Source organism: Lactuca saligna, chromosome 7 (genome assembly GCF_052625555.1).
Source record: "Lactuca saligna cultivar CGN05327 chromosome 7, ASM5262555v1, whole genome shotgun sequence".
NCBI classification, from domain to species: domain Eukaryota; kingdom Viridiplantae; phylum Streptophyta; class Magnoliopsida; order Asterales; family Asteraceae; genus Lactuca; species Lactuca saligna.
In genome coordinates this window covers 173586102-173658015 of record NC_136423.1, presented here as the reverse complement: position 1 = coordinate 173658015, position 71914 = coordinate 173586102, and the positions used below count along the sequence as shown (strand labels likewise).

The window sequence follows — 71914 nt, the reverse complement described above, 5'->3', positions numbered from 1 at the left end:
TCTTGCTGTTTTTGCATTTGGATAGTTACCTTATCATGTTAGATCAATATAAATCCGATTTTATGATATATATGACTATATTCTTGATCTAATTAAAGATAATTATCAATTAACAAGATAATTGTTTCCTTATAAGATAATTGATTAATTATTTTGAGTAAATTGATAAATTGTTTTGCAAGAAATCATTAAATAAATCAAATATAGATAATTATGTGATTAAATGTTAATTTAGATTATTTGTTATTTGATCCTTGTTGTTATGAAAAGTTTCATATTTTACCATTTACGTTTTATAGTTTAAATTTGAACCTAAAAGTTTTGTTGTTTTGAAATTTAAATAGTTAAAACCCTAATGTTTTGAAAAAGGTTTCAAAACTTGCCCTCAAGTTTTGAAATTTAAAAGTTGATTAAAGGTTTAATTAGAAATGTTAAATTCTAAAACCCTAGTAATGTTTTGAAAAGTTCAAATCACACCCTTATGTTTTTATTAATTAATTAAGGAGTATAATTAAAAGAGGTTTAATAAATCCATAAAAGTTTAGGTTAACCATTTAATTGAATTAAAAGTGTAATTGTTAAAGTTAACCACATAGTATTTTAAAAGTGTAAAATACATCCTATACTATATATATAACATTAAAAGTCTAACATTATATATGTATGATTAAAAGTCAGTCTTGCCGTTAGTAGGCCTCATTCACGAAGCTGGTCTATAAGGGGTGTTTAAGGAAATTGCCTATAAAATGGCGATTGAATGGGTATCCACTTTTACCCACCGCACTCTTGACTAGTGGAGGGTCGTTAGCCGAACGGGTAGGATAGGATGAAACCTTCCATTATAAGTATAATGAAATACCAAGTAACTAAATGTTTTTCAAATTCCTAATCTTAGTTACTTAGGCAAAGTGAACTGATGCAATTCCATGAAATTACACTTTGTGCCCTTGCGAAGACGTTAGTGGAGCGTGTGTGGTTTACCGGCACACTAAATGGTTCTAAGCAAAGGTAGCAAAGGGTGACTCAATGTTTGTCATAGTTCGGTGGAGCGTGTGTGGTTTATCGGCACATCGAATAGGTGATTGTAACATGTGAGGGCACCATGTAGTTTGCATGGTTATTCACACCCGCTTTGTGATCCTCGGCATCCCAGTCACAAACAAGAGGGGCATATCGAGATTTAAACATGCCATTGAAATGTTCAATGAATCTCAAAGGATCTAGGAGTTTTCATAGATTTAAAACTTAAATTTCTTTTTCGTTTTTCATGGTGGAAATTAGTGAATCGTCATTCACTTACCTTCAAATGTTCTGTGATTTGGGTTACGGCATCCCTCTCCCGAGTTGTAGGATATTGTGTTGGGTCCTAGCCTTGGAATTTCATTTTGGTGATTTACCAAGGACTCAATCAATCAACTAACTTGAATTCGTTTTTTCTCCCGATGTCAAAGTTCGACAACTATGGTCTTCCCAAATCCCGTGGAACAAGCATTCCACATGAAGATGATATTCCACGATTTGATCGAGGAACAAGAAATCATGCTTCACTTCCTCCTCCTCCTCCAATTATTCTCCCTAACCCACAAGATTGTAAAATTGAAAGGTTCAATATCACTCAAGCCCTTTTGGCAAGTAAACATAAAGAGGGCAAGTCGGTGTGTACACACGTCTTAGGGATGAAGTCACACATTGATAGATTAAGAATGATGGGATCCGTTGTCGGTGAAGCGATGGCTGTTGCTTGGGTTCTTCAGTCACTTCCTAACTCGTATAGTGAGTTCGTAAGAGAGTACTATATGATGAACCACGACGTGACACTTATAGATCTCACCTACATGCTTATTGCTGCTGAATCAACAATGGTTTGGCGCAGTAGAAAAGCAAAGTTGATTGGTGAATCTGCCTTCAAGACCTCTATGGATATAGACAATGGCAATGAAAGACATGCAATGATCAAAAAAGTTTGATCATAAGAGAAAGGCGATGTCTGAAGTAGTTCCATGTGTTGTTCCAAAGGAGTCAATTTGCTTTTATTGCCAAGAGAAGGGGCATTGGAGACGAAGTTGCCCTATTTACCTAAGAGATCTAAGAGATGGGAGAGTCAAAAGTATGACTACGCTTTAGGTAAGAATCCACTATCTAACTCCATTAAGTTCCTATTCATTGATTCTTAATACATGATGTGATAAGATTGCATTTGAATGTTTTGAAGGATCGGTGAAAAGAAAGGAAGCTTGATAAGAGAGCAAGATGAATCTAATCACAAGAGATGGATCTTGATCGCATGGACTTGAAGATTGGATTTTGAGCTTAGATAGTTATGATAGAGTTGTTAGAAATTTTCCTTTTACATAGTTTTCAATAGATTTTGCATTGTAAGGACAAATGTTTTTCCACTGCTTTTATAAATAAAATAAATTTTGACTCACTTATTTATTTGTTTATTTACTTGCAATGAAATCGTTATGAAAAATTGATGTTTGAATATTTCTACAACGAATGGATATGATTCTTAGTTATGTTATTTATGGAAATGTCAAGAATTTACCAAATAGGGAGAGTTTCTCATCGCCCAAGTTTCAATTGGACAGAAACTTGGAATCATGCAACGTGGATGCACGATGAATGAGAAATTTCGTATTTGGAAATCAGACTAATTCATTGACAAAGTGTCAAATGAAGGACTAGGAGATCGAGTACACAAAGTTGTGTGTTGATCAAGTTCACCATAAGAGTAACAAAGATATTCGTCATGATTTACTAAAGGCTTAGTAAATATGATTACATTTACAAGATTAAGTGTAATTTTGAATTAATTAAAGGGTTTAGATCAATAGCAAAACGAATAAGAAGAATCAAGTTGGCAGAAAGATAAGAGTTTCTCCATTCTAAGAAGAAGGGAGAGTAGCTTTTATGCTTTATGATAGGAACCATATCTCAATTGATCCTCTAAGTGAGTCTTGGTACAATTGTATGTCCAAGAAGAGGAATCAAAGATTGATGAAATGGTCAAATCAAGAAGACAATCATACTTCGTTCCAAAACAAGTCTTAAAGTCAAGATTGTGACATTGAGTGAATAGTATTAAGAAGGTTTATAACATTCATCAATTGTGGAAAGTTGTGATGTCTTGGATAAGACAAAGACCAACTAAGACCAAAATTATGAAGTGTTTTGTTTTGATAAAAGCTACACTAACTCTTGAATATTTGTTTGTCAAGAAATGTTTTGATAAGAGAATCGTATATGCCAAGGAGTCAGTGGGAGTCTTAATAGTCTTGAAAAGTTTCAAGAACAAATCAAATAAACCTTATCGATTACCAGTAGCACACGAATTGAGGTTTACAACCTATCGTGAAGACATTATTTTGTTTCTGTGCCAATCCAATCGAGTTAATTATGCATGTGAGTCCTATGAGTTCTCATTTGAATGCATAAAAGGCAAGGACCTTGATCAATGGAAAGTACATTGATAGGAAAAGGTAAGCTGCTTAACTACTTGGAAAACGTGGTGGGAAGCTGTGCTACCATAAGGCAAGAAATCAAGATTAAGAAAGTTCGATCCATATGAGTTTGAATTTGTCGTAAACTTTGTTTTTTAGCAAATTCACATGGATAGGAACACATACATCGTTTAAATCTAAGTGTCATAAGATTTCCTCCTTCATGAAAATGATTGTGAGAAAATGCTTTCACTAAGAAAGATTTTAAAAGATAGTGATTGTAAAATTACATTCTCGAATTCGATCATGGTTACGGCATCCCTTTCCATAATTTGAATTGTGAGGTTTGGCAATTAGTCTTAATTGCTAAGACACACATATGAACTATCTAAGGCAAAGGTGTATAAGTTCAAGAAGCCTTGATAAAAGATTGTCAAAGCACTAAGTATTAAAAACATGGACTTAAGAAATTCAATAGGTATTGTCTTTCTGGAAGTTAAGATGTTTATGAATACATGTCGAAGCTAGTGGGAGCATAAGTGTTATGTTTTATAATAATCATCATGATAGTGGGAGCATAAATTTTATGATTGTATGATTATTAAGGCACGTATTGCATAGATGGAAATATTAATTATAGAAAACAAGAGTTATACTTTGCAAAGTTGTAAGGGTTGTATAGTTGTTTTGCTATAATTAAGGGAGAGAATATTATGCTTCATTTCAAATCTAAAGGATTAGGCTGTGGAATGTTAATAAATTTAGTCAAAGGTACATAGTGTGTTCTTAAAATTTCGATTATGATTACGGCATTCCTCTTCACAATTCGAATTTTGAGAACATAGAAAATAAAACATTGTGCGTCGTGTCCCATACGCATCGGGTATAGGATCGATTGCAAATGCTTTAATGTTTGACCATTCTAAAATTTTCCAAATGTCTAGCGCATTTAGAGGGAAAAGGGACTAGAATTGGTTTTGACTAAAATAATTAAACAACTATCAAAGGACGATTCGAAGTTCGACGAGAATTGGTCGCTTGTGAGTAGTTGGAAGTATAGTATTGGAAATTATGGAAATGTTTCCATATTGGATGGACAATATCGACATCATTACGAATAGATAAGATTCTATTAAGAAATTAGTTGTCATATGGAAAATATGGAAGCGTGTCCATATTGGGAAGTAAATATTGAAAATCTATGACTAGATTAGAAACCTTTATGCAAAAGGATGTTCAAAGGAATGTACTTTGAGTGAGAGACATCATATCTAAGGAATTGTCTTGTAACAATCTACGTTAGAGGACTTTGTAATATCATTGGCAATAGTCTTTGAGACTTTGGTGTAGTGAAATTACAAAAAGGATCGTTGCATAAAGTGTTAGAATCTAGTATATTCTATAAGTAACAAGAATTTGATATTCTTACACTTAAGAAAATGGATTTGGAGTTGTAAAATGAGAATTATTGGAAATGTGTTCAATTTGTCTATCTCACAAAAGTAAGAACCATAGGTAAACATTGTGTGCATGCTAGGAGCATTGGACAAGTGTGATAATTCAAGTATAAAGTTGATTACCCGAAACGACAAATAATGAGTAATCGATATGGTGATAAATAAAACATGTTTTGTTTATACTCAAAGGTTTGAGGCCATATGGGATTAGTATTATTCTTGTGTTTCACCTTGCATGTTTTGACTTCTAGAATAATTGAGTTTATTAAGAATAATCGAATTATTCAAACGGGCCACAGTTGTTCATATGTTGGAAGTAGATATGAATGAAGACTGTCATGAATTGATGTGTGGATTGTCTAGAAAAGTATTAGACATAAGCAAATGTTTGCTGCAACGTTCATGAGTGCTTATGAATATGATTTGAGCATTGGATTAAACCCAAGCTCACTTGGATCACTATCTCGAGTGATTAGTGAGACGATAACATCTTATATTCTTGAAACCGAGATGTGTGAGTTGTATCTTGCTAATCAGTTGCACATTGATAATATGTAAACGCACTAGTAACTTGGTGTTATAAAACATATTGTTGTGTGTGATTTGGTTAGTGAGTGCAAGCAAGCATTGTATCAAAGTTTATCCGTTCCTTTTATCCAAGGTAGGATAAAAGCGATATCTTTGGGCCCCTCGATGGTTTAGTGATGACATACGTAAATGCTCGGCCAGGCTAGGGCTAATTTGATTTGTTCAATTAGTCTGTCGTCATAAATCGGAAATCGAGATATAGTACAAAGAGAATGATTTGAAATCATATCTCATACGATATCTAGAATGGAGGAATATATGATCCCTTATCTAAGGACACGCGTATCTGATAGGATCAGAGTTGACAGCGGCTTTGGAAAGCTACGATTGCAGATCGGGATCTGAAGTCATACGCAGAATAGTTGTTAGACTTATCCAAGTGGGAGACTATTGGATTAGTGTCTAAGTCCATAACTATTTTGGTATGTACTTGACCCGATGGTGCATGGTCCTTTTGGGTTGCCTTTACCAAAGCAACTTGATAGGATGATTTATGGAGAGTAAGGATTAAATATGATTTATTAATGTACTATGAGAATAATATATTAAAGGAGAAATCATATTGTTTAATTAATATTAGTCAATAATTAATTGGTAATTAGTTTTGTGACTAAAAGAGATTAATTAAACTTAAGGGACTGGAATTGTAATTATAGGATAGTTGCAATTTGGGCCATGGATTGCCTTGTATTAAGGGATGGACGAATTCTAATGGGAAACCCATAAGGAAATCGTCCATGGGCTTAATAAAAGGAGTCTATGGGTTGCTTAGGGCTTAAGCATCCAAATTAGGGTTTCCTTGTTAGATAACCCTAATAGCCCAACTATATAAAGACCCCTTAAGGCTCAAAAACGTGGCTAAGCTTATTGTAAGGGTTTACACACGTTTTTGGCAGCCTCCAACCTCTCTCCTCTTCATCCTCTTGCTTATGGTGTTTATGAGCCATTAGAGGAGTGACACTTGTGACTCTAAGCCTTCCAAAGTTAATACAAGGAGATTTGGGATTGTTATTGCTACATAACAATCAAGGTAACACTATAAACTTATTCTCATGTTAATATGATTATATGTATGCTAGAATTAGGGTTTATAGTCTTGGATTCAAAGCATGTACAATAGAGAAACCTAGATCCAAGCATTAGGGTTTGTATGAGCACATAGGATGTCTTATGACTAAAACCCATCAGTAGTGATCTATTAGATTTGTATTTTGGTATATACGATGTTGCTATGTTGTAGCAATCTGTTATATCTGTATCCTGGTATTCAGGATGTTGCTATGTTGTAGTGATCTGCTAGATTTGTATCCTAGTATATTGGATGTTCCTATGCGGTAGTGATCTGTAGATTTGCATGTTTTCTATTGATTGTTTATATGATTATCTGTTGTTGGATATATATTATTTGTTATGTATATGTCGACATGGTATGGTGGGGTTGAGACTGTATTACTTTGTGCTGTCAGTCAACATGCCGGAGCATTCCAATCGGGAGGTTGTGGGCCAGGTTTAATCCAACTAGAAGGTTGTGGACCTAGTATGTATTGGCAAGCCAACCGAAAGGTTGTGGGTCGGGCATTCCAATTGCAAGGTTGTGGGCCATGGGTAATCTAACTCAATATATGTTTGTGTGGTGCTACTTTGGGGGAAATCACTAAGCTTTAGGTTACAGTTTCAGTTTATTGTTCCAGGTACTTCAGTTGATGGTGGCAAGGCGAAGGCGTGATCGTGCACATCCTTAGGATTTTATGTTATTTGGATTTTGGGATACTCTGATTATTGCCTATCACTTTTGAAACAATGTTTTGTAAACAACTATGTTATTGGGTTGTTTTTGAAAAACAAAATTTTTATTCTGATTTTGGGATGTCACAGCCGCATTACCGTTCACATATGTTGGGGTACCCACTGGAGTTAACATGAACCTCAAAAAACACTAGAAGCCGATTATTGATAGATTTCACTCTAGACTACCTAGTTAGAAATCGAACACTCTCCTTCAGTGATCAACTCACCCTAATCAAATTAGTTCTAGTAAGTCTACCTACATACTTCCTATCTTTATTTGTGGCTTCAACTGGGATAGTCAATATGTTGGAGAAAATTTGAAGACGTTTTTTTGTGCGGGAGCGATGTAAGCAAAAAAAAATTAATTGAGTGGCTTGGGACAAAGTGGTCACATCTTATGAAGACCGGGGAGTAGGAGTGGGTTCTATAAGGTCTCTCAACATTTCAATCATTGTTAAATGGTGGTGTAGGATCAAAATAGCCCCAAAGTTACTTTGGAGCCATGTAATTAAAGGGATACATAATCTCAACCACAAAACAATTTATTGCTTGTCATAGAAAACAATATTGGGGTCTGGAACAACATATATTGTATTAAAGATGATCTTATCAAGAAGAATTTACATGTTAAAGACATAATCCAAAAGAAGGTCAATTCAGGAAATGAGACTCTATTCTGGTATGATAAATGGATTGGCTTGAGCACACTAAAAGATTCCTTCCCAAACCTGTTACGAATCGAAAGATCTAAAAGATGTTTTGTAAAGACCCGAATATCCTAACATCTAATATAATGGGATTATCAGAGTTGTTTCTAAAACTTTTCAGAATTCTATTAACTCATACAAATAAAAACATTTTATATCCCACGAAATAACCATGGTTTACAATAAATTCTCATCATAAAAGGACAACAAGGAAATATTACTAAAATAACAACCTATTCTAGTCCTTGTGCTCATGTCTTCTCTTCATGTACCACAGCTGCTGCTACCCGAACCTGCAAAACATAAAACATCTCTAAAACATCAAACAACAATGTATGGTGAGTTATATTCTTTCTATTTTCATGTTCATCTACTATTCTCATCTTTCATACTCTATTCTTTCTTCTTCTTTTCTATCTTATTCTCTATATTTTAAACTCTTCTTTTCATGGCATAAATTACCAATCATTCTCATTTCATCACATCTATCTATTTTCTTTTATCTCTTCTGATGTCGTAGTAATATGTTCTCTCATTCGCATACTTTACCCTCTACTATTATTCTCCAATAGCACACACTTATATTATTCCCAATCATATATCTCTTCTATCTTTCTTAGCTTCTTCTCAGGCTCATTTCATACCCTCATACCCCGTCTCTATCTCTACGCATAACTCTTCTTTTCTCTACTCTAAATCTTTCTATCTCCGTCTATACTCTATCTCATCTCATTTTCCCTCTACTTTTCTCTATGTTGTATTTATGCTCTTCTCTTTCGCTTCTTTCTTCATCTCCTACTTCTCATCTCGATCCCTCATGGATCCTATGTCATTTTCTTTCTTCTCTTGAATACCTTGTGGATGTCTTACTCTTAATCCACCATGGATTATTTCTATGTTCCCTAAGGAACCATCAACTCATTCTTGAAGGAATCATAATCTTGTACCTATATGAACCTCCATCTCTTGTCCCCGAAGTGTAACATCCCAAAAATAATAAGTAAAAGTTTCATTTTTCAATACCAAAAACCATACAATCATTTGTTCAAAAGACAATCATAGTGTAAAGTGTTCTCAAACATTAGAGAAAAATCATAAATCCAAAATGCAGAAGATTTCTATCTGTGCGGATAAAGCGGTTATTTGAATCATGCAGGCCAAGGCGGGAATATAGCATATGAGTTGACTCGTTTCGTTTTTTAATTTTGATATTTAACTTAAATAGATGAACTCGTATAAAAGGGTAATCCTAATAGGTGAAAATGCAGAAGATTCACCTCACATTCAAAGTCGAACATACTACAACTCGTACAGTCAGAAGCCTAACACTACACATCACCTAAATATCCATAAAAAGTCAACCCCTAGTCTACTAACCAAACTACAAATTTGAAGAAAAGTCAACCAGGTCAAAGTCAACTTAGAAGGTCACCACGTCGTGGCTAATTTCCTGCCATGTCGTGGCTAATCCAAGATAAAATAGTCACGACCTGTAACTTCAAAGAACTAACTTAATGGATTAAACCCTTAATCCATTAAGTTCCGAACTCATGCTTCCTAGAAGGCTTCTCTAAACTCCTAAGCATCATAAATGTCCTTTCTTTGTGGAAATTCAAGGTCAAATAGGAGAAATGGGTTCATAATCACATGTATGAAATTAATCATCATAACATTTTAGATTTGGAACATCCAACCATATTTGGGACCCTAAAGGTTCATAAAAATCCAACTTTTATGGACATGCAGGACCCATGCCTATCCTCTACTAAAACTAGGTCTTTAGGGGAGAAAATGACCTAAATCTCATGAAAAATAAGTTACGACGAAAACAAGAGGTTGATTAAAGAGCCTGAAGCAATTGTTGGCGACAGGACAAAGAAGTTACGATGTAAGATGGTTGAATTAGTACCCGTGCGATAGAAAGATACGTGAATACCGAACCTTACATGGGAGATAGAAAGTGACATGAGGAGTCTCTATCCACATCTATTTTTTGATGCATGATTCTAGAATGGAATCATCCTAATTCCTAAGGGCTCGTAACGCCCACGTTTCTCGCTGGGTATTAGTTATAAAAGATGTAATTATGTCAATCGATGATCGTAACCTTTTTATGGATAAATAAAAAATACTTATTTGAAAATACGTGATCTGTGTGTGTATAACATTTATATAATAACTTAATAAATAGGGCAAAAATGCATGATTTATTTTGTAGGCATCATGGAACTTGGAATATGGAGCATGAAGCATGGAGCATGGAGCTTGGAAGATGGAGCATGGAGCTTGGAACTTAGAGCATGGAGCTTGGAACTTGGAGCATGAAGAGAAGATGGACCTTTTTATGGATAAATGAAAAATACTTATTTGAAAATATGTGATTTGTGTGTATATAGCATGTATATAAAAACTTAATAAATATAGCTAAAATGCATGATTTATTGTGTAGGCATCATGGAGCTTAGAGCATGGAGCATGGAACATAAAGCTTGGAACATGGATCATGGAGCTTGGAACTTAGAGCATGGACCCTTGGAGCATGAAGAGAAGACGGTCCGATCATGCCATGGAATAAAATATGAAGACATAACCCGAGTCGTTGCATATCATCATAACAAAGGACTATATTTAAAACAGGGTTTGTGTCACACCGACACGAGTTGTGTTTATCCATTCTCATCTTATATTTGAGCAACATGACTCGTGATGAAGCTAGACTGAAGAAGGAGCCAACAGTGAAGATTTATTGGACTTTTAGCAAAAAGCATGGGTCATACTAAAAATACATGGTCAAGACACATGGCATGCTAAAAACACGTGGGCAAAAGGCATAGCCATGCTAAAAAACGCATGGCCTTGAGTTAGGCACGTGAGCAGTTACTAAATGAGGGGAAGGCGTCATCTTTACAAACAGGCGATTTTGGGAGCTTTCAATGGCGATTGTGGGGAGAGTTTTGGGAATTCGTGAAGGCTACTAATCATTTCAAACACTTTTGATTTCCTTTTATAAGCATTAAACATTTTAATTCCATCTTTATTCTTGTTTGATTTGTTCTTAGTCATGTGTGGCTAAGAAACCATAATTTCTAGTGCTTGTTCAAAACATGTTGATTGCTTGACTTGAAGCATATGATTTGATGTTTGATTTGTGATTATATTCTAGTGATTATGTTTTTGTTTAAACTAGATTCCTTGAATTTGATTAACCACTTTCATGAATTGAATTTTTATGTACTTATTTAACTTTTAGGGCACCTAATTGTTCTATTAAGTTAATAATTGGTAACAAACAATAATTTTTCTTATTGTAAATCAATATCACATGTTTTCACACTTCCGAGTGTATGAGAAGAAATGAATATTGTTGGAAAACTTGTACAAAACTTAATGCAATTTTTCAATACAATCTAAGAGCATGTTTATGTTGAATTAGTAAAACTAGATCTAGTTATAGAATGTGTTTTGGTTAGATAATTTGGCAAACGAGAGGTGTTAGAGCGTGTTAATATCTTTCGGTACCAACTTAGAATAGCAATCAAACATCAAGTCATAATTAAGACGAAAATTCCCCTGCGTGCAAGGCACGTGGGGAGCTTAAACGGAAGCATTCAACGGTTAACGTGCATAGGGACTAACCGTACAAGATAAATAACAACGAGGGACTGCCCGAATTAAATTTTAAAAATAGGGACTAAACACGTTTTCTGGCATGTGCACGAGTGACCAACGATGTAATTTACCCTACTCAATTTCTCTAAATTTTAACAATTTAATATAACAAATTAACCATTATTGCTATTTTATCTCGTTTTAAACATTTAATATAACATACTTATCAGTTTATCTATTTTATTTTAAACCTTTTATTATAAACCATAAAATTTGCTTAAAATTTTTATGATAAGTATGCCGTATAAAATTTATCAATTTAATATAACAAATTAACCATTATAGCTATTTTATCTCGTTTTAAGCATTTAATAATATAATATTTATCAGCTTTACATATTTTTATTTAAAACCATTTTACTATTTCCGTAAACTTTGCATAAAATGATAAATTTGTCATATTAAACCATTTTTATTTTCACCTTTTAGGGTTAGCCTTTTATACGAGTTCATCAGTTTAAGTTAAATATCAAAATTAAAAAACGAAACGAGTCAACTCATATGCTATATTCCCGCCTTGGCCTGCATGATTCAAATAACCGCTTTATCCGTACAGATAGAAACGGTTTGAGAAAAGTCAGCGAACACGCGACTTCTTCACTCTCGCGGCAAATCTTCTTGTGATCACGTATATAGTTAGCCCAAAAAAGCGAGAAGAAATCAAAATCAAAATCGAAATCAGAATGGAATTCAATCCAACAAATCCATTACTGGTTCGCCACAATACCAGTAATCGAGCTCTAGTCCAGAAGTACTTCGATCTCGAGGTGGATTTCATGGTTGCTCGTGGTTATTCCAAAGAGCAGAGGTTCATCGCAATCAGATCAATCGCAAATTCCAAAATCGAAGAGGTATAATCAATAATGAACTACAATTAAATCAATCGCCATTCATATTACATTGATTAATTGATGTTCCATATAGTTGATTTATTAATTTGTTGCTGTACGAATAGTATACATCTGATCAAGTTGATTCGTTCGTGCCTTTTCTTGCTATCACTTATGTCGATCGTTTCCTGTCAACAAACATCAATATACCGGTAATGGTTATATATATTTACTTTAATCAAAGTTATGTGATGGAATAAAAAATTTAGATAAACTTAATTTCAATCTGATCGATGCAGGTGGTTCTACGCGACAAAGGTTTTGAAGAAAATTTGAAGTTATTTGTCTTCTGTTGCGTTTCAATCGCTTGCAAAATACGCTGTTCAGACTTCTCGTTTGTTGAACTTTGGGTTTCTCACTGTTCTCTATCTCTGTATATACATATTATATCTATCGTGTATGTATTTTTGATTTTTGATTTATCGATCTAATACACAGAATAAACACAAAATGGCGGAAGTTGGAGACGTTCTAGTCATGGAGCTTCAGATCTTAGAAGGTCTACAATGGAAGGTACGACCAGTTACTGCCATAACCTTCATGTATTTCCTCCTTCCTCTGCTTAAGACCGAAGATCCGCAGCAGTTTCTACCAATTTCCACTGTTTCTAACATAATCGTTTCTATCCAAAGAGGTATGTTAGTATGTATTCTGTTTAATCATCGTCTCTGTAACTATTATGAAATTGCTCGATTTGATATTCTAATCCATACATTTTCTTCCAGATGTTAGATTCACAGAATTCAGGCCTTCTACACTTGCAGCTTCATCTATTCTAGTAACTGCCTACAAATTACTTCCCGAACTGTATTCTGAATTCTCACGGAGGATTTCAAGATCTGGATTTGTTCAACAGGTTATATTTCATCTATTCATATCATTAGATTCACAGAATTCATCCCTCTTCTCACTTCTTTTTGCTCGTAGACTGAACTGGAACAATGCTTCGATGAACTGAAGGAACATGTTATACCAGGTACATTACCTATAACTTTTCATCGAACTTCTTCATCTTTCAGAAATCAAAATTCAAAACGAACATTATACAGATATGATCGTAATCTGAAATCTCTTCTTGTATACATGCAGATTATATACTGAATCCTGGGAAATGTCCAGTGATTCTTAAAGAAATTTACAAATGGGGTGTCAAACCAGAAAAAGGAAAGGAGCTAATGATTGAAGATTCTTCACCTGATGATCATGAAGATACATCTGAGATTACCACTGAGATTTCAAAAGAAGAAGATAAAGAGGAGACACCTATGAACTTTGATCTCAATTGGGTCGACCCGGAACCCGGACCCATACCCAGACCCGTAAAACAGGAGAGGTATAACCCAATGCAAAAAATTCTTCTCTGTTTTTGGCCCATGATAATGAAATGCTTTGGATTAGAAAATTTGTAGTAAAGAATCCAATTGAACACTTTTGTTACATTCCAACATTAGACCACTATATAGCATCTATTTTTAGGTTTGAATATTGCATTGTGTGTGCCCTAAATAACATGACATTTATTATAGGGGTATATAAGTAATTTTGTTGGTTTTCATTGTGGATGGATATTTGGTTTTCATATATATTTTTTCCAAGTCAGGTATTTTTTATTGGGAGCAGCTCAATATGCTTGGATGAAGGTAAAGATGTCTACTTCTCATCTCTATCTCCATCATCCTATTTTGTTATGGAATTTGAGTGTTACTATTCTTCTTGTTATCGTTTGTGTTATTTTTGACTTTGAAAGGTCAAATAATTATTATGTCTAAGAGGGAAACACATAAATAAATGAATTATAGGATATTTATTTGGTTTAATAGTTTATGGACGCATTTTTTTTTTAACATTTTGTTTTGTTTTCTCGCAAGATAAGGAACACGAATTTTTGATCATTTGGTTCGAGAAATCATTGTGGTAAAATAATATCAATTAAAGGTCAAGACTCGACAAATTGAAATTAAGTTCATCGGTTGAAGTAGAATATCAAAATAAAATTCAACCATCAAGAATTTTCAATTAACTGATGTATTTTTTTATATATTTTTTCGAAAATTACTATTTTTTTTTTTTTTTTTTTTTTTTTTTTGTTTTTTTACGTTTCGGAATTTATTGCATTAGGTTTCGAATGTGCATTGTGTGCTCCTAGAATAGTTCGTACCATGACATGCCTTTTAATAGCATCCACAATCATAAATCTTATTTGTAACTTTATTGTTTTACTAGATCATCTTTCTACTAACTTTAACAAATAAAATCATATTAATTTCAATATTTTTCTATCATTCACAAATTTTAAAAAAAATTGTTTTAAAAAAATTGACTAATTACCCTATCTTTGTAAATCCCTGGCGTGTAATAATTAACAAAAGTAATGTACTTAACATTGTTAACAATACCTATAAAAAGATCGTTAACACAAAGTCCAAATTAGTACTAACTTTGTTTTTATCTCATCACACCATGTAAATTAATAGTATATTTTTTTCTTACAAATCCTTGATTAGTCATTAGGATTTGAAATATCTAATAGTGTTTGAGAATATTTAGTTTTTGCATCGGCCCTGCCCAGTTGTATATAAAGACAATATGTTTTTTTACATGCAATGACACCACAATTGTATTTTTGATAATCGAACATTTTTAAGTTTTCTACCTTTTAACTTTTATCTAAAACTCTAACCAAAAAGAAAATATTAAAAAATATATATATCTTGTCATACTAGCTTTTAGTTTTTATTTCAAATAAAATATTTTTATTTGTCAAATTTTAGAATTTTATATTTTTCAAAAATTACATCTATTTTTATTGAACATTTATATACAAATATAAGTCATAACTTTAAGCTAAAACACATACATTATCTTGTTATGTAGACTTTAAATGCCATCCCCAAAGAAAAAAAAAAGGTATGTTAATTTCTTATATGAATAGGATTGCAAATATATTATATATATGGTTATAAAAAAAACAATAACAAATCATATGACCATTACAAGTTTAATCATTAACAGTGGAGATTAGCTTGCAAGTCGACTTCTAGTGCAATTGATTGTCCAATTTTTTTTTTTTTTTTTTTTTTTGTTTTCTTTTCCTCTTTTACCTTGCAACTGATCGTTGTTTATATTGATAAACATGATCGTAGTTGTGCTAAGTTTTTTATTTTATTTGGAAAGTTAACTTCCCTAATCAGAGTTTTGGGGCTAACTTTCGTATACTGACTAATCTGCGAACATAAGTCTATGGGCGTGTTCAACACGCAGCATTTGAGAACTTCTGGCTTCTAGCTTTTAAGAAAATGCTAGTAAAAAAAGTCTCATTCGACAATAAGAGTGTTTAGTTTTTAACCTAAACAAAAAGTTCAAAAGTCAAAAGCTGCATGAGTAGCTTTCAACAAAACGCTCCAAAATCAAACGCTACGCGCTACACACTACTAGCTACCCACTATCCACTACCAGCTAGTTTTGCCGAACACACCCTATGTCTAATGTCCTGGACTAAGGAGTCATTACGGATGAACTTTCGTGACCACATAAGTTGAATAGTGTCATGATTTGAATATGAATCAATAAGTTACTCGCCATATCTTTTATTTGTTTTACCAAATCACCATAACACTAGCGATTTACTTGTGTTAAGTTACAAAACCTATAGAATTTACTTATTGAATATGCATATATTAATTAAAAAATAGTTAATCGGTGAATTGTACTAGGTCTAGTCGTATATATTAACTATTTTTTGGTTTAATAAAAATATTTTAACGTACTAAAGTATAGTTTTTAGTTTAGGTTTCATAAAAACAAGATTTTAAGAACTATTATATGCATGTATCTACATTTTACGGTATCTTTCTTCTTCCCTTTTACCTTTCCTTTTATATACATTAGAGGTGAATATTTGGACCTTTGGACCAGGAACCATATCTGGACTTGGTAAGCCTCAAAAGGTACGGTCCAAAGTCCACCAATTTTGTAAAACATATCTGATCCAAGAATCAATCGAATTCAATCCAAATGGTCATTTTTTTCGTCCAAAAATTAAGAACCAGACTTGGACCTGAACCTGATAAGTCTCATCAGGTCCGGTCTAAAGTTCACAAATTTCTATACAATAGAGATGGTCTAAATAGGTGAGTGGAGACGAAATGGCCAAAAGTCTTGGACCAACGAAATGGCCCAAAATGTTACGTAATCCATTAAGAATTTTTAATTATTTCTTTTGGTTAGTGCTTTTGATATAATAGATTAATAGAGATGTCCAGATTGCTCTTCTTCTATTCATCTCTAACCAAAGCTTTTCCTTATAAATTAAATAGATAGATATTCAATCTTTCTTTCGCTCACTAGCAAAATGAGATAAATTATAATTATCTCATTGGTTTTTATTTTTATTTAGCTATCTCATCTCACATCCTCCCTCAAATCTCCTAATCTGGCATCATTTTTATTATATAATTTTTTCATTTTTAAAAATTTAAAATCTTGGATGACATTTTTTAATTCAATCTAAACATTTTTATTATCATTATTATGTATCTTCGTGCTTTTAAAATGGTGACCGTTTGTCTTCTAACTCGTTGTACTGTGATAACTAAGTTATCTTTAATATTTAAAAATATAATGTAAAAGATTGAAAATAATGAAATCTTCATGATCTCTAATACATGTTTGATATGTTGCAACCGATCAATAGAAATAATATTGATTGTCACATCCTTTCGTTTGTCCTTATGAGCATTTTACATACCATACATCGCTTATTTAAAAATAAACCAAAAATGAGTTTTTCGACGGATCCTTGGGTCTCGATTGGATAACTTACAACAACAGCAAGCACCACGAGGTGGTGATGGTGGTTTAACGACGGCAAAAGGGAGGTAGCAGGTGGTTTCGATGATGGCGGGAGGAGGTGGCAGGTTGCTTGCTGGCTCGTCCCTTCTTCGTTTTTCTGGCAGCAAATCAACAGGAGGGAGGGGAGGATTGATAAAGCTAAGCAGCAGCACCGCACCGGCGGTGGGTGCCGCTTGGATGACAATTGAGAAAAGTTTGCCGAAAAAACTCATTTTTGCCGGAGGATCGCCGGAGAAGACGACCGAAGAGTCGCTTGGGATAAGAAATTGTCAAAAAACCTTCAATAATCGGTTTCAATGGATTCTGTGAACACCTACAACAAGTTCAATAGCAAATGAGATTAAAAAAAAAAAAAAAAAAAAGAAGTGGTCAAATGAATACAAAGATAACAATTAATTACCCTCATAAATCATTTTCCTTTTATTTAATTATTCTAAGGAGTTTTTACAGAATTTTATTAAAAACCTTTGGCTTCTTTTATTTTAACATAATTGAAATTCTAGATTGCCATTCTTTAAACCTAAAATAAAAACCGAAGAGTATTTTATTTTAACCAAACATTTCTACTTTTGTCTTCTTATAACGTGTATAAAAATAAACATTTACTTTTAAAACATGGTATATACATGCAAAAATCACCAAATACCATTTACTGTTGTTAGTTATATCGATAGATATAGATTTAAAAATTATATAAATATATAAAAGTAAGGTTCCCAAATGAACAGTACTTAACTGTGATTGGAATTGAACAGTACTTAACTGTTATTGGCAAAACTTTTTTTGGTTTTTTTCATTGGACCAAACATTTTTTGATTTTCTTTTTCTATCTCATTAAAATTTCCGTTAGTGGTTTCCACGTTGGCTGGTACGTGTCATGTTCTTGTCTATGAAAGCTTCTTATTTTTCCAATTTTCATCCACTGTTCGTCTCCTCACTGCCTCCCATTCCCGATCACATACATGGTCAATGGTATCGGCTTCTACCTTCTCCAAAGTCTAAACCACCGCCTCACCGCACTCCAGACCACCATCTCAACGCTTCTAATTTTTGGGTTACCGTCTCCACTGCTTCATTCCTTGGTCACCACCGAAGCTTAGGACTGATCTATCTACCCACCATCTTCGTTATCTCTACTTCTCCATGTTCCTTCTTCAACGTATGTATTTTTCTTCACTTGGATGTGGAGTGGTCTTTATTGGACAACAGATGCAGTTTCGGTTTGGGAGAAACTGATTATGCCTCTACTTCTTCATATTTTCAGACTGGAGATGATAGGGCATATGAGTCAATTACAGGTATTTTCTCCTAACCCTAACAAAATCCTTCCAATTTACTCTTTTCTTTGAATTTCATTTGTTGTTTCCTTTGCGACTCAGCTCCCATTTAAGCGTAGCTTGGACCTTTTTTGCATAGAAGTTGGGATTGTGCTTTGCTTATATCCAAAGTCGACATCAGTCAGACCTGAAGCTTCGGGTTAGTTTCATTGAATATGCTTTATATTAATTTCATACCCTCTGGATCACCAGTTTCGTTTTTTCTTTACCGACTCCACTTCTGAAGTTCTTCATGCCCAATTTCACCTCTTGAAGCTCAACATAAGTTTCCCTTTGTATTTTCATGCACAAACAATTGAAACTTTTCGAGAATTTGATTCTGTCCACCAAATGCTTGATATAATGTCAAGATGAGTTATATTTAAATTTTTGGACTTTTTATCCAATAGCTTGAAGATCATTGAATCTTGCTGGTATATTATCGACATGTTGAAGTTTGTAAACTTTAGTTTTTGAGGTAATTGTCAATTTTTGAAACGACCCAAAAATTTTCGTTTTTCCATATAATCAAAACCATAATATAAGTATCATAACATAAACACACGCGATGTATCCCCAAAACATAATAAAATATTGTGCGGAAAACTGTATCATACTACATCAATCCAAAACATCAAGAGACATCCCCAGGATAAAAGCTATGCTGCGGTGTGTGCGATGCTGTCACCCCGAGCTCTTCCCTTTGCTTGCGGAAGTACCTGAAACCAAAACTGAAACTGTAAGCACGAAGCTTAGTGAGCTCCCCCCCAAACTACCACATACCATACAATAACACATAAACACATATTGGGCCTTGCCCACTGCATCGGGCCGAAGCCCGGAACTGCATCGGACCGAAGTCCGGAACTGACTGGGACCTTGTCCCCTGCATCGGACCGAAGTCCGGAACTAACTGCATCGGACCGAAGTCCGGAACTGACTGACTGAACATGGCATAGCATAACACATCAACTAGCGTAACACATATACGACATGCTACATCGAGCCGTGGCCTGGAACACATAATACTTAACACATAAAACATAGCACACAAATCCTGTTCGAACCACGAAGGCATCGAACATACTAACTACTGCATCGGACCTAAATCCGGAAACTACTGCTAACTGAACGGGCCGGCATTGTGGCCTTAGACCCGTTCCTACTGGAAGGTGACTCACCTCGTAAGCTGGCTGCTGAGTGTGTGGCTCGGGAAGCTAACGGCGGCTGCTCCTGAATCTCCTCGGCTACAAGTCCATAAACACACTTAATCAAATACTAAACACTGCGCTTGGGGTAAAATGACTCTTTTACCCTCGGTCAAAGTCAACTCTCCTTTGGGCTGACTCGCCGAGTCGGGCCACCCAACTCGCCGAGTCCTACTCTCACTTTTCACTTTTACTCACTGCTACTCGTCGAGTCTGGCATCGACTCGACAAGTACCCTCTTGATCCAAGAACTCAGACAATCTTCATCCGACTCGCCGAGTCGTATGAACAGACTCGACGAGTTGTTCTTGATCCCAAGAAGATTGCCTTGGACTCGCCGAGTTGTATGAACAGACTCGTCGAGTCCCTCCATCACTGAGTCTACTCTCAACTCGCTGAGTCCACTTCCTGACTCACCTTGTCCACTCGACACTGATAAAACTGAAGGACTTGGGACTCGCGACCCGACTCGTCAAGTCGTTCTTCCGACTCGCCGAGTCGCCGCCATGCAACTGATTTTTACTTGATTTTGTTTGAATCCAATGCATACAATTGATAGATCTGAGTCCAATAAGCTGTTTTACCACGTAAAGTTTCCAACTTTACGTGTACAACCTCATGAATAAGGGAAATAAGGCTAAAAGATGCATAAAATGGGTAGATCTATGGTTATCATGCAATATAACTCCAAAAAGACAGTAGATCTGGGCTCTACAACACCCCAACATTCAGATCCATAGATATATCGACTTAATAAGACGTTCATGCAAGTGTAAGGCTTGAAACAAGCACCAACTAGCTCTTAGGAGAGCCCTAATGGAAGTTTAAAGCATATAATAAGATGGAACTCCGAAAATACCTCAATAAACTCTTATTTGGCCTTGGATCTTTGCACTACAACCCTTCTCCTTGCTTCTTTCTTCTTCTCCTTCTTCACACCTTCACAAAGAGGGTACCAAAACACATATAAGCTCTTCAATGGAGGTTTGGGGCTCTATCACTGCGTTCTCAGGGTGAGGGAGGCGAGAATGGGGGCTATAAGGTGGTATAAATAGTGGGCAACCCGGGGAATTTAGGGTTTCACCCAGACAGATGGACTCGCCGAGTCGGGGATATGGACTCGTCGAGTCCCCGGCTCACGCGTGCCCTCATACGCGACCCTACTCGGCGAGTCAGGCTAGAACTCGCCGAGTCCCTCCTGAAAAACTCACTATAATTACCAATAAATCAACATACCGGGAACGGGTCGTTACAATTCTCCCCCACTTGTCTCAGACTTCGTCCTCGAAATCTGCTACGGCTGGATCTGCAAATAACTCCGGGTAGTGCGCTCTCATTTCCTCTTCAGCCTCCCACGTCCATTCGGACCCCTTCCGGTGCTGCCACTGCACCTTTACTAGCTGAATTACCTTGTTCCTCAAGGTCTTGGTCTTCCGTTCCAGAATCGCGACCGGCTTCTCGATATAATTTAGGCCGCTATCAACCTGAATGTCCTCTAAGGGAACGACTGCTGTCTCATCCACCAAACACTTCCTCAACTGCGATACGTGGAAGGTGTTGTGTATCTGACTAAGCTCCTCAGGGAGATCTAACCGATAAGCAACCCGACCCACCCGGGCCAAAACCCTGAAAGGACCAATGAATCTGGGGCCCAATGTGCCCCTCTTCCGGAACCTAATGACACCTTTCCAAGGTGAGACCTTCAGAAGGACCATATCTCCCACCTGGAACTCCAAGTCCGAACGCCTCCTGTCGGCGTAGCTCTTCTGCCGACTCTGCGCAGTCTGCAGCCTACCACGGACCTGCTGGATCAATTCCGTCGTCTTGAGCACCACTTCGGTGCTCCCTATGACTCGCTGACCGACCTCGCCCCAACAAATCGGGGTCCTGCACTTCCTGCCATATAACATCTCAAAAGGAGGTCGATCAATGCTCGCATGATAACTGTTGTTATACGAGAATTCCGCTAACGGAAGATACGTATCCCAATTGCCCCCAAAATCTAAAACACATGCCCTAAGCATGTCCTCGAGAGTCTGAATCGTCCTCTCGCTCTGCCCGTCAGTCTGAGGATGAAAAGCGGTGCTGAAATGGATACCCATCTCGTCGTGGAATCGCTTCCAGAATCTGGACGTGAAACGAACATCTCGGTCCGACACCACCGATACCGGCACTCCATGATGTGCCACAATCTCTCGCACATAGATATCGGCTAACTTTTCCGCCGATATACTCTCCCGAATCGGAATAAAATGGGCACTCTTCGTTAACCGATCCACTACTACCCATATCGAGTCCACCCCGCGTGCGGTCCTAGGGAGTTTGGTGACAAAATCCATGGTGATGTCCTCCCATTTCCACACGGGAATGTCTAACGGCTGCATCTTGCCGTGAGGTCTCTGGTGCTCCGCCTTGACCTTCCGACAGGTCAAACATCTCTCCACATACCAAGCGACATCTCGCTTCATGCAGGGCCACCAATAATCAGATCGAAGATCTCGATACATCTTCGTCGCTCCTGGGTGGATAGAAAACCGAGACTTATGAGCCTCGTCCATCAATACTTGCCGTACCCCACCCCAGTACGGTACCCATATCCTACCATGAAGTGTCAACAAACCACGACTGTCATAATCAAATGAAGCTACTCAGCCCACTATCCTCTCACACTTCTGCCTCTCCTCCTTGAGGCCCTCCATCTGAGCCTCCTTGATCCGCTCCAACAACGGAGTGATCACTGTCATCCTCATACACAGATCTCTGATAGGGGCCGTCGACACCCTGCAGCTCAGGGCGTCGGCCACCACATTGGCCTTCCCTGGATGATAAAGGATCTCACAGTCGTAATCCTTCAGCACGTCTAACCATCTCCTCTGTCTCATGTTCAAACTCGGCTGATCCATAAGGTATCGCAAACTCTTGTGATCCGTGTAAATAGTACAGCGGACCCCAGAAAGGTAATGTCTCCAAATCTTGAGGGCAAACACAACTGCCCCCAGCTCCAAATCGTGGGTAGGATAATTAGCCTCGTGAGGCTTCAACTGTCTCGAGGCATAAGCTACTACATGGCCTCGCTGCATCAATACTGCTCCCATACCTGTGATCGAAGCATCACAATAGACTACGAAATCCTCTACTCCCTCTGGCAAGGTAAGGATCGGAGCCTCGCACAATCTCTGCCTGAGAGTCTCGAACGCCGCCTGCTGCTCAGGCCCCCAACGAAAAACCACCGACTTCTTGGTTAGTCGGGTGAGCGGCACTGCTATCTTGGAGAAGTCCTGAATAAATCTCCGATAATACCCTGCCAACCCCAGGAAGCTCCGAATCTCAGATGGAGACCTCGGGACCTCCCACTGCATCACGGCCTCAATCTTGGCCGGATCTACCAAACTACCCTTCTGGTTGACGAGATGACCAAGAAACTGCACCTCGCGCAACCAGAACTCACACTTGGAGAACTTTGCGAAAAGTCTCTCCCTCCTCAAAGTCTCCAACACCTCCCGCAGGTGCTCCTCGTGCTGCCCCTGTGTCTTGGAATACACCAAGATGTCATCTATAAACACTATCACCGACCGATCCAGCATCGGTCTGCACACGCGGTTCATGAGATCCATGAATGCGGCTGGGGCATTGGTGAGCCCAAATGGCATCACCACGAACTCATAATGACCATACCGGGTCCTGAAAGCAGTCTTCTGTACATCCTCATCTCTAACCCTCATCTGATGATAACCGGAGCGTAGATCGATCTTGGAGAACCAAGACGCTCCCTGAAGCTGATCAAACAAGTCATCTATCCTCGGAAGTGGGTAACGGTTCTTCACCGTTAATTTGTTCAACTCCCGATAATCAATGCACATACGATGCGATCCATCCTTCTTCCTCACAAATAAGATCGGCGCTCCCCAAGGCGAACTGCTCGGCCGAATGACACCCTTGTCTAACAGCTCCTGAAGCTGTGTAGACAACTCCTGCATCTCAGGGGGAGCAAGTCGATACGGTGCTTTGGCTATCGGAGCCGCACCAGGAACTAGGTCGATCCTGAACTCAACCTGCCTCTCTGGAGGTATCCCCGGCAAATCCTCGGGAAACACATCCGGGTAGTCACGAACAACAGGAACATCATCAATCGCCGTCTTGCCCTTCTCCCGGGCATCCAAGACGTAAGCTACAAAACCGGCGCAACCCTGCTGAACATAGCGCCTCGACCTCGCGGCGGAACAAAAGATCGGTCCTCGCTGGGGCCTCTCGCCCTGAATCACTATCTCTCCCCCACTGGGAGTGCGAACCCTCACTAGCTGTAGCTCACAATCAATCACCGCCCCATTGGGGCTCAGCCAATCCATGCCCACAATAACTTTATTCCCACGCAGGGGAATAGGAACCAGGTCCACTGAAAATTGCTCATCAAATATCTGAAGGGAACACCCTCTATGTACTCTGCCAACCCTCACGGTCCTATCATCTGCTATCTCAACCTCTAGTGGACAATCCAGCTCCCCGGGAGCTCTGCTAAATCTCTTGCTAAGCGCAAGCGATACAAATGATCGGGTAGCCCCCGAATCGAACAATACCAAAGCAGGGATGCCGTTCACCGAGAACGACCCTAAATAAAACATATCATCAAGTAATATTCAAACGATATAATAACAATTAAAGATGAAGGAAAGATTCATACCCGTCACCTCATCAGGAGTCGCTCGCGCCTCCTCTGCTGTCATCTGAAATGCCCTGCTCTTTGCCACCGGCGCATCAGCTCGGCCCTGCCGGCCATCCGTAATCCTCAGGGTGGCAGGGGCAGGTGCAACCACCTTCCCTGCTGCAGCTAAACTGGGACACTGGGACCTTTTATGTCCCCTCTGATTGCACTGAAAGCAAATCAGATCTGATGCTGCAACTGTAGTAGCAGGGGCCGTACAATCCCTACTCAAATGCCCAGTCCGACCGCACTTGTAGCAGCCGGAACTCCCTGCCTTGCACGCCCCCTCGTGCAACCTCCCACACTTGCCACACCGACCGTGGCTCTGCTGACCCCTAGACCTGTGATCTGAAACCTTGGGCTTTTTGCCCACACTGCCTGAACCCGAAAACGCCTCCGGTTTCCTCTTCTTCTCCATCTCGAGATCAATCTCCCTCTCTCTAGCTCTGGCAATCATGTCGTCCAGCATTTTACAACTGGACCGGCTCACAAACATGCGAATGTCACTCCGCAGCATCTCATGATAACGGGCCTTCTTCATCTCCTCATCGGCTGCATACTGAGGAACAAGAAGGGCCCTCTCCCTGAACTTGGCGGTGATCTCCGCCACTGTCTCGGTAGTCTGGGTAAGATCCTGGAACTCCCTAGCTAACTGTTGCACCTCGATGACCGGTGCAAACTCCGCTCTGAACCTGGTAGAGAAATCAGCCCACGTCATGGCATCCAGTGCCGCATCATCCCCGATGGCATGTCCGACCTCCTCCCACCAGTCTCGTGCCCTGTCCTTCAGAAGACAGGACGCCAATCTGACCTTGTCCCCCTCGGGACATCTGCTAGTGCGGAATGCGTTGGCCACATCCGCCAACCACCTGGTACTCGCTATGGGGTCCCGTGCCCCATGATAGTCAGGAGCCCCGCATGCCCTGAACTCCCTGAACGTAAGTGTGCGCGACCCCATCACGACCGCCATCTCGGCACAGAAAGTACTCAATCTCTCATCCATCAGCTCTAAAATACCCTCCTTGATCGAACCGAAGATCACAGGAGTCTGCTCTAGTATGATGCGGGTAGCCTCAGAAGAAAGGAACTCCCTAGTCTGCTCATCCATCTGCCCGGCCTCCAGGCCTGATCCCGATCCTGATCCCCCTCCGGCATCTGAATTGCCGGCTGCTGGCCTCGGACGCAAAACTACCATTCTGAAACATATCATAACAACATCAGAACACTGAAATATCTCAAGGGATCATGATACTACTACTAGCTTCCTGGTCTTGTCTTGGCCTTCCTTAATTCGAGTACGGATCCTCTGCTTTCAGTAGTATGGGCCCCTACTACCTTCCACATCTATCCGTACTTTCCTCAAGAACTGCCTTGACTCCACCAAGTCACTTCTACTACTGCCATTCTCTGCTACTCTCATCCTAGGCTTGCCCTAGGGAAACTTCAAGCTCAACGCGACTGGTCCTCAGCTGCTGTAGGTCTCCTCATAATGCCAGTTAGCCACCACCTAAACACCATCACATGTGATGAGGATCAGATAATCCTTCAAGTAAAAGATCCGTCCCTACAACGGTTGGACTCAAACAAGAGCTGCGCAGTAGAGCCAGTTCCAGCACTCTGGGATTATTCAAACCTGATCACATGTGGTGTGACGTGTTCACCTAATGGCTAACTCCCACTACTCAGAACCCCACTAAGCACGAAGCAAGCAGCATTCGGACACGGGAAATAGACTCAGGCAAAACTATTCTTATAACAAGAAACTGCACTAGCATAGGATGCTAAGCTCATACTATCAGGCATAACCTAAACAGGCTATCCTACTGATGTCTACTCAATTCTAGCATGCAATACTCATAAAGCTGTAACACATAAGCAGGCACATAAGGCATTCTCCTAGATCCTTAGCCCTATACTAGCATGCTGTTCTACTGAAACTGAAACTGAACAAATAACTTGTATGGGTAATTTGGGAGTACTTACTTGAGCTCGGTTGACAGCATGCACACACCTCTATCTTGTTAAAAACAATTCTTTCTTTCCAAGTGCTTTCAAAATTCTTTTTGTAAAACATTTTTTTTTACTAAAATCTTTTATTTCCCTTAGTTTGAGTTCAGATACACCCGAAAGTGTATCCGAATCCCTCAAACCAGGGCTCTGATACCAACTTGAAACGACCCAAAAATTTTCGTTTTTCCATATAATCAAAACCATAATATAAGTATCATAACATAAACACACGCGATGTATCCCCAAAACATAATAAAATATTGTGCGGAAAACTGTATCATACTACATCAATCCAAAACATCAAGAGACATCCCCAGGATAAAAGCTATGCTGCGGTGTGTGCGATGCTGTCACCCCGAGCTCTTCCCTTTGCTTGCGGAAGTACCTGAAACCAAAACTGAAACTGTAAGCACGAAGCTTAGTGAGCTCCCCCCAAACTACCACATACCATACAATAACACATAAACACATATTGGGCCTTGCCTACTGCATCGGGCCGAAGCCTGGAACTGCATCGGACCGAAGTCCGGAACTGCATCGGACCAAAGTCCGGAACTGTCTGGGACCTTGTCCCCTGCATCGGACCGAAGTCCGGAACTAACTGCATCGGACCGAAGTCCGGAACTGACTGGGACCTTGTCCCCTGCATCGGCCGAAGTTCGGAACTGACTGGGACCTTGTCCCCTGCATCGGACCGAAGTCCGGAACTAACTGCATCGGACCGAAGTCCGGAACTGACTGACTGAACATGGCATAGCATAACACATCAACTAGCGTAACACATATACGACATGCTACATCGAGCCGTGGCTCGGAACACATAATACTTAACACATAAAACATAGCACACAAATCCTGTTCGAACCACGAAGGCATCGAACATACTAACTACTGCATCGGACCTAAATCCGGAAACTACTGCTAACTGAATGGGCCGGCATTGTGGCCTTAGACCCGTTCCTACTAGAAGGTGACTCACCTCGTAAGCTGGCTGCTGAGTGTGTGGCTCGGGAAGCTAACGGCGGCTGCTCCTGAATCTCCTCGGCTACAAGTCCATAAACACACTCAATCAAATACTAAACACTGCGCTTGGGGTAAAATGACTCTTTTACCCTCGGTCAAAGTCAACTCTCCTTTGGGCTGACTCGCCGAGTCGGGCCACCCAACTCGCCGAGTCCTACTCTCACTTTTCACTTTTACTCACTGCTACTCGTCGAGTCTGGCATCGACTCGACAAGTACCCTCTTGATCCAAGAACTCAGACAATCTTCATCCGACTCGCCGAGTCGTATGAACAGACTCGACGAGTTGTTCTTGATCCCAAGAAGATTGCCTTGGACTCGCCGAGTTGTATGAACAGACTCATCGAGTCCCTCCATCACTGAGTCTACTCTCAACTCGCTGAGTCCACTTCCTGACTCACCTTGTCCACTCGACACTGATAAAACTGAAGGACTTGGGACTCGCGACCCGACTCGTCAAGTCGTTCTTCCGACTCGCCGAGTCGCCGCCATGCAACTGATTTTTACTTGATTTTGTTTGAATCCAATGCATACAATTGATAGATCTGAGTCCAATAAGCTGTTTTACCACGTAAAGTTTCCAACTTTACGTGTACAACCTCATGAATAAGGGAAATAAGGCTAAAAGATGCATAAAATGGGTAGATCTATGGTTATCATGCAATATAACTCCAAAAAGACAGTAGATCTGGGCTCTACAACACCCCAACATTCAGATCCATAGATATATCGACTTAATAAGACGTTCATGCAAGTGTAAGGCTTGAAACAAGCACCAACTAGCTCTTAGGAGAGCCCTAATGGAAGTTTAAAGCATATAATAAGATGGAACTCCGAAAATACCTCAATAAACTCTTATTTGGCCTTGGATCTTTGCACTACAACCCTTCTCCTTGCTTCTTTCTTCTTCTCCTTCTTCACACCTTCACAAAGAGGGTACCAAAACACATATAAGCTCTTCAATGGAGGTTTGGGGCTCTATCACTGCGTTCTCAGGGTGAGGGAGGCGAGAATGGGGGCTATAAGGTGGTATAAATAGTGGGCAACCCGGGGAATTTAGGGTTTCACCCAGACAGATGGACTCGCCGAGTCGGGGATATGGACTCGTCGAGTCCCCGGCTCACGCGTGCCCTCATACGCGACCCTACTCGGCGAGTCAGGCTAGAACTCGCCGAGTCCCTCTTGAAAAACTCACTATAATTACCAATAAATCAACATACCGGGAACGGGTCGTTACAATTTTGTTGTTCATCTACCTATTTCTTTAATTTCTTTTTGTTCTTTTGTCTCGTAAACCTTACTCTTGTTGTTTGAATGGTCTATTTTTTTTTTCAGCAGCCCTGTTATCTTGGTAATCTTGGTAATTTGTTCCATCCACTTGATCTATAATTTCATTTGAATGTTTTATCTTATTGCTTTACTGTCTCTATCTTTCTTTATTTCCATTTTTACCTTTTACCACCAATTAATATATTTAACCAGGAACCTTATAATAGAGAGTCAAAATATATTCTTCTTATCGTGCAGTACAACTGTTGATATAGACCTGGTGAGGAGGAAAGGAAAGAAAAGGATCATTGTTAGTGAGTCTTACTGATTATGTGACTTCCTTACCAGTTTTAATAAGGTACGTTAGATTCGGGTTTGGTTTGTCGTCAACATCTGTTTGGATTTCACACATTAGAACACATGTGTGTTATTATTAAGTCTTCAAGTATTCTAGAAATGATGTTAAACATTCAATTTGAATGTCGCATTATGCGAATTTGGACGATAGAGATGTAATTGGGTTTAATCGTCATTAACGGTGATACAATTCCAACTTTTAGCTCCGGAAACTGTCCTCCTGTGGTAGGTCTGCTTCTATTTCAGTAGATTTGAGATGTAGCAGCAGATAGATTTACTACTCTGTGATAATTTTATGTATCAAAGGATTGAAGCATAACTTTAGGTGGAAATCTTTTCTTATTAGAATCATATGTCATTACTATCAGTTCCATGAGTTCTAACACAAATCTGTTTGAATTTTGAATGCTAATGAAGATGCTTGAGATGTAATTGGGTTTAATCTTTGGATGCATGATTACATTATATTGGATTTTCTTTGTTGTGATTATATAGGCTTCTTCAGGGGCTGCAATAGAGAAGAAGAGGTGGACGCTTAGTGATACATGTGGCATGATTTTGATGAATTCCTACATACTCATAACCATACTTTGTAAGTTACAAATAGTTAGTTGAAATTGAATAATAAAGTACATTGTTCATATTGGTAGCAAGAGAAATGTTTTAGAAATTTACCACTTTGCCAAGATCTGTGTGTGCATATAGCTTCCAATCATTCCCACAATCTACATAATAACTGCCTTCAGGTGGAGGTGCACTTTCCTTATCAGCATCATGGCTGTTAGAAGCCTGGTATGAAGAGTAGATTGGAGATCTTGATGCAAATGAGCAAATTATCCTCCCAGAATCATGATACACCAAACTGATTGTACCATCCAATGCAGCAACAAGAGCAGTGTCATGATTACTATTTGGAGAGAGGTATGTAAGTGCATGGAAGAGTGTCTTCATTTAGTGGATTTATACGAGAGCATAAACCCATATACAAAATATGGATAATTCTTATAGAATATATATATATATATATATATATATATATATATATATATATATATATTACTTATTTGTCGCTTAATGAATTCTTCCTTTGTTGCAGATAAATTGAAACAAGCTCATGAGCATCCAAAAAATTTCCATGCCATTGGAAGTCGACAGTTCACACAAATGGGCTTTTGGAGGTATGACTAAAAAGACCCTGCATCTTCTTTTGTTTCCTGTCTATGTAACAGCCCGGATTCCCAGGTATTATTCATTCTTTCATTTTTGGTATTTTGTGAGGAGACTCGGCGAGTTGGAGCTCAAAATCGCCGAGTAGGATCGCGATTTGGACGAGGATTCGCGTTTGGACTCGGCGAGTCCACGCTGTTTAATGAAACCCTAATTCTCCGGGTTTAGAGCCTATTTAAGGGCACTTATAGCCTCCCATTGCGACTACCAGTCCCTTGAGAGAACCCTAAGAGAGCTAATTCGTTTTGGGAGAGAGGAAGTCACTTTTGAGCCTTAGTATTCTTTGTTTAGCAAGAGGAAGGTGGCAAGAGCAAGGAGGAGGTGAGATTCCAGCAGATCCAGAGTCCAGAGGCTTCATTTTGAGGTAATGGTTCGAATCTCCTTCAGTTATAGGGTTGATCTTTAGAGTTAGGGTTTTATAACCCCTTTGGAGAGTGATTATGTGAAGCAAATGGTCCCTCTTCGAGTTGTGCTTTGGATCTGGAATCAAAGAGGTCCAGAGACCTTAACCATGGGAGCTTTTTGGGTTATTATGGAGTCATTTGACCTAGGTGGTTATTTTTGGGACAAAATCACCTTTTGATGCCTTGTGGGGGTTATACAAGCATCAAGTTCCGAACTTTACGTGAAATTCATGCTTGGGAAGGCCAGATCTATGGTTTGGGAAAGTAGATATGACCTCAGAAGGTCAATAAAAATGTGTGCATGGCATGAACTCGCCGAGTTGTTCTTGGGACTCGGCGAGTAGGGTTGGGGTTTCACGTAAAGTGTTCAGCGAGTGGACTCGCCGGGTTGGGGGATAACCCAGTGAGTCAGGGAGAGTCAATATGGGGTTGAGTCAAGCCAGAACTCACCGAGTTGTTCTTGAGACTCGGCGAGTTGAGTCGTGGTTGCCCTACGATTCATGCGAGGTGGAACTCGTCGAGTTAGGGGAGTGCTCGACGTGCCAAGAAAAGATCCGAGGAAGTCAGTGAACGCGTTAGACTCTCCGAGTTGCTTTGGTGCACTTGCCGAGTCCGGTCAAAGTTGACCGTTGACCAGAGTTGACCAGTGTTGACTTGATAGGGATAGTCAACCTTAGTTGTAAAAGTGTTAATTAGAGATATATTGTATTATAGGAAGATTATAGTTCGGGGGATCGAGCACGAGTGATTCCAGGGATTTGTGAGTTATCGAGATACACGAGGTGAGTCTTCTCACTATACTTTACCTTGAGTAGGTAACTAGAGTTATGTGATACAATGCTTATATGCTATATATATATATATATATATATATATGTGTGTGTGTGTGTGTGTGTGTGTGTGTGTGTGTGTTATGTGTTGCGCTGCATTATTCTATGTGATTTATGCTGTGCATGTTTACAGAGTTAGAACCTGAGGGTTCACAGAGTTTGGGTGCACGGAGCCACAGAGTTATAGCCTCGAGTGGCTAATATGTGTTATATGTGGTATTTTAGGGAACTCACTAAGCTTTGTGCTTACAGTGTTTGGTGTTAATTGTTTCAGGTACTAGTGACGACCGTGGGAAGGCGCCAGCTTGATCAGTACACACACACGCGGATTTTATGTTATGAGATCTTGGGATTTTGTATGACATGAATTGTATTTCAAACATGGGTGTTTTTACGAATATTAAATGAATTATGTTTTTATAAAATGCGAAAAGTTGTTTTGAAATTTACAGTGTTACAAGTTGGTATCAGAGCCTTGGTTTGAGGGATTCGGGTACACCTTTGGGAGTATTTGAACTCAAACTGAGGATTTGGAAAATATTTTCAAAAGAGAACCAAATTTTCTAAAAGAAGTAAAAGATCTTTAGAGAAACTCAGAGTAGAAACGTGTGTACGATCAGTCAGCACCCGAACGGTGATTTCCCAAAATACGCTTATATTATATGTTTATGAGATTGATATGATGTATTCTCTTGCTAGAGTAGGCTAGGTATTCCTATTAGGACTAGAGTGCCCTGATTTGCGATGCCTTAGCCTAGGGAGAGGTGAGCTGCTATGAGATGCTTGAGAGTGAATAGGTAGCAGCGAGGAGCTTATGAGAGATCTGTTAGAGAGTGATAGAGTACTTGGAATTTGGGATCTGAAGAGGAGGATTTGGGGTGTATACTGAAACGGTGTGGACAGTAGTATTGGGCCCGTACTACTGAAAGCACCGGGGTGGTGTACAGTTCAAGTAAGAACCTTCGGAATGCCAAGGATCAAGGAGGGAAGAGTTGTCGAGTGTGAGTATGCTCAAACGGATTCTAATTTATCGTATGTTGTATTTCAGAGATAGATCATGGTGAGGACACGTCTTATGCCAGAGAGCAGTGGGGCTAGTGATGAGGAGATCCGCCGGATCATCCACGAGGAGGTGGCTGCGGCCATCAGGGCATAGATACCAGAGACGTTCGGGTCTATTAAGACCACGCTGATTGAGACTTTCGACGAGCGTTACGCTGCTCTTTCTGAGGCTGCTGTTGCGGCGGCCACTGCAGCTGTTGCTGCTGTGAGGCCACAAGGTGGTGATGCGTTGCTATTCCGGGAGTTCAGCAACACGAAACCGCCAGAGTTTGACGGGACCCAGGACCCGGTGGCGGCTATGAGGTGGATTTCAGACATGGAGGGGTGTTTCTTCACTTGCTCATCTCCTGAGCATTTGAGAGTTCGGTTCGCGCTGAACCAGCTTCGCTTGGGAGCGAAGGACTGGTGGAAGTTTGTGACAGCGCACTTTTCGCCTGCTGAGCTTGCGGCAGTGACCTGGGAGAGGTTCATTGCCATGTTCCGAGATGAGTACGTTCCCCAGGTGGAGAGGGAGCGTTTGGCCCAAGAGTTTCTGACCCTCAAGCTGGGTACTGAGTCTGTTACGGTGATTACCAGGATGTTCCACGAGAGGGCGATGTTCTGCCCTGAGCACATGTCCACTGAGCAGGCACGCATGAGCTGATATTTGAGTATCTTGAGGCGAGCCATTCAGGAGTTCGTGGCGAACTCCTCGTGTCGGACATTTTCCGAGCTTCAGGCAAATGCCCGGAAGAGGGAGATTGAGCTAGAGACTCAGGCCAGGGAGGAGGCGGAGTCTCAGGGGAGGGATCGGCGACCGGTACAGTCCCAGCCGGCAACCAAGCGTGCTAAGCCCGCTGATCCCAAATCTGGGAGCCAGAAGGGCCGCACTTGTGGAAAGTTCGGCAAGGGTCATGATGGAGTATGTAGAGCTGGATCTTGCTACAAATGTGGCAAGGAGGGGCATATGGCCAAGGACTCCCCCAAGGGGTTTGCAGTATGTTTTCACTGCAACCAGACCGGACATCGGAAGGCGGAGTGTCCGCAGTTGCGGGGATCAGCTCAGGGAGCACCTAAGGGATCTACCCCTGCCGCCATCAGAGTTACCGAGAGTCGGCTAGTGAAGGCCAAGGCACCGAGGGCACGAGGGAGAGCCTTTCAGTTGACCGCGGAGGAGGTCCACGCAGCGCCCGATGTCATGGCTGGTATGTATTCTTTCATGTATTTATTTTGATGATTGAGATATTATGCTTATATTATGTTATGTGTAGGTACTTTTCTTGTGAATTCTGTACCTGCCTTGGTGTTATTTGACTCGGGTGCGAGTCGGTCTTTTGTATCTTTGGCTTTTAGTCAGCATATTAGTGTTAGTCGTGAGGCATTGAGTCGGCCTCTGAGAGTTTCCATAGCTGACAAGATAGTGATATATGCCACAGAGGTGATTCGCGGGTGCGTATTCGAGATTTTTGGTGTTAAGTTCTCGATCGACTTGGTTCCTATTGCGATGGGGGATGTCTGTGTCATTGTGGGCATGGACTGGTTGAGCAGATTCGGTGCGGTTATCGACTGCGAGCGACAGCTGGTGACCATACGAGACCCTAGTGGGGGAGTTCTTATGGTGTACGGCGAGGGTACGCGTTCTGGATCAGCGTTTTGTTCGGCCGCTAGGGTGAGGCAGTGTCTACAACAGGGCTGTAAGGATTTTATGGCGTACGTGATGGATACGCGGGTTTATTCTGACAGGCCAAGGTCAGTGGAGGAGGTTCTGATAGTGTGTGAGTTCCCTGATGTCTTTCCAGAGGAGTTTCCGGGTGTGCCTCCCGTGAGGCAAGTGGATTTCAGTATCGATTTGGTTCCGGGAGCCGCGCCTATTGCCAAGGTGCCTTATCGCCTTGCACCTTTAGAGATGCAAGAGTTGTCCTCACATCTTCAGGAGCTGTTGGGAAAGAGGTTTATTCGGCCGAGCAGCTCTCCGTGGGGAGCGCCTATTCTTTTTGTCAAGAAGAAGGATGGTTCACACAGGATGTGCATTGATTACCGGGAGTTGAACAAGCTGACGGTCAAGAACCGTCACCCGTTGCCGAGGATTGACGATTTGTTCGATCAGTTACAGGGAGCATCTTGGTTCTCCAAGATCGATTTGAGGTCTGGATACCATCAGGTGAGGGTGCTAGATGAGGACATCCAGAAGACAGCATTCAGGACGCGTTATGGGCATTACGAGTTTGTGGTGATGCCTTTCGGGCTCACCAATGCCCCAGCGGTGTTCATGGATCTCATGAACCGAGTGTGCATGCCGATGCTGGATCGGTCAGTGATTGTATTCATCGATGACATCTTGGTATATTCGAGATCTAGAGAGCAGCATGAGGAGCATTTGAGGGAGATCCTCGGAGTTCTGAGATCGGAGAGGCTTTATGCCAAATTCTCCAAGTGTGATTTCTGGTTGCGAGAGGTCCAGTTCCTGGGACATCTCGTTAACCAGAAAGGGATATTGGTCGACTCGGCCAAAGTTAAGGCAGTGATGAGATGGGAGGTGTCGAGGTCACCCTCCGAGATCAGGAGCTTTCTAGGGTTGGCCGGTTATTATCGGAGATTTATCAATGACTTCTCTAAGATCGCAGTGCCACTTACCAGATTGACCCGAAAGGGTGTCGCTTTTTCATGGGGCCCCGAGCAGCAGGCCTCCTTCGAGACGCTTCGCCAAAGGTTATGCGAGGCCCCGGTGTTAGCCCTCCCGGAGGGAATGAAGGACTTTGTGGTATACTGTGATGCATCGATCTTGGGGATGGAAGCGGTGCTGATGCAGAGAGGGAATGTGATAGCATACGCATCGAGGCAGCTAAAGCCACATGAGACGAGGTATCCCACCCATGACCTAGAGTTGGGGGCAGTGGTGTTCGCCCTCAAGATTTGGCATCACTATCTGTATGGGGTTCGGTGTACGATATACACGGACCATAAGAGCCTGAAATATTTGATGGATCAGCCCAACCTAAATATGCGACAGAGGAGGTGGTTGGATGTGGTTAAGGATTATGCTTGTGAGATCCTGTTCCATCCGGGCAAGGCTAATGTGGTAGCCGACGCCCTGAGTCGCAGGGCGGAGAGCGCCTCGTTGCGAGGTGTATGTTTGCGTTTGACCGTGATGGCTCCGGTGTTGGACACCATTCGTGGAGTACAGGCTGAGGCAGCGAGATCGGAGAACTAGAAGAAAGAGCGAGTTGTAGGGTTAGTATCAGAGTTCGTTACCGATGGTCGGGGACTTATGACATTTCAGGGGCAGATTTGGGTACCGTTTGTGGGAGGGACGCGTACCAATTTGATGGAAGAGGCTCATCGGTCGAAATTCTCGCTCCATCCTAGGGCCACTAAGATGTATTTGGATATGAGGAGGGAGTATTGGTGGCCCTGTATGAAGAGGGATGTTGCGTGGTTTGTTGAGAGGTGCTTAACCCGTCGTAGGGTTAAGGCCGAGCACCAGAGACCGCATGGTAGGTTGCAGCCGTTGGAGGTTCCCGAATGGAAGTGGGAACAGATTACCATGGATTTTATCACCAAGTTGCCAAGGACTGCGAGGGGAGTCGATGCAATTTGGGTGATTGTGGACAGGTTGACAAAGAGTGCCCACTTCCTTGCTATTAGTGAGAGCTCCTCCGTGGAGAAGTTAGCAGAGATGTACGTGAGGGAGGTGGTATCTCGGCATGGGGTTCCGATCTCGATTGTCTCAGACCGGGATGTACGTTTCACTTCCAGATTCTGGAAGAAGTTTCATGAGGAGCTGGGTACTAGGCTGCATTTTAGTACCGCATATCACCCCCAGACAGACGGACAAAGTGAGCGGACGATTCAGACACTCGAGGACATGCTCCAGGCATGTGTGTTGGATTTCGGGGGAGGTTGGGATACGTACTTTCCCGTGGCAGAGTTTTCTTACAACAACAGCCATCATTCGAGCATTGGTATGCCACCCTTTGAGCTGTTATATGGGAGGAGGTGTCGGACCCCCATCTGCTGGGGAGAAGTCGGATAGCGTGTTATGGGCAGTACTGAGATCGTACTTCAGACGACAGAGCAGATCCAGCAGGTCAGACAGAGGTTGTTGACCGCTCAGAGTCGTCATAAGATTTATGTGGATAGATGCCGGTCCGAGCTTGAGTTTCAGGTCGGCGACTTTGTGCTCCTGAAGGTCTCTCCTTAGAAAGGAGTGATTCGATTCAGGAAGAAGGGCAAGTTGGGTCCCCGATATATTGGTCCATTTCGGGTGATCACGAGGATAGGCAGGGTAGCCTATCGTTTGGAATTGCCAGCAGAGTTGGGGCAGATTCACGACACTTTCTATGTGTCGCAATTGCGGAAGTGTATAGCCGATGAGTCGGCAGTGGTTCCATTAGAGGATATTCAAGTGGATGCGAGCCTGAATTATGCTGAGAGACCAGTGGCAATCAAAGATTGGAAAATCAAGGTTCTGAGAACAAGGAGGTACCCTTGGTTTTGGTTCAGTGGCAGCATCGTAAGGGGTCCGATATGACTTGGGAGCCGGAGCGTGAGATGCGTGAGCAGCATCCGGAGTTATTTGCAGAGCGAGATTTCGAAGGCGAAGTCTAATTCTAGTGGGGGAGAATTGTAACAGCCCAGACTCCTAGGTATTATTCATTCTTTCATTTTTGGTATTTTGTGAGGAGACTCGACGAGTTGGAGCTCAAACTCGCCGAGTATGATCACGATTTGGACGAGGATTCGCGTCAGGACTCAGCGAGTCCAAGGAGTAGACTCGGCGAGTCCACGTTGTTTAATTAAACCCTAATTCTTCGGGTTTGGAGCCTATTTAAGGGCACTTATAGCCTCCCATTGCGGCTACCAGTCCCTTGAGAGAACCCTAAAAGAGCTAATTCGTTTTGGGAGAGAGGAAAAAGTCACTTTTGAGCCTTTGTATTCTTTGTTTAGCAAGAGGAAGGTGGCAAGAGCAAGGAGGAGGTGAGATTCCAGCAGATCCAGAGTCCAGAGGCTTCAGTTTGAGGTAACGGTTCGAATCTCCTTCAGTTATAGGGTTGATCTTTAGAGTTAGGGTTTTAGAACCCCTTTGGAGAGTGATTATGTGAAGCAAATGGTCCCTCTTCGAGTTGTGCTTTGGATCTGGACTCAAAGAGGTCCAGAGACCTTAACCATGGGAGCTTTTTGGGTTATTATGGAGTCATTGGACCTAGGTGGTTATTTTTGGGACCAAATCACCTTTTGATGCCTTGTGGGGGTTATACAAGCATCAAGTTCCGAACTTTACGTGAAATTCATGCTTAGGAAGGCCAGATCTATGGTTTGGGAAAGTAGATATGACCTCAGAAAGTCAATAAAAATGTGTGCATAGCATGAACTCGCCGAGTTGTTCTTGGGACTCGGTGAGTAGGGTTGGGGTTTCACGTAAAGTGTTCAGCGAGTGGACTCGCCGGGTTGGGGGATAACCCAGTGAGTCAGGGAGAGTCAATATGGGGTTGAGTCAAGCTGGAACTCGCCGAGTTGTTCTTGAGACTCGGCGAGTTGAGTCGTGGTTGCCCTGCGATTCATGCCAGGTGGAACTCGTCGAGTTAGGGGAGTGCTCGACGTGCCAAGAAAAGATCCGAGGAAGTCAGTGAACGCATTAGACTCGCCGAGTTGCTTTGGTGCACTCGTCGAGTCTGGTCAAAGTTGACCGTTGACCAGAGTTGACCAGTGTTGACTTGATAGGGATAGTCAACCTTAGTTGTAAAAGTGTTAATTAGAGATATATTGTATTATAGGAAGATTATAGTTCGGGGGATCGAGCACGAGTGATTCCAGGAATTTGCGAGTTATCGAGATACACGATGTGAGTCTTCTCTTTATACTTTACCTTGAGTAGGTAACTAGAGTTATGTGATACAATGCTTGTATGCTATATATATGTGTTATGTGTTGCGTTGCATTATTCTATGTGATTTATGCTGTGCATGTTTACAGAGTTAGAACCTGAGGGTTCACAGAGTTTGGGTGCACGGAGCCACAAAGTTATAGCCTTGAGTGGCTAATATGTGTTATATGTGGTATTTTGGGGAACTCACTAAGCTTTGTGCTTACAGTGTTTGGTGTTAATTGTTTCAGGTACTAGTGACGACCGTGGGAAGGCGCCAGCTTGATCAGTACACACACACACACACGAATTTTATGTTATGAGATCTTGGGATTTTGTATGACATGAATTGTATTTCAAACATGGGTGTTTTTACGAATATTAAATGAGTTATGTTTTTATAAAATGCGAAAAATTGTTTTGAAATTTACGGTGTTACAGTCTATGGGTAATTACTAATTATCTTCTGTTAAGTGTAGACACATTGACTAATTATTTGTATTTTGTAAATATAATAATGACATTTTCATTTTATTATTTGTTAGTTGGATAATTGGTTGACAACATTGCAAGACAGACAACAATATGGGATGATTTCATAGTCTTGGAGAAGTGTCTGGTAACTCATGTAATCATGTATGATTTATATTCTTAGTGTACTTGAGTAGTGTACTTTGGTGCATAGTAAAACTTATTACTCAGTCTCATTTATAAAAAGTTAAACCAAGTACTTTAACAATTCAACAACATACTTTACAAAGGGATATCATTCAACCCTCCAACGGGTGATTCTTCTCTAGTTATTATTATATTAATATATTACAGAGTCACCAAATATCGCTTCCACGGTTCCATGAATTAATGGATTTTGATTCGAAGACTTCGTTTATCTTATTACTTATTTGCTTTATAAAATGAAAAGCAAAAATTGATGTTTTAAACACTTACACCTCGTTCCTGAGTGTCATTTAACGAGGGAAGTTGAGAGAAAGGGAGGGAATCCGAGAGAAAGAGTAGTACGATCGTGTTCCCAAGTTATTTTTTTGGGATGATTTGGGAAGAAAAGAAAGGAAATCAGAGGATAATCTTCCCTCTTAATCTTGCACCCAAATTGGAGAGATTTGGAGAGAAGAGAATCCTTAATAAAGATAACAACACACGGTTTTTAAACCTATCTATATAATCACGTATATGAACACAACACACAAAGAGAAAAAAAAATCGTCCTTCATCTTCTCTTTGGACGTCCCTGCTGCAGGCCTCCATCTTCCATCAGGTTACATTCTCTTCTCAATTGAATTTTTTTGTTGATAGATCTTGTTCATCACGTTACAGTTATGTTACAACCTTTTTAATTTTTTTCCCTGGTTCATATAATTTGTTTCTTCTTCATTATTGTTCTTATATGTTTCAGATCACATTACCTATGATAATATGTTCTTATAATTTGTTTCTTCTCATTTTTGTTATTAAAGTTGAATTGATTCATTATGTTACTTGTGATAATATGTTTAGAACACCATTACATGTTTCCTCTTGTGATAATATGTTTAGAACATCATTACAAGTTTCCTCTGGTTCAATATATGTTTACAACCTTTTTTTTTTTTTTTTTCTGGATTTGTTTCTTCAAGATCCATTGATCCAGTCCTCATACACACTCATTCTGACGACAAAGGGATGTATAACATGTCAACAACATTTTGTGATTGTTCCTTTCAATAGCAAATACATGCATTAACTATTACTCAATGCAATTGTCAAAGTATCTCATGTTGGACTATTTTTCCCTTGCTTTTATTTTGGATGTATGGTTGTTTTTGCTGCAAAATAATAAACACAAAATTTTCTATTGATTTTTACAGAATGTTATGAATGAGTGGGTCGATTACACGTTTACAAATGAAAATAATAAAGCTTTTTGTTGGCCAAAACGATATCAAAATTGAAACTATAAACAACTTAACAAAGTTTATATAGAAGTATTGCAAAATATTTGATTAAAATAAACAACACTCATCTAAACCGGATACAACCCAAGTCAAAAATTCATGCCTACCAAAGGAACTATGAGTAAATTTTAATGGGAAAATGACTCTTTAGGGTAATTAATTTTTGCGTTTGTACTCATTTGGTCCCTTTCCTTTTTTTTTTTTGTATTCAATATACCATCGAACTTGTTGTTTATGTTCACCATAACCCTTCTGACCGGATTTTGACCTGTGATAGTTGGTCAAAAGGTTATGGTAAATACAAACAACAAGTTCGATGGTATATTGAGTACAAAAAAAAGGAAAGGGACCAAATGAGAACAAACTCAACAGTTGGTTACCCTCCTGAGTCATTTTCCCTTTACCCATTTACAGCAAATCCCACGTCATCTCCTACTGATATTAATGACTTTATGAGATTCATTCTTGATTCTCTTCAAAACATAACCCACGAAAGAACACTATTCATACATGCACACCTTTGTAATGCACTTGAATATTTATTAGGGGAATCTTGACTAAGCAGACACATTTCATGACTACATTTACATTTACAATAGAATGATTTATCGTATCATGGATTTTAGACAAAACTACAAACGAGTGGAATCATAAGTTCTGTGATTTTTGAGTTTACTTAGCTTTAAAATCGAATTCATGGGAAAAGATACAACATCAATATGTACAATTTCATGCTGCTTTTGCAGACATATCACCATAATATACCTTGAGGTAAACATTTATGCTGATAAATATACCTCTCATAGGCAATCATATCCTTTTGAAGAGAGGTGTTGACAGCTAACCACAGTAAGCATAACATAGACCAAGTTTTAATGAAGTTACCCCTCTGAAACGCTCTTCATATACGTTATAGCGAAAGAAGGTTGCAGTTTTTGATAATTTTGCAACTTTAATTTCATTTAACTTTTCGGGGAAAATGACTCAGGAGGGTAACCAACTGTTGAGTTTGTTCTCATTTGGTCTCTTTCCTTTTTTTTTTTGTACTCAATATACCATCGAACTTATTGTTTTTGTTCACCATAACCCTTTGACCGGCTATCACAGGTCAAAAGCCGGTCAAAAGGGTTATGGTGAACACAAACAACAAGTTCAATGGTATATTGAATACAAAAAAAGGAAAATGACCAAATGAGTACAAACACAAAAGTTAATTTCCCTCAAGAGTTATTTTCTAAATTTTTATTCAAAAAGCTAAGGTGATTCCTCAAAATTTTCAAAGGTGGTTCCTAAGTTTTTTTCTACAATAATTATAATTAATTTTAAAAATTAAGGTGGGTTAGATGACCCACGTAAGCCCTTCTTAAAATTTCCATGGCCTCTTAATAATCCTTCACATTTTTTACGTAAAATAGGTCACATTGATTTCAATGGATATTGACCTTCCTTCACCCGGTCATATTTTGAAATCAAGACAAATGCAAGTTGTTCATCTAATTTGCTTGTTGATTGCTATTCTGGTACAACGCAAACTTACCATCAACAATGGTCCTAATTTACCTACTAGAGAAACTCTTTTAAAACGTCGACGTGTACGGGAAGAGTTGTTACATAACCTTTCAAATGATGGTCAATGTCGTCAGCTTATCCGTATGAGTGAGCAAACTTTTAAGAAGCTATGTGTTATCTTACGACATGATGGTGGTCTTCGACCTTCTCAATGGATGTCTGTTGAAGAGCACGTTGAAAGATTTTTGCACATTGTAGGTAATGATTTGAGAAATACATTTGTCTCTTGGATGTATCGGCGCTTGAAATCCACAACGAGTAGGTGCTTCCATAGAGTTTTGCGCTCGGTTATAGCATTAGAAAGTCTTTATATTCAACAACCACAAGGTGATGTTGTCCCCAAAGAAATTCAAGAGAAAAAGAGATTCTTTCCTTACTTCAAGAACTGTGTAAGAGCAATTGATGGTACACATGTTCGTGTCAAAGTACCTAATAGAGATGCCTCTAGATATCGTGGCCGCAAGTGTTACCCAACGATAAATGTGTTCGCTACTTGTTCATTTGATTTAAAGTTTACGTATGTTTTAACCGGTTGGGAGGGTACTGCATCAGACTCAAGGGTACTAAAGAATGCGCTTAATAGAGATGATAAATTAGTAATTCCAAATGGTAATTTCTAGTACCAACTTTTTATTTTTTAGTTTAAATTATTATTAAAAAACTAATTACAATTTAATTATAGGTCGCTATTATTTAGTAGACGTGGGTTTGCCTCACTCAACTATATTAATGGCGCCATATAGAGGTGTTAGGTATCATTTAAAAGAATATTCCACTCGGACACCACAAAATGCTAGAGAGTTGTTCAATCTTCGTTACACTTCATTACGTAATGCTATAGAAAGGGCATTTGGTGTTCTAAAAAGAAGGTTCCCTATCATTAGAAGTACACAAGAACCTTTTTATTCTTGTGAAACACAATCATACATTTTTTTTGGCTTGTTGTATTTTGCATAACTTTTTGATAGTTAAAGATCGTGACAAAGATCTTGAAGATGAGGTATTACAGGAGGTGTTAAGTGCACCAACAGAGGAAGTGAGACATAATTCAAGTGGTGCGTGTGAGGGTAACAACATGGCAGAGCAACTTAGGAACTCAATTGAAAATCAAATGTGGACTAATTACTTATTGAATCCAAACAATGAAATAAATATGTCAACATAGTTTAAGAGTATTTCGTTATATTACTTCATTTGCAATTTGAATTTTTATTGAACATTGTTTTGTGAATTTATTTGTGTTATTAAATTTTTTTTATGTTATTTTTTATAACTTGTACACTTTATAACTATGTACTTTTTTTAATAATGTATGTTTCTTTTTATGTTATGTAGAACCCGATAATGAACAAGCAAGAACCTACTGTAAATACCGGTAAGAAGTCACTTTTGAACAGGACAGAACATATGGATGCTGCATTTGTTGATGCAATGGTACAACAACAAAAAAAAGGAAATAGGCCTTATGGAAATTTTACTTCACAAGCGTATGTGAATATGGTTGAGGAGCTCAATAAGAAACTTACAATGAATTTAACTAAAAGTCATCTAAAAAATCGTTTGAAAACTTTGAAATCTACTTTTTCACAATGGTATGCCATGTTCAATGAGATTTTCTTGAGTGGGTTCGGTTGGAATGCTGATACTCAACTAATTGAAGCATATGAAGAGGTTTGGGATAACTTAATTAAGGTTAGTTTTCATTTAAGGTTGTATTTAGTTTATTTTTATATTATGTTATTATTAATAATTTTAATGTATTTTGGGGGTTTTAAACAGTCAAAGCCTGATGCAGTTGCACTGAAGACAAAAAAGGTGGCCCACTTTGAACAAATGTTGGTATTATTTGCAAGAGATAGAGCTTCCGGAGAAAATGCTGAAACTACAAAGGAAAGAAATGCTAGGTTTAACAACACAACGCACATCAAAATAGAAAGTATTTCAGAGGTTAACCCTTTATTAGCAAGTAATGATGTTACACTGGAGAACCAACGTGTGGATGATGATGAAGATGACATTCAAGTGGTGTCTCCTACACCTGAACAAAATTCAAGTGCGAAAAAATGTAAAACTAAAAAAAGAAAACTCGTAGACGAAGTAGAAAAGGAAGTTGAACCTCAGCCTCAACCTGAACCTGAAACATTTGAAACAAAGATTATGAATGTTGTTGGTGATGTGGCTAATGCTATGAGGGATGGTAACAAAATCTTTGAAAGAGCTTATCATCATGAGTTAACATGTGATGAAATTTATCAAGAATTGCAGCCGATGGGTTTGGAAGCCCATGAAATACCAGGTGCTCTCATGTATTTGGCTCGTAACCAAGCAGATGCGAGGACGTTGTTTACTTGTCCAATGACATAAGGAAAGATATACTAAAAACAATGATGGGCACATGTAAATGATGAATTGGAAGAATAGGTGTTTATTTCTTGGTTCTTTGTTCAGATTTTTTTTTGTTTCACGAATTGAATTATGGTTTTTGGAATCATAGTTGGATTAAATTGCATTGTTTTGGATGATTTTTATAGTTTGGTTTCTTTTCAATTAGATAAATGCTATTAAAAGATATCCACAACTTTTTTTATTTTAATATTATTTATGTTTTGCTACTCATTGATAGTTTAATTTAATATTATATGTAGGTGGTATTAACGAATGTTTAGACAACAAATATGATGTTAACATGCAAATCAACATTTTTTTTTCAATTTCAACTATGTATGTAATAATGTTGCTAAAAAAAATAAGGATAAAATTGTAATGTTGTTATTTAGCTTTCTTTTCTTTTCTTTTTCTTCAAACTCGGGAAAACATTTTTTAAAAAACTTCTTTTCCTTTCCTTTGAACTCGGGAATCCGAAAAAGTTAATCACTTCCTTCCCCTTCCTTTCTTTTCTCTCCATATTTTACTTCCCTTTCTTTTCTTTTGTTTAATGAAAGTCAATTAAACCGGGGAAGAAGGTGTTAACCTATTAAATTTATTAAACCCAAAAGAAAAGGAAAACCATTAAATTTGATATTTTGAGCTGAATACGTGGATCCTAGTGCCACTCATCTTCCATCGACTGCTCCCACATTTCATTTTGCACCTTCTTGCTCCCAAATCCACATTAATCTCAACAGAGTCAACTCTATTATCCTACCATGGCTGCTCTCACAATTCCTCCGGCCAATTCTCAGGTAAATTAACATAGAGTTCGATGTTTGAGATTTTGGAATCAGAGCTCGTTTTAGTTACAGGTTCCTAAACTAGATTCCGAGTTCCGACTTCATGTTTAATGGTGCTTGCATTTAATTCTTCTTACATTCAGCTTTCTAATTCAATTCGATTTGAATCTTAACAGTGCTGTTCTAGCAAGAACGGACTCTTCTCACCGACCAAAGGACTAACGGCGAAATCGGCCAGATTTGAAACGGCGGTAACTGAAAAGGGGATGAAGGTGACATGTCAGGCATCAGCAAGCATTGGCGCCGACGTTGTTTCTGTTATGGAGAGGAGGAAGCTTATGAACTTGTTGCTATTCGGCGCCATTGGTCTACCCGCCGCCGGCATGTTAGCACCTTATACCACTCGACCTAGGTTCGTCCTCTTCCTACCCTAATTCTTTTGTTCATTTCATCAATTTGTCAGTCGATTTCCTTATAGAAAGTTATGGAGCTATCAATTTTTGTTCTGATGCAGATTAACCACTAACACTAGCTCATTGATTATGATTTGGCATTCATCTCCAACATTTGTTTCCTCAACTATTTCGAAATAAAAATTCCGATTCCCTTGAAATGTGTCAATTTTTTAATATTTTGTGTTGGGAATTGAAACAGTTCAGCGACTTGGGAAGGTGGTATCAACGCTAGGGATGAGATTGGAAACAATATTATTGCATCAGAATGGGTGAACACCCATACACCTGGTGACAAAACCCTTACTCAAGGCTTAAAGGTATCAATCAAAAACCCTTACAAACTATTTTATATATTTTGTTATTCAAATTGCAAAATGTTAAATTATAGGGAGATCCAACGTACCTTATTGTGGAGAATAACAAAAGTATAGCAACATACGGGATAAATTCAGTATGCACTCATCTAGGTTGCATTGTACCTTGGAACACAGTAGAAAAGAAATTTATGTGCCCATGCCATGGTTCTCAATTTGATAATTATGGGAAACTCATTAAAGGTCCTGCTTCTATGGTAAGTACTTATTACTTAATTTCTCCCCCCCAAAAAAAAGTACAAGTCTTTATGCACGAAGTACATGTTGCTAATTTATCATCGTGTGTTAACAGTCTTTGGAACTCGCTCGTGTAGAAATAGATGATGATAGAGTGGTGTTTGGTCAGTGGACAGAAACCGATTTTAGAACACGTGATGATGATGATGATGATGATGATGATGCTACATGGTGGTCTTAAAAAGTAAATTATTATGTTATTTGTTGAAATTTAATTATTTTTAAGATCTTGGATGTTGATTAGAAAAATAAAACACTAGGCCCTTCTAATCTCATATTTATATAACTTGCTAAATATGTGTCACAGTCGCACTACATATCCAAATCAAGTAATTAATTATAATTTTAAATCTGAAATGCGGATATTATATGTATATTCAACGTTTTTATTTTTGCAATTCTACAACAAATGAAATGTGTGATTGTCTTGGGGGCTATAAAACTAAGCATATAAACATCAAGAGGATAAAGCTCATGTTTCTTAATTTATAATATAATTTTTTTTTTTGTGACACCATTTTGGGTTGGTTGAACAGCTTTCTGAAAGGAATTAAATGGTGAGTGAATTATTAGGCATTAATGTGATATATCCTTTGTGGGGTAGAGGAAGTATCAACTACAACTCACTCTCACCGCCCTAATCAAACAATCAATTATCACATCACTACGCCTTTTTCATATTTAAACATCTAAATTCTCTATCACTTTATATATATATATATATATATATATATATATATATATATATATATATATATATATATATATATATATATATATATATATATATATATATATATAGTATGATTTATCTTTTCATATTGACTGTAGTACTAGTTGACTTAGGCATACTTATCCTGTCGGTTTGTGTTTGGATACACACATCCAAAAAACCATTGTCCGTTTTTATAAATTTGGTTAGAGAAAAAAACAAGTAAATGATTAAAAACAATAAATGTAAGGATATTAACGTATGCTAAAGCAAAATAAAAAGTAATATAGATATCTACATGTATTTATTACGTGTACGAACGAACGGGTCTCATGACATGTGTCTAGGAAGATATTTGAGTTGGCACTTTCATTGGCGATTTTGAACTTATTTATTCAGTAACATTCCAATTGTTGGTAAATGTGTATCTCGATGGGTTTAAAGTCAATGAAAATATATTCAAATGTTTAGAATTGTTAAGGTGATTATTTAAAAGAGAATTGGACAATTATTTAGAATTATAATTACTTATAATCTTATTTTAAGTATTATTTATGAAATACAAATAGAAAAATACACAAAAATGTTAAGAGATCCATCTAACTATCCAAGCTCATTTGATCTATCCTAAAAATATGTTACTTTCGTAATATTATATAACCCTAATATCATATAACCAGTCGAACTTCGCCATTTTTAAAGTGTTATGAGACTACTTTTAAATAGCGAATCAAGTACAAAAACATATTATCACTTAATTTTATTTAAGAAAAGTATAACTTTAAAACCTTTATATTTTACAGCATTAAATATATAAAAAGGTAAAGAGAAAAACTACCTGCGCTGACGCTTACGTGGGGGTGGTTTCCGCCTTTTTGCTGATTCGGTATTATTGTTGATTACGTGGCATTAGAAGGATATGGGCTAATTGGTTAATTATGAAACCGAGTTTAATCATGTAGTCTCCACTTCAAACAGCTAGGATATACACCTACTTGCTATATTGAATTAAATTCCTACACAATACTTTCCATAAATTTCACTTCGCCCCCTTTTATAGTTTTCTATATACATACACGCCCTATACATTAACATTTTTATCTTCTAAGCCATCTCTTAACTTAATTATAACCCTCATAACATTTTTATCTTCTAAGCCATCTCTTAACTTAATTATAACCCTGATATTCAAGGACTAAGGGTACTCTGACTAACTATAGTAGGAAATCAGTAACCGTTCTGTTTAAAAGGTAAGTATTTTTTTTAAATATATATTGATCTTTATGTAAAGTATTTGAACTAATTTTCGACAAGAAGAAAACTGATTGAATTTATACATATCAAATTGTTGTTTCTTATTAACAAAAAAGCGAAAAGGATATAAATATGAGATGATCACTACATTAACCCTATCAAATCTATTGATAAAATGTCATAAGGATAAAATATAAGAAAATAGATATAAAGAAACATGTGGAACAAGTTAAGATCCACTAATAACATATTTCTCCTATTAAAGAAAAAGGTTCGGAAGGACTTAAGTTCGAAGCCAGAAGACACATCAGTAAGGTAACCGATCTGCAAGTTGGTCTCACCACCACCTAAAAATCACTGAGGTATAACGATCATAAGCTAGGGGTCGAACTTAATTAGTTGGGGAGCATCACAACAGACGATGTGTTGACCTTGTAGCTATCAGTCAATCGAATCAGTCCAAATTACTTTGCCTCTCATCACCCTTTAACTCTCAGATATCCAAGTCTGATGACAAGGTCATCTCCTGTTTGAGGTAATGGAAATATTGTAAGATACATATATCTTTTGCATCTGAATAATATTCACTCTCAATATACACATGACTACATACTAACCTAGTCATTAAGAGGTTTCAGGTTCTTACTCTGAATCTCACTAACTCTTCTTGTTGTGATCCATATACAGAGTTTGGGTTGACCTCCTTGCTTTTAAGACTTAGGTTAGAAAGGAAGATCCAAGATCCAACCTAATATGTATGTCTAATCTCAACCAATAATGACATATATTATAATATTATCTATTCTCACTTACTATTACTTAACTTGTTGAAGCCTAGTTTTAGCATCTAATTAGATACTTGGATAAACAAAATTAGATTATAAGATTGATGATGTCTCAAATTATTATTTTTTTAAAATAAAATTAAGTTAGGGGTAGTTTGTAATGATGGAGAAAACCAGGGGAGAAACTTGCAAAGTTTGAAACTTAGAAAGATAGTAATATGTGAATGAACAGGCATAATTTCATTTGTCAGGAAAGGCCATTTCAGTACAGAGGTACAAACAGAACAGCCATTAGAGACAGAGCTCAAGTTCCGGATACTTGCAAGACGAGCACCAAAGTGTGAGGAGGACGGATATCAAGCAGAAATTAAATTCAATTCCATACATTTCAAGTCCGATATCGTTATTTCCACTTTTCATATGAATCAAAGAGCTTAAGCCGCTACTTCGCCGGAAAATTTTAATTCCGTCAACCGGAGTTCTTAATCTTTACTTGTGTGGTGTGAGCTGTTACAAATAAGGAGAACTGTTGCAATAAGTTAGTCATGTCTATCGCCGATCACCGCCGTTCTCATTCAGATGGAAAGCCCTGGCGACTATGTCCGTTTTGGCAATCTGGAACACCTTCTTCGTCGTTTTCATCGACGCGGAATCTTCAATTTCAGGCTCAGAAAAGCCATGAAAATGGCGTCAAATCGAACCGTCGGACTTCCAGTAAGGTATCCTCGGTGGCGAAATCGCTCCTACCAGCTAGGCGAAGACTCCGCCTTGATCCGGCTAACAACCTTTATTTTCCTTGTGAGTAATCGTTTTATGTTTTCATGTCAGCTGAATCGTTTATCATCTTATCGTTCGTAATTAATGAAGTCTCTGTTCTCTGTTTTTACTGACTAAATCGTTCACATTGATTCTGTTCGTTTCCATATCGGTGATTAAACGATGTTCCTGAATATCACTAGGCAAAATCATGTATTGATTTACAACGATTTGATGAGATGATATCTGACTGTTCACTTTGATTTTTGTTATTGAAGATGAACCTGGTAAACAGGTGAGAAGTGCTGTTCGAATCAAGAACCATAGCAGCTCTCATGTCGCTTTTAAGGTATCTCACCTAATTTATGCTTTGATTTTGACCTAATCTGATGTAATTGTTCAACAAGATCTTAATCTGATGGATTAATGTCATCAGTTTCAAACTACTGCACCAAAGAGCTGTTACATGCGACCTCCTGGTGGTATTCTGGCACCCGGAGAAACCATTATTGCTACAGGTAACGATCTATCTTCCTTCTTCCTTCTTCTTTCTTCATTTATGTCGTCATGTGTTCTTCACTGACATAAATTAATGACAGTTTTCAAGTTTGTTGAGCAACCTGAGAAAAACGAAAAACAACCAAACCAAAGGAGTAAAGTTAAGTTCAAGATCATGAGCCTGAAAGTGAAAGAAGGAACAGACTATGTTCCCGAATTGGTAACTTTTCTTTTTCCCCTTTAAATAATCAACATCTGTTCAAACAAAACAAACATTCAACAATTCAACAATCTTACAGTTTGATGAACAAAAGAATGAAGTAGTTGTTGAGCGAATTTTACGTGTTATTTTCTTGAATGCAGAACGTCCTACCCCTGTAAGTTTGTTATGTTCTGTTATATATAATCATGAATTCATGACATCATGATATAAAACTGACATGAAGCTTTGATGTATTTAGGCATTGGAAAAACTAAAGCATCAGTTGGCTGAAGCTGAAGCTGAATTAGAGATACGAAAAAAGCCTCCAGTTGACAATTCTCCAAAAGTTGTTGGCCAAGGGATGGTTATAGACGAATGGGTAAGTTGAAATTACAATTATAATGAGAACTTAAAAAGTGTGAAGAGTCTAAGAACTCAATCACAGCCCTTGGATCAAATTCATCTGATGGCCACCATTTTGCAAATCAAATTTGATCCAAAAGTTTTTTTTTTTTTTTTTAGATTCTCATTAGCATGTATTGACTTCTAACTATTGTTATTTGATCTCCTATGTAGAAAGAAAGAAGGGAGAAATACCTTGCTCGACAACAGGTTGAGGGTGTAGATTTGTCATAAATATGGTGTTGTAAATTTCATGAGTAAGTAGCGTCCTCGTGGATTTTAAGTTTTAACTAGTGACCAAATTTTTTTCAATAAGTTTTGTGTAATTCTATGCTTTGAACATCGTGTTGTATAAATAAACCATTTGCATCATCTTAAATACTAATTAACTATCTATTTACATCACATAAATGTAAACAATTGGAGAAAACATATTCTGGTTATTTATAAGGAGGATTCCTATTTAATTTGTTCTAAATGAGAACAAAATAGGAAAAGGACTATACATCACGGTGGTTGTACGGATACACTCAACAACGTCTATAAGACCATACTCGATTACGACATACCAGCATGGAACCTCACCAATGAGACAACAAACCCTACATTTCCTCAATTGCTTTATCACACGACACAACCTTTTCTACCTCTATATAAACCTCAAATCAGATTTCCATCTTCAAAAAAGCTTTCTCTCTTTCTAGCCCATAGTTTCAAGAATCCTCAAAATGAAGCTTGTAAACAAAGCTTGCATTATCGTTACATTGGGAGCTATAATAGGAATACGCCATCACTCATTCAGATCCAAATCCCACACCTTTTGGCAACTACTTGCTCCACCGGTGTCCCAACTCAGCCTATCTCCGGTGTCACAACATCCATCCGGCGACATCTCCGGCAGAGCAACAAAGAGTAGTAAGGATGCCGAAGAACCATTGAGGACCATAACCTATTTGAGCTTCTGGGGTCCCTACCAATAATAACAAGAATCAAGAATCTACTTTTCCATTTTGTTATTAGCCTTTGTGCCTATTAATTTCGAGTTTATATATAGAAATATGTTACGAAAAAAGAAACCCAGATGGTGGTTTGTTCTATATGTTGGTAATTCATAAGATTTAAGCACTCAAAATTTCACAAACATACATGATCAAACTATTCTACAATTCAATCAATTAAAACAAGCACAACAATGGCAGAAAGAAGATATGAATCAGAGATTGGCTGGTAGTTGAATACGTTGAGAACCAAAAACATGATGAGATCCATGTTGCTGAACAAACACTACGATTCCGCATTTGGCGCTGTTGAAACCTTCCCAAACCCCAAAATCGAGTGTTCCTGTAATCGGCTTCTTCGGAGGTAGCTTGTCGCCGGAGCAGAGCTTTCCGAGCTTTCTAACGACGAAATCATTGGCTAAAATTCGGTCTTTGTTGTCGCCATTCCGGCAGTCGGTCACAAGCCCGCTTTCGTACAGCGCCACCATGATGTCTGCTCCTCTGCCGTCTAATTTGGCGCGTAACGCACCTTTCAGGGTGACCTGCAAGGATTCCGGTGTACGCCTCTCGAATGTCGCCTAAAGAGTAAATCAACGATTAGATTCTTGAATTATCCTAATTTGGACGTATTGATTTAAGAAATTACCTGGAACGCCGGCGGGGGGTATCTGGTGGCGGAGGTGATGGCGGAGATTAGACCCTCCTCGTCGTTTCCGATGCACTGACTCCTCCCCTGAATCACCACCTGCGGCGTAAACATGGTGTCGAGATTCAACGACTCCACATACTCCTTCTGTCTCACCGTCCACTGGCTCGACGCAAATGGATCCTTCCATCCGTTATAATCCCAGTAATCAACATGGTACGCCATTAATATCACCGGAACTTCAAGATTGAAATCTCCCCTTCCTATCCTCGAGAACAGAAGCTCCGCCTCCGGCGATGTGGCGCATCCTTGGGAAGAGAACAGCTCCACCACCACCGGTCCTCCTCTTTTTAACTCATCGGCCGTCAAGTCGTCCGCGGCGGCGTCATGTGTTGCTGTTGACTTGTTGATATCAGAAGAGGAGGTTTTGGAGGAGCGTTTGGAGAAGCAGGCGAAGAGGCTACGCCCCATTGTTGGTGTCTCAGTCTTCTCCGGCGATAACGTTGTGATCGGAGAGATTAACGATTACTTAAGCCTCAAAAATTCTTTTGGTTTTTAGTTCTTCAAAGAACGAAGAATCTTGGAAACGGGTATGGTGGTGGGAAGGGAAAGTTGGCGAACAAAATGGTGACAGATAACAAAACAGGTGGAGTATTTTTTTTGTAATGCAAAAAGTTGCAGAGTTTTTCCAGGATTAAAAGTGCTAAATCCAGAATAATGTACGAGATAAATAAAGAGAATACAAAGTTTATAAAGAAAGGTTGGTGTGGATTATGGTTTTTTGGGTCTGGAAGAATGAAAGAAGAAGTCGGTGACACGTAGGTGGGAGAAGGCCATCTGTAATTCGGTGAGATCTGGTGGGGTGGTCCTACCACCACCGTCTATTGGATGGAATGTCTGTTTTCAAAACTCAAAAGCAATGGAATACTTGCAAATTATAATAAAAATTACTTATTATTACAACTATTAAACTAAAATTTATATAATATTAATCATTGAAATGAAATAATTGTAGCTTGAGAATTTATAAATACCAAATTAAATGAAAACGATTTCAAGTATCACAAAACAAATGAAACTAGAAAATATAGAAAGTTCATATAATACTAGACGTGGAAGCAAATCTTAAATAAGAATCAGAATGATATGATGTTATATTTGATATCATCTTGCTCAAGTTTGAAGCTTGATGGTGGGTTATGGTTTCTACATTTGGGGACTTAGGTGGGTAATGAGTTAATAAGTAGTAGTAAATTAGTAATCTTGAATAGATGATATAATTCTTCAAATGTATCTTCTAAAACATGATTGAAATATTGGTGTTAATGAGAAATATTACTCCTTGATGAGTTGGAAATGATGTTAATATGATCTATGCTTATATATTTACATTACCAAGCTAGAGGAATACATTCAACATCAAGCTTATACCCAATTTAACTTTCCATATAATATATTCTTCAAAAAGGTACAAATTTGATACCTTTGATGTATTTTTAATTAGTTAAATGTCTTGACAGTCTTGTGGCGTGGCTGCAATAAGTAATATTTTTGAATCCTGTAAAGACTTAATTAATCTGTGAGATTATTAGAAGATTATGACTTTGATAAGTAGATGAGTTCATATGAAATTTGGGACAACATCGTCTTGTTGAAATTTTAATAGGGATGTTATACTCTACCACGTACTTTGGTGGATTAAGAAATATTTATAGAAGGTTTAAATGAGATGTAGAAAGTTGTAAACACCTATATGGGATGGTTATATATAGGTTTCAAAGTGAGTATATGGGTTGGTTATTTGTAAGTTTCAAAGTAAGTTGGTTATTATAAAGAGCTGATTATTTACAAGTCAAATAATATTCTACTATTCAGTTAGAGATTGTATTTAACGATAGTTAACTATAATAGGCTACTCACTAAGTTTTAAAGCTTATGTTTTGTTGAATTAATGATGGATTTCATGTAAAAGTTCAAGTGGTAAAGGTAAAAGGCTAGCTTACCTTTCAACAAAGGGTTGACTAATTGAATGAAAGTCTTTTGTTTTGTACTTTTGTTTGCAAAAACTTGTGCTTACTTATTTTTTGAATTTCATGGAATCGTTTTCTAATTCCCTCTTGAGGCTAAAAAAATCAAAAACACTAACCTAATTACTTGGGTAGGCTGTGACATGTTATGTATTAAGTACTTTTAGATTTCTTTTATAAACATGGTTATGGTATGAATGAAAACTTGAGGGTTTAAGTGTGACAACCGGAAAATTTTGAATCAAACAATGTCTAAATTGTAACCGTGTACAAGTGAATTCACAACGTAACTTTGTTGTAATAAAACTTTGTAAACCAAAAAGGGCATTAATTGTATAAGAAAATATATATGCTTTGAAAATCATATTCATAATAAACACTTGAAAGTCAATAAGATAGACAAGGATTTTCGAAAATTTCATTTACATTTAAAGTGTTTTAAGCCTAGAACCAAAATCATGCTCAAGACTGAGAACCCTTGTGACAATTAGAAAATTTTGGGTCAAACAAAGTCTAATGGATCTTGTGTATAAGTGTACCCACAATGTATATCTATGTAACTTTGATGCAATAATAATCATTGAAAGCCAAGAGGGCATCATTTGTATAATTAAAAATATATACATGTTGAAAATCATGTTGTAGTAAACACTTTCAGTCAAGCAAGTCAAATAATTGGTGCAAATCATGAAAGTTAAAACATTACTTCATAATTTAAGCCTATTACCCCAATAAGCTAGGGATTTCGGCCCTCCTAGGACTAAAATCACCTCCCAATGGAAAGCACCAAACCAAAAACCCTTTGATGAATGACCCCATGACCGAAATCCCAATGCCTAGAAAACACTAAGGCTGAAAAATCCAAAGATACAAAAACTCTAAGCATGAACCCTAAGGCCGAAATCATAATTGATGGGGGAGTTAGGACCGAAATCACCAAGGGAATAGGGTGACTTCGGTAATGTATGACCGAAAACATCTCTTTGACCTCCATTCTAAAGTGATTTCGGTTTAGAGGAGTAGATAAGGGGTTTTGACTTTGTGATCTAGATGTTTTCCTCTTTTCCCATGCAATATATTACCTAACAGTATCCCATGTTTTCTTATCCACCAGTCACCCAAGTAAACATCATATCATTTTACTCCTTTATATTAAGGCCGAATCCATTCCATAAATCCTACCATTTTTGTAACACCTGATTCCTGGCACGTATTTAATTATAGGAATCTTTATATTTTCTCTGGGACTCGAAGAGTTGGTAGCCCAACTCGTCGAGTAGAGTCGTGACCCATGGGAAGTTTAAGTGACCTACTCGACGTTGGGAGACCGACTCAGCGAGTAAGTGGTGTTTGAGTGAAACCCTAAAATTGAGGGTTTGCACCATATTTAAACAACTTATATCACCCCATCTCAGCCTCCATCGTCACTTATACTTCCAGAAGGCAGTGTTCTAAGGCCATTTTGTGTATTTTGGTGGATTGTGAAGCTTGAGAAGAGGAAAGGAGCTTGGGAGTTCAAGTTGGAGCTTGGAGATCCAGGGATTGTGTTCCATTTCCAGTTCATTTAAGGTAAAAAGCTCCTATCTTGATCTTCCATGTATTTAATCATCTTTAGGGCTTGAATCTTGGTATAGTTAGGGCTTCTAAGCCATTTTCGATTTGTGAAGTGTAATATGGAGTTATGACTTCAGATCTTGGACTTTAGAGGGGTCTCATGGCATAAAGGTGCCAACTTTATGGCTATGAGAGCACCATGCATCTTTTAGACATCATTTGTGGTCCTTTAGAGCTAAAAGACCCATGTATGGACGTAAAGTTCGTAGCTTTATGTGCTATATCGACCAAAGGAGGTCAGATCTACCCTTTTGATGAGAGGAGCTTACCAGAAATCGAGTTTATGGACATGGAATTTAGTGGACTCGATAATTTGTTCTTAGGACTCGGCGAGTCGGTTAGTGGTTCTCTAACCTTTGCTGTTTTGGGGGTCTGGTTGAGTCTAGAGAAGGACTCAAAAAAGATAAACGAGATTGTAGACCTGAAAATCGTGGGGCTCGACGAGTGCATGAGCAAACTCGGCGATTCCAAGGCAATCTCCCAATCCATGAAGATGGACTCGACGAGTTATTCATACAACTCGGCCAGTCATAGGCTGGACACATTCAAATAGGGGGGGATGAACTCAACGAGTTGAAGGGCGAATTCGGCGAGTCGAATGAAGATAGTTCCGATGGTATGACTGAAGAAGAACCCGTCGAGTTTTTGCCAGACTCAACGAGTAGAGTCGGGGATTGTTGGGGTTAGAGGAGTATGGACTCGGCGAGTTAGTAGACCAACTCGGAGAGTCAAGTAAACTGGATGATGACTTTGACCGAATTTGAGTTGACCCTGGTTAGGGTTACAAGTACACGTTAATAATTGAGAGGAATTGTCGTGTAGGGATTGAGGAGTCGAGAAGAGTCGATTTTTACGCCAAGGACAGTTTGGACACTACACGACTTTAAGGTGAGTCTTCTCCTAGTAGGGGTGGGTCTACGGCCACAATGCAGACGCACTAGTAAGAGTGTTGGTTAGATAATTGTCTTTGTAATAATTTTCTGGGATTGTTACATGATATGCTTACCGTAAATGATATGATTATTCTTGATATGCTTATTGTGCTTATTATATGTTAGTAGTAGAAGGGGTGAAATAGTCCCCGGTTATCAGTTGAAAGATACCAAAGGGGAGGTTAGTTTCCAGATATCGGTTGAAAGATACCGAAGGGGAGGTTAGTTCCCAGTTACCGGTTGAAAGATACCGATGGGGAGTTCAGCTCCCGGTTATGCCTGACATTTATCGGTTGAAAGATACCGATGATTATGCATTATTTAGTATGGGTATGATGGGGGAACTCACTAAGCTTTGTGCTTACGGTTTTTAGTTTTGGTTTCAGGTGCCTCTTCAGCTAAGGGGAAAGAGACGGCGACGTAGTAGCGCATCACACCTTCTCACATGAACTTTCCGCATTGAAACCTGGGATTTGTACTCTGATATGATAAAATTTATTGGAATGGTTTTGAGACCATGGCTTATGTTTTTATGTTAAAGGAATTGTAATGATGTTTACCGATAACTATTTTATAAGTAACATAATTTAAAAACAAAAAATTTTTGGGTCCAATTTTGGGATGTTACAAGTTGGTATCAGAGCCTTGGTTTGAGGGATTCGAACACATCTGCGTGGGTGTCTAGACTCAAACCGAGAGATTAAAAGATTTTCACAAGAAAACAGTTTTCTAAAATTTGAGTTAAAGATTTTTTTTTAGAAAAAGAACAAGGTGTGTGATGCGTGCGACCTGTCGAGCTCATGTAAGTTTTCCCCAAGATACCCATACTTGTTATGTTTATGATATGATTCTGAGAACTGCATGCTAGAATAGGGCTAAGGATCTAGGAAGGATGCCTTGTATGCCTGTCGTATGAGCTGTATGCTAGGGCTGTCTAGTCAACAGTATGATAGCCTGATTAGGTTATGCTTGATTTGGTTACTCAATTCACGAATGCTGCTTGCTTTGTGCTATAGGGGTTCTGGCCAACTTTAACTAACTAGTGAACGAATATGTAACAATATTCACAAGCTAGTTAGGGAAGGGTGGTAGGGACCCCTAGTGCAGCTGATGGCGGAGAGTAGGTCGGAGGGTGCCCTAGGAAGGCCTAGGATGAGATTAGTTAGCAAGGGATATTGGTTAAGGGACTTGGTGAAGTTGAGGAAATCCTTGAGGAAAGTATGGATAAATGTGGAAGGTAGTATGGGCCCGTACTACTGAAAATAGAGGATCCGTAATCGAGTCAAGGAGGGCCGAGATGGAACTAGGAAACTTGGGGAGTGTGCGAGACCTATCGAGAGTATGTATGATCCTGACGTTTACATGTTTATTTTCAGTATGGTGGTCACACGACATGGAGTAAGAGGTTCAGGATCTGGATCAGGATCGGGTGCAGGGTCCGAGCAGGTCGATGATGGGCTATGCGAGTTCATCGCGTCAGTGATCACGAGAGGTATCCTTGAGGCGACCCCGGTCATTTTTAGGTCGATTAAGGAGGGGATTATTGAGCCGATGGAGGATCACACTAGGAATTCAGGACTGATTTGGCATCTAGCCAGACGGGTACATGCACACTGTCCTTCAAGGAATTCAAGGGAAGTGGTGCGTCAGACTTTCACGGAGTGAAGGACCCCATTGCTACCAGGAGATGGATCGCAGACATTGAGTCTGCGCGGTTGACGAGCTTCTGCCCGGAAGGGTTGAAGGTTCGCTTTGATGCGGGTTGTTTGAGGGATTGAGCTTGGTGGGAGTTAGTTGGTGATTCGTTGGGGGACCCAACCATTGAGGCTACGACTTGGTCAGATTTCGTGACTAGGTTCAGGGCTGAGTTTGCTCCAACTGTGGAGCTTCAGCAGCTGGCCAGGGAGTTTCTTGATATGAGACAAACTATAGAGACTATGTCGGAGATCATCGCCAAGTTCTGGGAGAGGGCCTTGTTGGCACCTCAGTATGCATGAGATAAGGAGATGCAGAAGACCCACTATCATAATATGTTGAGAGCCGACATTTGGGAGCATGTCATCTTTTTGGCCTGCCCAACCTTGGAATCCATGATTGCCAGGGTGTGAGAGAGGGAGATTAATTTGGAGCACCTCAGGAAGAGGAAGGCAGAGACTGAGTAGATTACATGGGTTTTAGGGCAGAAACCCAAGGGATCCGATACTAGGTCGAAGGGCCAGCAGGGTCGCGATCGCTGTGGGAAGTTCGGTCGGTCACATGAGGGAGTTTGTCGCACTAGGTCAAGATTAGGCTGCTATAAGTGCGACAAGACTGGGCATTTTGGCAGGGATTGTACTGCCCCTGCTCCCACAGTTCAGACATCAGACCTGATTTGCTTCCATTGCATTTAGAGAGGCCATAAAAAGGCCAATTATCCCAGACTGACGGCAACAACAGTGGCGCCAACTCCGGCGACTATACGGGTTATGGATGGCTGGAAGGTCAAGACAGAGGCTCAAGTGGTGCAGAGCCGAGAGTTTCAGTTGACAGCCTAGGAGGTGCACACAACACTTGATGTGGTGACGGGTATGATTTCTTCTCTCAAATCTTTTATGTTATGACGCTATGATTTTGATATGTTATATACATGTGCTCTGTTTAGGATGGTTCCATGTGAATCGTATCCCAGTTCAGGTGTTGTTTGATTTAGGTGCTACTCGATCTTTTGTCTCTGTTGCGCTTAGCAAGAAGTTTCCTGAGTCCTCAGGCATGCTGGATTGCCCTCTAGAGGTAGAGATTGCGGACGACCGGTCGGTGCGAGCGTTAGAGGTTTTCAGAGACTGGGTTTTGAGATTGTTCGAGGAGCGTTACATGGTAGACTTTGTTCCCATACCTTTGTGGGGGAACAAGGTTATTATAGGTATGGATTAGCTAAGCTCCAATGGGGTGGTGATTAACTACGCACAACAGTTTGGGCGGGTCAGGACCCCAAGTGGGGGAGAGCTGGTGATTCAAGGCGAGAGTCCACATCGAGGACCAACTTTATGTTCAGTAGCGAGGGCTAGGCACTACCTTCAGCAGGGTTGCGTAGGATATGTTGCCTACGTTATGGATACTCGGGAGGAGGGTAAGGTGATGGTGGGAAATGTGCCAGTGGTACGAGATTTCATGGATGTAGTCCCCGAGGAGCTGCTTGGGTTACCTCCGGAGAGGTAGGTAGAGTTCAGGATCGACCTAGTCCCTGATGCGGCTCCGATAGCCAAGGCACCGTATTGGTTGGCTCCTCCCGAGATGCAGGAGTTGTCTACACAACTGCAGGATCTGTTGGACAAAGGATTCATTAGACTGAGTAGTTTTCCCTAGGGAGCCCCGATATTATTTGTGAACAAGAAGGACGGGTCGCATTAAATGTGTATAGATTATCGGGAGCTGAATAAGGTAACGGTGAAGAACCGTTACCCACTCCTGAGGATTGATGAATTTTTTGAGCAGCTACAGGGAGCATCTTGGTTCTCCAAGATTGATTTGCGTTCAGGTTATCATCAGATGAGGGTCAGAGAGGAGGATTTGCAGAAGACTGGTTTTCGGACGCGTTATGGATACTATGAGTTTGTGGTGATTCCTTTCGGGCTCACCAATGCCCCTGCCGCATTCATGGATCTCATAAACCACGTGTGCAGACCGATGTTGGATTGGTTAGTGATAGTTTTCATCGATGATATCTTGGTTTATTCCAAGACGCAGGAGCAACATGAGGAACACATACGTGAAGTTCTAGATACCTTGAGGAGGGAGAGCTTGTATGCTAAGTTCTACAAGTGTGAGTTCTGGTTGTGCGATGTGCAGTTTCTTGGGCACCTTGTCTACCAGAATGGGATTTCAGTTGACCCGGCCAAGGTGGAGGCCGTGATGAGGTGAGAGGTGCCAGGGTCTCCATCTGTGATTCAGAGCTTTCTGGGAATGGTAGTCTATTATTAGAGATTCATCCAGGACTTCTCCAAGATAGCCGTACCATTGACCAGGCTAACAAGGAAGGCTGTGGTCTTTCGTTGGGGGCCTAAGCAGCAGGCCGCATTTGAGACGTTGAGGCATAGGTTGTGCGAGGCGCCAATCTTAGCCCTGCCAGAGGGCATGGAGTATGTTGTAGTATATCGTGATGCATCCATCTCGACTTTGGGCACGATATTGATTTAGAGAGGGCATGCTATCGCTTATGCTTCGAGGTAACTGAAGCCTTACGAGGCAAACTATTCGACACATGATTTGGAGCCAAGAGTTGTTTTTTTTTTTGCCCTCAAGATTTAGTTTCATTACCTCTATTGGGTTCGTTGTACCATTTACATGGACCACAAGAGCCTGAGGTATCTCATGGATCAACCAAATCTGAATATGAGGCAACGTCAATGGCTTGATGTGGTAAAGGATTATGATTGTGAGATCCTATACCACCCGGGAAAGGCCAATGTCGTGGCCGACATGCTTAGCCACAAGGTAGTGCCGATCAGGGACATTTGTCTGAGGATGACAGTTGTGACTACACTGTTGGAGCAAATTCGGGAGGCCCAGCAGGAGGCCATAAAGGAGGAACATCGGAAGAGCAAGCGAATTTTGGGTCAGGTTTCCTCCTTCGACTATGATAGTCGGGGACTGTTGACTCTTCACCGTAGGGTGTGGGTCCCATATCATGGAGGTGTGTGCCAGGTATTGATGGAGGAGGCACACAAATCCAGGTTTTCTATCCATCCCGGGGCAACGAAGACATACAGTGATCTTCATCTTGATTATTGGTGGCCGTGTATAAAGAGGGATGTAGCGTGGTTTGTGGAGAGATGTCTTACCTGCAGGAAGGTCAAGGCTGAGCACTAGATTACATAATTGAATTGCAATCGTATAAAAGATGTTTCAGAATTTAAACAGGAATGTACTGAATTACTAGAAAAAGGAATCATTCGACCTAGTACGAGTCCTCATTTTGCACCTGCATTTTATGTAGAAAATAATAATAAAATAAAACGAGGTAAGCGAAGAATGGTAATTAATTACAAAAAGATGAATGATGCTACTATTGGAGAGTCATATAAATTACCACGGAAAGAATATATTTTGCAAAAATTAAAAGGAAATACACATTTTAGTGCATTTGATGCAAAATTCGGATATTGGCAATTACGCTTACATGAAAAAGCAGTTAGTGGTTTCGTATTTTCATGTAAGCGTAATTGCCAATATCCGACTCGGCGAGTAAGTGCTGTTTGAGTGCAACCCTAAAGTTAAGGGTTTTCACCCTATTTAAACAACTTATATCTCCCCATCTCAACCTCCATCGTCCCTTATACTTCCAGAAGGCATTATCTTGAAACCCTAGCCTTATTTGAGTGTTCTAAGGCCATTTTGTGTATTTTGGTGGATTGTGAAGCTTGAGAAGAGGAAAGGAGCTTAGGAGTTCAAGTTGGAGCTCGGAGATCTAGTGATTGTGTTCCATTTCCAGTTCATTTAAGGTAAAAAGCTGTTATCTTGATCTTCCATGTATTTAATCATCTTTAGGGCTTAAATCTTGGTATAGTTAGGGCTTTCTAAGCCATTTTTGGGTTGTGAAGTGTAATATGGAGTTATGACTTCAGATCTTGGACTTTAGAGGGGTCTCATGCCATAAAGGTGCCAAATTTAGGGCCATGAGAGCACCATGCATCTTTTAGACATCATTTATGGTCCTTTAAAGCTAAAAGACCCATGCATGGACGTAAAGTTCGTGGCTTTACCTGCTATATCGACCCAAGGAGGTCAGATATACCCTTTTGATGAGATGAGCTTACCAGAAATCGAGTTTATGGACATGGACTTTAGTGGACTCAGTAATTTGTTCTTAGGAATCGGTGAGTCGGTTGCCTTTGCTATTTTGGGGGTCTGGTTGAGTCCAGAGAAGTACTCAAAAAAGATGAACGAGATTGTAGACCTGGAAATCGTGGGGCTGGACGAGTGCATGAGCAAACTCGGCGAGTCAAAGGCAATCTCCCAATCCATGAAGATGGACTTGACGAGTTTTTCATACAACTCAGCGAGTCATAGACTGGACACATTCAAATGGGGGGGGGGGGAGGGGGGATGAACTCGACGAGTTCAAGGGCGAACTCGGCAAGTCGGATGAAGATAGTCCCAATGGTATGATTGAAGGAGAGCCCGTCGAGTTCTTTCCAGACTCGACGAGTAGAGTCGGGGATTGTTGGGGCTCGAGGAGTATGGACTCGGCGAGTTGGTAGACCAACTCGGCGAGTCAAGTCAACTGGATGATGACGTTGACCGAATTTGAGGGTTACAAGTACAAGTTGATAACTGAGAGGAATTGTCGTGTAGGGATTGAGGAGTCGAGAAGAGTCGATTTTCACGCCAAGGAGAGTTTGGACGCTACACGAATTTGAGGTGAGTCTTCTCCAAGTAGAGGTGGGTCTACGACCACAATGCTGACCCACTAGTAAGAGTGTTAGTTAGATAATTGTATTTGTAATAATTATATAGGATTGTTACATGATGTGCTTACCGTGAATGGTATGCTTATGCTTGATATGCTTACTGTGCTTATTATGTGCTAGTAGTAGAAGGGGTGAAATAGTCCCCGGTTACCGGTTGAAAGATACCGAAGGGGAGGTTAGTTTCCAGATATCGGTTGAAAGATACCGAAGGGGAGGTTAGTTCCGAGTTACCGGTTGAAAGATACCGATGGGGAGTTCAGCTCCCGGATATGCCTTACAGTTACCGGTTGAAAGATATTGAGGATTATGCATTATTTCGTATGGGTATGATGGGGGAACTCACTAAGCTTTGTGCTTACGGTTTTTAGTTTTGGTTTCTGGTACCTCTTCAGCTAAGGGGAAAGAGCTGGCAGTGTAGCAGCACATCACACCTTCTCACATGACTTTTCCACATTGAAACCTAGGATTTGTACTCTGATATGATACAATTTATTGGAATGGTTTTGAGACTATGGCTTATGTTTTTATGTTAAAGGAATTGTAATGATGCTTACCGATAACTATTTTATAAGTAACATAATTTAAAAACAAAAATTTTTTCGGTCCAATTTTGGGATGTTACAAATTTTCCATTCTATTTCCAGTTAACTTCCCTTCTCTTTCAAAAGTAATTCCGGGCTTTAAAGGATTAAATCTTCAATCTTAATCTTAGTATTTTGGTAAGTTTTTCTTGTTGATCTAGTGTTTTGTTACACTTTCTTATTAGTTTCATATTATTTACACATATTATTATGTGTTAAAAACCTTTAGGATCATACCATTTCCAAGAAGTTCTGTAACATCCCGAACTACAACTACAAATTTTATTGATTGTGTATTTAATTTTAGTTGGGTGACTTGACAAGTTGGAGGTCTACACTCGTTGAGTAGAGGATGAGTTGGTCGTGTCAGTTTGATGACCAACTCGACGAGTTGAGAGGCCAACTCTGCGAGTTGGAGCTATTTGAGGAAACCCTAATTATTCAGGTTTTGAACCCTATTTAAAGGACTATTGGCCTCCACGCCGCCTCCCTCATCACTCTCCACGTCCAGAGAACAAACCCTAGTGAGCTAAACCCTATCTTGAGTGTGTGAGGCTTAAGATGCTAATTTTGGTGGGATTCTTGAAAAGGCTTGAGAATTCATGAGCTTGGATCAAGGGGGAGGCTGAGGATCTGTTATCTACTTGGCATCCTATGTCAGGTAACAAGTCATTACCTTGATCACTCTAACATTAGATCCCTTACTTATGAGTTTATGGCTTTTCTAGCTTCTCTTTGAGTCATTTATGATTTTGCGCATGATATGGAGATGAGACTTCGGATCTGGACAGTAAGGGGTCCCTTGGACTGAGAGACACAAGCTTTATGAAGCTTAGGACAACCTACATGAGCTAATGTCCTTGTAAAGCCTTGTTTTGATGAGTTTAGCCTTTCTAGACTTGCGTGGATGTAAAGCTTGCAACTTTACGTGGTATCTCAACCTTGGGAGGTTAGATCTAGAGTTTGGAGTGGTGTTTCTGCCTTAAAACGTCTGAATGAGAAAACGTACTTATGGGACTTGACGAGTCGATGAGCCGACTCATCGGGTTTCCCCGGTGAGTTTGGACATGGGTAACTCGGCTAGTTGATGAGAAAAATCGATGGGTTAAGATGGGTTTTCGCGATAATTCTGGAGGAACAATGGGGACTCGACAAGCCATGTAGATGCACTCGGCAAGTCGGGTCAAGATGGACTGTTAACTCGAGTGTTGACTTTAAGGTTTGGTCAAGACATGGTTCATGGGGACCATGGATGTAATACCCTTTTTGAAATTACACGGTTGGCGCCTCAGAAACCAAAGGTTAGGGCGATATGGTCTTCTATAGGCCCCGGGTTTTATCCGAAAGGTTTTAGGCTTGAAGGTGTCGAGAGGAGCATAGGGCTTCCCGCCACCTTTTCGTGGATATAAAGTTCGTCGGAAACGGACTTAGAATGGAGTTATGACACTTTGTATTTATTGTTGACTTAACCCCCTAATGGAAATTACTAACAAGATGATCCCATGCATGCAAGGTGGCCAGCTCGAGAGTACGCCTGACTTAAGTTGGGGTTTGCCCAACGTAAATAGAGTAAATGGTCGCGGGTGATTGGAGACGTACGCCCAGAGTCACTAAACCCTAATTTTTAGGGTGTGACACTATATAAAGAACATTACACCCTCTAGGGTCATCCTCCTTCTCATCCTTAAACCCCTATTCGAAACCCTAACCCTAATAGTGAGAGTGTAAGCTTATAAGGCCATCTTGGAGTGCATTTTGGTGTTCTTGAAGAGGAGTGATCATCTTTAAGTTCCATTGATTAGGTAACAACTTTTGGATCCACGTTCTCCAGCTCATTTGCAAGTCTCAGAAGGTATAAAGTGTCTACGTTGTTATCTTATAGCTTGGAATCTAGATTAGGGCTTGTTTGGTGTTTTTTTTGCACTTTTGGACTATCTCTTGGGAGTTGAGAAATTACAGAGCTTAGGGAGAGTAGATCTGAGGTCCTTTTGTCTATTTACTTCATAAAAATGCAATCTTGATGAGTATTCTAACCTCATGCATGGATCAAGTCCCTTGGAAAGGTCTTAATGGGTTGTTGAGAGCATATGGAGCATGCAAAGTCATAAAGTTGCCAACTTTATGCCTTAAGACGTCTTAATGGATCTAGATCTGAAGTTTAATGTTGGAAATCCCGAGTATTACGCACTTAATGGAAAAGTAGCTTAACAGAGGAGTACATTGGGCGTACATGCAGGTACGCGTAGCGTACCCCACTTTTAGACTGTACGCTTAGCGTACATGGGAATACGCCCCGCGTACTCATCACTTTTGGGCTTGTAGTGTTTTGGGCCTCGGGTTGGGCCAATCAATGGACTTTGGATCTTTGGGCTTCAATAGGCCATTGGAGTTAGATGTTTTGGGCCAGGAATATGTTTGGGTTTAGGGTAAGGCTTATTAGAGGATTGGGCCCAATTGAGCAAGTTGGGCCATTAGTGGACCACTAGTGGGCTTGGAAAGCCTACCTAGTGTTGGGTTTTGTTTTAATGATTGGGCCTTAGTTTTGGATCATACTAGGCCAGGGTTAAAATGGTCATTTTACCCCATGCAAGGTTTAAGGATTATGGTATGGGTACCAGTTGCTAATTGGGTATATTGATCGGTGTTGATGGTTCAGGAAGTGGACATGGCAACAGTTAAGGATTTCTTCATGAAGCGTTTGTATTCGAGGTAAGTCTTCTCACCATACCAATGGGTCTAAGGCACCAAGGACGGCCCATTTTATGATAGGTGGTATACTTGTTGTGTAGAGGTGTGTGGCATTGTATGCAATGATATGTGGTAGAGATAGCTTTTATAGCTAATGGTAGAGATAGCTTGTATGGCTAATGGTAGAGATAGCCTGTATGGATAATGGTAGAGATAACATGTATGGCTAAGGGTAGAGATAGCCTTGTGGCTAATGGTAGAGATAACTTTATAGCTAATTGATATGTGTTATGTGGTAGAGGTAGCTTTATAACTGATTGATATGTGTATGTGGTAGAGGTAGCTTTTATAGCTAGCATGTTATGTGGTTTGTATGGGGGGTATGCTTTGGGGAACTCACTAAGCTTCGTGCTTACAGGTTTGTTTATGGTTTTAGGTACTTCAGATTCCAAGGGCAAGGTGTGATGGCGTGGCGTACACTCTCTTACAGACTTTTTGGGACACTCTGATGTTTGGAATAAAAGTTGTATTTGACTTATGTTTTGAAAACAATTATAACTGGATTTCTTAATGTATGACATCATGTTTTCTTATTCTAAAATGAAAATTCTACTTTGAAAATTGGGTCGTTACAAGTTGGTATCAAAGCCTTGGTTTGAGGGATTCGAGCATACACTCAAGTGTGTCAGGACTCAAACTAAGGAAAAGGTAAAATTATTTTCAAAAATAACATAAAAAGCTTTTGAAAGAAAGGAAAAAAATGAGAGTGCAACGCGCGTGATCAGCCGAGCCAAGTAAGTAATTCCCCAATGTGCTAGCCATGTTATTTTGATATTTGAGCCTTGTTAATTATATGGAACTTGCTATGTGTATGCTTTTAAAATTGTATACGGTTAGGAGCTTGTAGACTCAAAATGATTGATTTGGCCTTATCTCCTGTTCATCGTTTGGTTGTGGTCCTAAGGTAGAATCTTTTATTCAAAAATCTATTTGATCCTTTTCTGTGTATAATTTGCATGCATAAAGGCAACCTGTTACAATGAGTTTGATTGATATAAGTAGAGTAAATTTTAGGATAGCATGAGATTGATGTGTATGTTAGTTTGTGGAATATGGTTGGGGTTTGGGATGAATTGGGGTTATCAGGTAGAGCATTGGGGAAAGGTACAGGTAGGTGTGGAAGGTAGTATTGGTCCCGTACTACTGAAAGCACATGACCTGTACCCGAACCAATGTTAAATCTGACGACAACAAGGAGGACCGGAGTGGGGAGATCCCTTTATGGAAATCCTGATTGTTATGATTTATGATGTTTCAGCTTAGCATGGTGATGACACGATTTGGAGCAGGGGATCAGGATCGGGATCTAGATATGGGGCAGGATCAGGTGACACTACTGATGTGATTGATGAGAGGTTGCACGAGCTTAGTGAAGCCGAGGTTACCAGGGGTATCCTTGACGTTACTCCAGTTGTTTTTGGAACGGTCAAGGAGGGCATTATGGAGATCATGGAGGAGAGACTCAGATCATTCAGAGCTGAGATTGTTGCAGGCCAGATTGGGGCCCGAACTCCCTCGTTCTGTGATTTCAAGGCGTGTGGGGCACCGAAGTTTTTCAGGGCCATGGACCCCATTGTTAGTCAACACTGGGTGGCGGATATCGAGAACGCCCAACACATGAGTTCTTGCCGAGATGTGGTAAATGTGGGATTGTTTCTTGTATGCTGAGAGACAGGGCCCGAGATTGGTGGGGCAAGGTTACGAGTCAAGTGGGAGCAGCCAGTGTGGCTAAAATGACCTGCGCCGAGTATTTTCGGCGATTCGAATTGGAGTTTGCACCCGCCATTGAGGTGCAACGACTTGTGAGGGAGTTTCATGACCTATAGCAGACCACCGAGACCGTATCGTAGATATTTTCGGGCTTTGATGCATGAAATGATACGGAGGTTTGACCTGAGTTGATCACCATAAATAACGATGGCTTCACCAGATGGCAGATTAAGGCGGATCGCTTTTTTATAACAAAGGATATCAGCACGATTGGGGCTCTACCAACCCAAGCCAATGATGATGTCGAAGCTTTTTATGGAAATTAGCATAAGTTCGATTGGAAAGGGATGGTTGTTTAGGGCAAGGGTACAACCTATGAATATGTCATTAGTGCTCTTTTTCTTTCCGTTTTCCATCTCAACGGTGAATGTTTCGGTTAAGGGTTGGGGTTTATGCTTGAGAAGATGTTTGAATGCATGACTAACAAAACTTCTCTCCACACCAGAATCGAAGAGAATGCATGCATAAGAGTTGTCAAGGAGGAACGTACCTATAACAACGCTGGGATGAGCAAGTGCTTCCTCCTGGCCCATCGCTAGCACTTTCCATGTGTTGCCAGCTTTTGTTGTTTTGGGACAATTTCTCTTGAAGTGCCCGACCTCCCTATAGCCATAACAGGCTTGACCAATGCCCACTCCAGGAGCCTAATTGGTTGGTTGAGCTGGTGTCTTGAAAACTCGAGCTATGTTCCCCTTCTTGCCACAGCTGTTGCACATCGTTTCACGGCATGGCCCGTGATGATGATAGTTGCACTTGTCACACCGAGGAAGGGTACCAACATATCTATTGGTAGGTGCTTGAGTTGTAGGAATAGCGACAGGAGTGGTAGCAGCATAAACTGCAACTACTTGTTGTTTCTTGGAGGGATTCTGCGAAGACCGGCCCTTACGCTTTTTACAAAATTTTTTCTTCCCACCACTCGCCTTCTGTGGTCCGGGAACAATTGTTGCTGCATCAAGATCAACCCCGTGATCTATGAGAGTTTGTGCTAAACACTTGGCACTATCGAATGTGAGAGGTTTAGCAGCCAAAACATTTCGTTGAGTTGGGGGTATCAATCCCCAAATGTATCTCTTTATCTTCTTGCAATCCAGGGTGACCATTCCCGGACAGAGAAGAGCAAGATCGCAGAATCTAGCTGTATAGGTGGCAATGTCGGAACCCTTCATCTTCATATTCCAAAGCTCGGGCTCCAAATTCTGCATCTCTCCCCTTGGACAGTACTCAGCAAGCATGAGTTACTTTAAACTCTCCCAACCCATGGTGTTTGTTAAAGGCAGAGTTAGGGATTTGACCCGACTATTCCACCAAGTCAATGCTCTATCGGTGAAGGTGCAAGCGGTGAACTTCACCTTGCTGGCCTCAGAACAAGCACAAATCTCAAAATTGATTCGATCTTCTCAAACCACCAGGTTAGGGCAATGACACCTTCATTATCGTCAAAGGATTTGGGCTTTGCGTTTATGAAATCTTTGTAGGAACACTCCTTTTGATGTCCCTGACCACAATCAAGATTATAGGGATAGGTACCACTTCCCGACCCGCTAGAGCCGCAAGAATTGATTTGCAACATTACGACAACAACAACGGTCGTGACTGCTACTTGGAACATGGCTGGGTCGAACTAAGGAGGTAGTGGTGTTGGATCCGTTGGGGGATCGTTGTTCTTTCTGTTGGGTCTTTTCTTCGGAGGCATCTTGTTTTAAAAATAATCAGGAAGAAGAGGATGGTAAGTCCCCTAGATTTTTGAATCAAGAGATATGGAACAAGATATATCTCATCCTGAAAGATAAAGTGTTCTTCTAAGCGATAAACAAAGAAAAGTTACCAATGCAAGTAAACTATCGCTAGGAAGAAATAAGTAGCAACACTTGGAATGAATCTCCACACTGAGTTCAACTCTAGCTAAAATACTCCTATAGTATTTTAAAGGTTTATGTTCTATTCTATCGATCTCTTGTTGGATATTGCTTGGTAAGTTTTAGGCTTGCTTCAACACCAGAGTCACTCCCAGACACATGTTGGTCATGTCTCAAATAAATATAGTTGATCATGCTATATTGATCCTATACATGATTACATAGCTATCCAGGTTTAACCGCAATGTCTAACATCAAAATACTTTTGTTTTGTTCTACTTATGATACTGTTTCTGGTACGTATGTATACTTGTATACTTCTTATAAAATACTTATATTTTAAAAAGTATACTTTTAGGTCAGAGGGTTTCGGCCCCTTAGTGTTTATAGTTGTATACCATGTAAGGTTCCGTATACTTAGTTCACTATAAACAATAGCTCTGATACCAATCTGTCTCACCCCCAAACCGGAACGGTGGAAACGTTCGGGGGTGGAGGATATCATGTATAGTATCACAACAATTGCAACATAATAATCAAAGTAAACACAACCATTAAATTAAGATATGAATAGTTACATCTGTTTGATACATAGTTTGTATACATCAAAAGTATGAAAAAAATAAGTAAAAGATGTGTCTCTAAACGCTTCGTCTTCTCAAAATGCTGTAGGAGTACCTATCTACTGATTTCCTCAGAATACTAGTGATTTTTAAAGAGTATCAGCATTAAGCTGGTGAGTTCATAAGAATGCTTTTTTGTAGTGAAAACCAGTCATTAAATTCTATAAAAATGTACGTATGTTTCCCAAGAAAATTCAATATTTTCTAACATGTATGTTCGTTACTGTATTCTGTTCAAAAACCTTGACTACCACTTGTATATATAGTATGTTTTGTTTGGAAAACCTAGCTACCACCAGTATGTATAGTAGTTTTATTATTTAAAATAAAACCATGTATTGTATCCCTAAAATCCTCCAATGTAATGTGTAGTAGTTCCATTAAATAAAATAAAACTAATGAAGAATGGAATCCCATAAACAAAGGTTAGTTTATACTATTATGAGTTAGTATAACCATCCTGGATATGATTGATGACCTCAGCGACGCTCTTCAGACATCCTACGGTATGATATTTGTCACCCCAGGTATATCTACCTAACTGTAGCTAGCAGTTTAGGTGTGAGATTGTCAGTCCCGAATAGATCTATTCACAAATGTCACGGTCTCCCTCCAGGAGACTCTGGTCACACTAAACGTTGAGGATTTTACCAGCACCCCGAAGG

General features: G+C 39.7%; 5 protein-coding genes across 6 annotated transcripts; 4 read left to right on the top strand and 1 right to left on the bottom strand.

Annotated features, from left to right (window-relative positions):
• The first annotated feature begins 12308 nt into the window (after positions 1-12308).
• LOC145006403 (putative cyclin-D6-1) lies at positions 12309-14004 on the top strand. Its single transcript, XM_078965488.1, has 7 exons — positions 12309-12503; positions 12608-12694; positions 12782-12892; positions 12981-13176; positions 13268-13398; positions 13470-13518; positions 13632-14004. Exons 1-7 carry the CDS (start codon positions 12336-12338, stop codon positions 13949-13951), a joined length of 1062 nt encoding a protein of 353 aa, XP_078821614.1. The 5' UTR covers positions 12309-12335; the 3' UTR covers positions 13952-14004.
• A 29653-nt stretch (positions 14005-43657) lies between these two features.
• Positions 43658-44524, top strand: LOC145004551 (uncharacterized). Its single transcript, XM_078963489.1, has 2 exons — positions 43658-43852; positions 43940-44524. The coding sequence occupies exons 1-2, from the start codon at positions 43658-43660 to the stop codon at positions 44522-44524; spliced, it is 780 nt and encodes a 259-aa protein (XP_078819615.1).
• A 663-nt stretch (positions 44525-45187) lies between these two features.
• LOC145003912 (cytochrome b6-f complex iron-sulfur subunit, chloroplastic-like) lies at positions 45188-46691 on the top strand. Of its 2 annotated transcripts, none has more exons than XM_078962815.1 (5): positions 45188-45342; positions 45507-45742; positions 45985-46102; positions 46174-46356; positions 46452-46691. In XM_078962815.1, exons 1-5 carry the CDS (start codon positions 45307-45309, stop codon positions 46575-46577), a joined length of 699 nt encoding a protein of 232 aa, XP_078818941.1. In that variant the 5' UTR covers positions 45188-45306; the 3' UTR covers positions 46578-46691. The 2 variants fall into 2 exon arrangements, with proteins under 2 accessions (XP_078818941.1, XP_078818942.1); XM_078962816.1 differs by having other exon boundaries at positions 46474-46585.
• Positions 46692-49391: 2700 nt separating this feature from the next.
• LOC145004701 (vesicle-associated protein 4-1-like) lies at positions 49392-51390 on the top strand. The gene is made up of 7 exons (XM_078963679.1): positions 49392-49945; positions 50182-50252; positions 50340-50421; positions 50503-50621; positions 50701-50778; positions 50863-50982; positions 51180-51390. The coding sequence occupies exons 1-7, from the start codon at positions 49693-49695 to the stop codon at positions 51237-51239; spliced, it is 783 nt and encodes a 260-aa protein (XP_078819805.1). The 5' UTR covers positions 49392-49692; the 3' UTR covers positions 51240-51390.
• A 676-nt stretch (positions 51391-52066) lies between these two features.
• On the bottom strand, positions 52067-53296 carry LOC145004700 (membrane lipoprotein lipid attachment site-like protein, putative (DUF1223)). The gene is made up of 2 exons (XM_078963677.1): positions 52650-53296; positions 52067-52581 (listed from the first exon to the last, which is right to left on the bottom strand). The coding sequence occupies exons 1-2, from the start codon at positions 53118-53120 to the stop codon at positions 52219-52221; spliced, it is 834 nt and encodes a 277-aa protein (XP_078819803.1). The 5' UTR covers positions 53121-53296; the 3' UTR covers positions 52067-52218.
• Between the last annotated feature and the right edge of the window lie 18618 nt (positions 53297-71914).

Coding starts and splice junctions, on each gene's coding strand:
- LOC145006403 (XM_078965488.1), top strand. CDS start 12,336: ATGGAATTCAATCCAACAAATCCATTACTGGTTCGCCACAATACCAGT. Junction 13,177..13,267: donor AATCGTTTCTATCCAAAGAG/GTATGTTAGTAT, acceptor ATTTTCTTCCAG/ATGTTAGATTCACAGAATTC. Junction 13,399..13,469: donor GATCTGGATTTGTTCAACAG/GTTATATTTCAT, acceptor TTTTGCTCGTAG/ACTGAACTGGAACAATGCTT.
- LOC145004701 (XM_078963679.1), top strand. CDS start 49,693: ATGTCTATCGCCGATCACCGCCGTTCTCATTCAGATGGAAAGCCCTGG. Junction 49,946..50,181: donor TAACAACCTTTATTTTCCTT/GTGAGTAATCGT, acceptor TTGTTATTGAAG/ATGAACCTGGTAAACAGGTG. Junction 50,253..50,339: donor GCTCTCATGTCGCTTTTAAG/GTATCTCACCTA, acceptor TAATGTCATCAG/TTTCAAACTACTGCACCAAA.
- LOC145004551 (XM_078963489.1), top strand. CDS start 43,658: ATGGTTGAGGAGCTCAATAAGAAACTTACAATGAATTTAACTAAAAGT. Junction 43,853..43,939: donor TTTGGGATAACTTAATTAAG/GTTAGTTTTCAT, acceptor GGTTTTAAACAG/TCAAAGCCTGATGCAGTTGC.
- LOC145004700 (XM_078963677.1), bottom strand. CDS start 53,120: ATGGGGCGTAGCCTCTTCGCCTGCTTCTCCAAACGCTCCTCCAAAACC. Junction 52,582..52,649: donor ACCCCCCGCCGGCGTTCCAG/GTAATTTCTTAA, acceptor TTTACTCTTTAG/GCGACATTCGAGAGGCGTAC.
- LOC145003912 (XM_078962815.1), top strand. CDS start 45,307: ATGGCTGCTCTCACAATTCCTCCGGCCAATTCTCAG. Junction 45,743..45,984: donor CCTTATACCACTCGACCTAG/GTTCGTCCTCTT, acceptor GAATTGAAACAG/TTCAGCGACTTGGGAAGGTG. Junction 46,357..46,451: donor TTAAAGGTCCTGCTTCTATG/GTAAGTACTTAT, acceptor GTGTGTTAACAG/TCTTTGGAACTCGCTCGTGT.